Source organism: Styela clava, chromosome 2, assembly GCF_964204865.1.
Source record: "Styela clava chromosome 2, kaStyClav1.hap1.2, whole genome shotgun sequence".
Classification (NCBI taxonomy): Eukaryota; Metazoa; Chordata; class Ascidiacea; order Stolidobranchia; family Styelidae; genus Styela; species Styela clava.
The window spans coordinates 19,199,158-19,271,246 of NC_135251.1; the positions used below are offsets into that span (position 1 = coordinate 19,199,158).

General features: G+C 31.1%; 6 protein-coding genes across 8 annotated transcripts; 2 read left to right on the top strand and 4 right to left on the bottom strand.

The window, feature by feature from the left end:
• Positions 1-1,816: 1,816 nt before the first annotated feature.
• On the bottom strand, positions 1,817-10,532 carry LOC120335408 (anthrax toxin receptor 1-like). Of its 2 annotated transcripts, XM_078109788.1 has the most exons (13): positions 10,351-10,531; positions 9,247-9,405; positions 7,710-7,896; positions 6,404-6,514; positions 5,867-5,966; positions 4,860-4,955; positions 4,501-4,655; positions 4,029-4,124; positions 3,853-3,921; positions 3,404-3,484; positions 2,985-3,131; positions 2,741-2,821; positions 1,817-2,424 (listed from the first exon to the last, which is right to left on the bottom strand). In XM_078109788.1, exons 1-13 carry the CDS (start codon positions 10,482-10,484, stop codon positions 2,395-2,397), a joined length of 1,446 nt encoding a protein of 481 aa, XP_077965914.1. In that variant the 5' UTR covers positions 10,485-10,531; the 3' UTR covers positions 1,817-2,394. The 2 variants fall into 2 exon arrangements, with proteins under 2 accessions (XP_077965914.1, XP_077965915.1); XM_078109789.1 differs by lacking the exon at positions 9,247-9,405 and having other exon boundaries at positions 10,351-10,532.
• Positions 10,533-13,721: 3,189 nt separating this feature from the next.
• On the bottom strand, positions 13,722-14,859 carry LOC144419982 (uncharacterized). The gene is made up of 2 exons (XM_078110270.1): positions 14,578-14,859; positions 13,722-14,090 (listed from the first exon to the last, which is right to left on the bottom strand). Exons 1-2 carry the CDS (start codon positions 14,695-14,697, stop codon positions 13,887-13,889), a joined length of 324 nt encoding a protein of 107 aa, XP_077966396.1. The 5' UTR covers positions 14,698-14,859; the 3' UTR covers positions 13,722-13,886.
• A 1,932-nt stretch (positions 14,860-16,791) lies between these two features.
• Positions 16,792-18,962, bottom strand: LOC120335933 (uncharacterized). Its single transcript, XM_078109732.1, has 4 exons — positions 18,732-18,962; positions 18,588-18,659; positions 18,154-18,264; positions 16,792-17,675 (listed from the first exon to the last, which is right to left on the bottom strand). Exons 1-4 carry the CDS (start codon positions 18,742-18,744, stop codon positions 17,320-17,322), a joined length of 552 nt encoding a protein of 183 aa, XP_077965858.1. The 5' UTR covers positions 18,745-18,962; the 3' UTR covers positions 16,792-17,319.
• A 1,457-nt stretch (positions 18,963-20,419) lies between these two features.
• Positions 20,420-24,754, top strand: LOC120335935 (uncharacterized). The gene is made up of 5 exons (XM_039403563.2): positions 20,420-21,548; positions 21,976-22,071; positions 22,377-22,463; positions 22,806-22,919; positions 23,765-24,754. Exons 1-5 carry the CDS (start codon positions 21,440-21,442, stop codon positions 23,854-23,856), a joined length of 498 nt encoding a protein of 165 aa, XP_039259497.1. The 5' UTR covers positions 20,420-21,439; the 3' UTR covers positions 23,857-24,754.
• Positions 24,755-26,536: 1,782 nt separating this feature from the next.
• On the top strand, positions 26,537-30,472 carry LOC120335936 (uncharacterized). 2 transcript variants are annotated; one of them, XR_013470605.1, is made up of 3 exons: positions 26,537-27,218; positions 27,753-28,534; positions 29,762-30,472. XR_013470605.1 is itself a non-coding variant. In XM_039403564.2 (2 exons), the coding sequence occupies exons 1-2, from the start codon at positions 27,146-27,148 to the stop codon at positions 28,175-28,177; spliced, it is 498 nt and encodes a 165-aa protein (XP_039259498.2). In that variant the 5' UTR covers positions 26,537-27,145; the 3' UTR covers positions 28,178-29,753. The 2 variants fall into 2 exon arrangements, 1 of the variants encoding a protein (XP_039259498.2); XM_039403564.2 differs by lacking the exon at positions 29,762-30,472 and having other exon boundaries at positions 27,753-29,753.
• Positions 30,473-30,891: 419 nt separating this feature from the next.
• On the bottom strand, positions 30,892-37,320 carry LOC120335866 (uncharacterized). The gene is made up of 6 exons (XM_039403486.2): positions 36,790-37,320; positions 35,747-36,226; positions 34,844-35,326; positions 34,500-34,603; positions 33,847-33,954; positions 30,892-31,893 (listed from the first exon to the last, which is right to left on the bottom strand). Exons 1-6 carry the CDS (start codon positions 37,251-37,253, stop codon positions 31,844-31,846), a joined length of 1,689 nt encoding a protein of 562 aa, XP_039259420.2. The 5' UTR covers positions 37,254-37,320; the 3' UTR covers positions 30,892-31,843.
• Between the last annotated feature and the right edge of the window lie 34,769 nt (positions 37,321-72,089).

Below are 72,089 nucleotides of genomic sequence, written 5' to 3' on the forward strand. Positions count from 1 at the left end.
AAAAGTATCAACTTTCTTATAATAGAAATTTTGTTAAAAACACCATGTATGCTTTATCACATAGTAGTAAATTGATATGACATACTAAATCATATATACTATGTCATATTTTGGCCAGGTGATATTTTATCAAAACAGTATTAAAAGCAAAGAGCAGATGAATTAGACGAAATTTCTTCACTTATTATAAATAAATTCTTATGTCAGTAAAATATAAATGAACGAGAAATGAAATTTTGTAATCACAATATGCTAACTATGTTTCCAATGATGTATTTATTTCCACTTTTTTAACCAGAAGGTCAATATAGTTATAATTCCACAGCTTTTCAGATCCTCTATGAAATACCGCATATTATGTCGAATTGAAAATACTGTAACTAAAGCTTGTTATTCAACAACGAACCGCATTGTTTACATTGAAGCATTAAAACTAAAACTAGAAATTAGGAATAATTTTTATACAAATCCAAATGAAACCTTTTTTTTCATTTTCTTCTTGCTAATGCATTTGTTAATTAACTAGAGAAGACTTTGCTGGAATAGATAAGTTAGTAAGTGTTTCAACGAAAATGAAAGCAGCGATTCTTGCAAATCGATTTTTTTTTATTACATATATCACTCTGACCAAGGCTTATGAAAATTTTGCTTTAATACCATCTTAACGGCACTATTTGATTTTGATGCATTTTATTTTCAGGTTTCAATTATTTATGCCCGTATGAAAATTTAGATAATTACAAAGCTAATTGAGCATATCAGCATCACACCTAGTATAGAGGTTTTTGGCCAATAAAACTTAAACTAACACTCATAATGTGTAATAATCGATGATAAACTTTTGTTTGTAGAGTTTTGTGTCTGTAACTAAAAATCATAATTCTAAATTGACTTTAGACCAAAAGTTTCAGTTCACGCATAATTCTAATTTATATATATTTATAAATGGTACATAAAGGGGATCGACACATTTCTCAATATATCCAAAATATCTGTATTATTCGATTAAACAATTTGGTTTTCTAAGACACAAACAAAGCTCATCTTGTTAAGACATTATTTCAATCTTTGGATAGTTTTGCCAAACTGTTTTCGTTGATGTGGATGCTTTTTTGTTCAACTACTGGACCAAATTGGCTTGCTTCTATAATTGTGTGGGTATCTTTGGTTCCCTCGTGTTTTTGTTATTTAAATTAATTCGTTGATCTCTCTCTTTTCTCGGCTTCCTAAATTTTAATTGTATTCTAATTGTTCACCAACCTTAAGTGCAATCGTATGCATATAATTTTTCCATTGATGTATCAACAAATTAGTTTATTTCTCATTACTCTTTCTTCAAGTTTTAATATGATCGATTTGAGTGATAACAACACCTACCTTTTATTTAGACAATACTTCTTTTTGATACAGTTGATTTTAAACCTATTTTATTATGCTCATTTCTATTTCTAGTATATTTAGTAAACCTCTACGGAAATCCATTTTCTGTTTATAAACGAGATGGTAGCTTATTGGCGCCATACGTGGACAACGTTTATGGGTCGAGTCACCTGTTTCGTATCCAAACAAAAACCGTTACTTTGACGTAATTAAATATCATATATCATTCTCATGAGATAAAATTCAACGGCATTGTCATTTTAACCATTTATAATATATACTTATAGACGATTGAATTTTTCAACATTTGAATTCTGTTGGCGGCAGTGACTTCAATATTCTGAATCCTATCTTTTAACTACATAGAGTTGTAAATGAAAACCCTCCGCACAGTAAATAACGATAGCACTAAAATAAAATAAAAAGAGAATAATTATTAAAATTTATTAACATAAAGTTCCTGACAAAAACTGATGGAAAAGGATAATGAAAAAACGATTACAATAATGATAAATGATATTTAAGTGAACTTTCCAAAATGTAATACAATAAGAAAAAATTACACTTCAATTTTTCATTTGTTTAAAAAAATGATCAATGAAGCTTCCAATTGTAATTATTTAGATTTCGTGTAATTTGCCTGTTTTCAAGACCAGCTCGAATTTCATAAAAGTTAAGTTGTTGTAATTTTGCTTCCAATCCTCAATTAAAATTTTTCAATCTATTTATATTGCATTGGATGTCGAATTCTTTTTAACAAATTCCACAAGGGAAGTTTAGGTTCGATAGGAATGAGTCTTACGAACAAGCATAACATATGAGGTTGAATGCTTTTTTTTATTCGCCCCTTGGTGGATGTAATTTCATCAGCAATTGGGTAATAAAAATACAAATATGGTGAACAAAAACATTGTGATACACTATAAAATTGTTTCTTTACATGCAGAAAATTGCGCTTCAGGGTTGAGCAGTGCTTTCAAAAACAAAAAACTTCACAGTTGAACAGATTCCACGTTATGATTTTCTGACACACATGCAGTTTTCCTGAAAAATAATAATCTATTGAACTTCGGCATCAAAGCTGCAATTCTAGTATATCTTTAGTAACCTTTTAGTATTAATTGAGGCCATCATAAAAATATGACATCCTGAACCATTTAAATCACTTGCAGGAACTATTACGTCGTCTCGTATAGTACCTTATGAATAGAATCCAAATGGATCCCAAATCCATAAAATCCAAAGCTAACAAAAAAAAAACTGAATTTATGAATTACAAGTTTATTATTATGTTTAAGACAAGTTTTTTCTGCAATTACTATAAGTATAAAGATACGAAACTGAAATAGCAATAATTTACCACTTCATTGCTTGTGGGGCGCTTGCTTGCAATCCATTGATAGCACTTTATAAATGGCCCCAACACACCAGATACTTTGACCTAGAAAAGAATTAATAACTAACAATTAAAATATATGGAATATTTGTTCGAGAATTGTAACTGATTTCACATATTATCGAATTGCACTCACTCGGTGAAGGTTAAATAATAATACAATGAATTTTATTAAAAGTTAAAGATAAATTCCATTGACTCTACGTACACAGAGAGAATCACTCGATTGTGAATCTGAAACAGGATTTGCATTTTCATCCTCATCTGCTTCCGTATTCCTAATGATATCTTTGGCATCCTTAGTTCGCTCCAAATGTGCTGCAGCTTCGGTGCAACCCTTATCTCCCCATCTCACCTGTGCATAAAAATGAATGAAAATTGTAAATAAAAATCGCATACATAGAAGAAGTTAATGATTCGAATAAAATATATATAGAATAAAAGTAAGGTTTGAAAATTTGGGTATTGAAATAACAACCCACCGAAACACGCTTTCATCTTCAACAACGGAGAAGGCGATGGGCACAGTGGTTCGAGCAAAGAGCGATTTTTCAACAACACCAATGAACAGAAAACAAAATGAACAGACATTCATAAAAAAAGGAAAATAATTTATTTCTGACATACAGGCAATGGTTTAATTCCTCCTGCACCAGCAGCTCCATAATATGACGCATCAACTGCTGGCCACTGCTTCGGTTCGGTAGGCTAGAAAAGCAGATTATGGATAGAATGTTATCGTGAATATATATTTCTTTCAATGCTGTTAAGTGGGTTTCGTAAAATGACAACTGGTAATTCACAGTATACGCACAATTGTTCGACTGTAGAGCGACAATCTTGACTACAACAAAAGAAAAATACTAGTAACAAAGTGACTATTGTGATTTGATTTTTGTGCTTAGAAAGCACTTTTCACAATGACAATTTAGGTTTTTCTGTAAGCTTTTTGAATCGGTATTCTACCGAATTTAATAGATGCAAAAGATTCAATTTTTATATATTTGTAGTTGGGATAACAAGAACAACAAACTTTTGTCTTAGGTTCCACTACATAAAGTTTAACTGTTACGAACCTCTGTTACAACAGCAGTAGGAGGTGGCGGCGGCGGTGGTCGTGTTGGTTGGGGCGATGCCTTTGTCTTCTGTAATACAAGCGTAAAAATTTGAGAATTTGTATTGGTGTTGTTAGTTTTTCGATTTAAAATTGCAAAATAATAAAGTAAATTTTAAAAGGGGAGGTTGAACTAACCTTACACGTAATAAAATTCCACAGCCACCATATTCCAATCCAGAACAACAGTAAGAGAAAGAGAATTGCAAGCCATAAGTATGTAGTTCCAAATGCCTAGATAAAAACAAGAGAGTAATGGTAAAATATACTGACACGAAATCCTAAACGACGTCACAATAAACTAAATTACTCATTTCGCGGATATGAATTTGCAACAATTCACTTGGAATTTTTGTGAATTTTTTTGTTTAGGACCTAATCAATGCGGTGGCACGGTCAGGTTTATCAAATTTTCGGGACAGGGCGCGATAAAATAATGGGCTATAAGCTACAAAACACGGAATAAAATTATTATAGGAAAATTCGGTAAAATTCTGAGGTTACCTCATCTAATTTTTCTTCATCGATTCTGCGTCCAAGAAAAAACAAAACGTTTCGATGACGTTTCGAATTATTATAGTCAATGAAAAATGAATAATATTGCACATACACATTTATAAGCTGATATTGTGATATTGCTTGAAATGAAACTAATTCCTTCGTTCAAAGATACTTGTACTGTGATTGTTTTCTCAGTCTCAAAGAAGAAATTCTCTGGAGATTCGCACATTAAAAAATCGTCTCTGGCATTCGTCGGCTTGATCACTGAAATGCAGGTTTATAAAATAGACAACGGAAAATATCAAAAACACTGTTTGAAGATTTACTGTTCAACGTTTTAAGAATGTTGATACTTGTATCTTTACTGGTGTGATGTTTTTCAGAATTAATCCATGCTAAATACCAGTATTTTTTCTATTCTAGATGCAAGACAAGATTTGACCTGTTAAGAATAAGAAAAATACTTACAAACTCCATTTCCATCTGACCAAAAATTGCACCTAGTTCGTGAAATATCGCCATTTCTTTCAAATCCTTTACCATAAATATGAACATTAAAACTTTCTGCAAATTAAATTTTTATATGTAAGTTGTATTTTATTGATACATTCTCGTTTGAAAGAAAATAAAAACACTGAGTTTCCCCATTTACATATATACTCACACCTTTGAAAGTAAATAGCTGTAATAAATGTTATTGCATCTGGCTTCAAATGGATTTTAATAAATTGTGGAATTTCAATACTAACATAACATTTCACGCATGAAAAAGATTCTGATTCTTTTTAAGCGTGTTTTTAGGCCTTGAATTCATTTTTTAACTTAGGAAGCTGTGACAATTTTTGTTTGTACATATAGTTTGGAAATTACCAAAACTCTCATTCACCCAGCATGTGGTTGCACTTTTTGTTATTAAAAGGTCAAAGACTGGGGCAGTATTGGTAGAATTAAACTATACCATAAAACTATGTAATTACAAATATTTTATTTAACATAAATTTCTATTCTCTACAAGCTGGAATTCAAGTTCTCGACCCTTTTTTTTGAATGATTCGAACGACTTAAAAATAGGAAGTTATACAACCAGGCATGAATGACGTGCTGATGACCTCATTTGGAATGATTATCTTTCGAATACTTCCAAAATTTGACAAATGACTCGAGTTAAATGAGGCAAAGGTGCAGAGTTCAATGACAACTGTATTCTCAAATTCTCAAGGTTGCGATCAATATCGGGTGTACTCAAGTGTTGAGCGAATACATAACCAAAACTATGTGTTTTATTAAATTTTAAAATTGCCAAAAGTTAATACACAGTTTCGTCAAAAAATAGATTGATTTCCCTAAATTAGGATCGCAAAATGAATTTGAGGAATACTGAAGACTGTAATATGTGAACGCCACCCAGCCTTGCGCTTACGAGAATAAATCGCAATACTGTATAAGGGGGAATGATAAATAAATGGCTTTCTCACCATTGATGCAAACAACGCTGGGACTCGCCGACAGAATTTCAACGCAAGAGCTATCAAGAATTTCGTGTGCAATTTGATCCAAGTTTCCAAAATCTGTTGCCTAAAATTAAGTCAAATGAAATAAATTCAGCCATTAAAAAAACTGTAACAATAAATGGCGATGTTTTATAGGCAAAAAGCACATATTTTAAAACAAAAGTCCAAGTCGATCGTGAGCCCTTGGCGCCCAAATGTATAAAATCAACAGCAATTTGTATTTTAGAATGATTAATTACTGAGGTATTTTATCGTTCTGTACTTAAAAAATGTTCAACTACGCCAAGGCCAAATGTTCAAATTTCAGATTGCAATCCCCCTTTTTTGTGAAAAATACTTGGATGGTATATCAAGACTAGGTTTTCATACCTGAGACCACAGTTTTAATGTGATTAGGTCAACTGCTCGCCAGGAGGGTAATTCTCCTCAAAACTAATGAATTGCGAGAGCGCGAAAAAAATGATAACAAATTCATATTATAAATTAAAATTATATTTTAACCTCAAAGACAGAGTTTTTCATTCCACCAGCAATATCTAATAGTTGTTGTTCATCATAATTACTCACACCAACGACAAACACAGTTGATCCCAACGACCGAGCTCGGTTCGCCTAAAAATAAAATCATAATTATTCAAAATTTATTTTAAAGATAATAAATCAAACCTGATATTCACCGAAAATTGCTCATTCTTTGTTCCAGTGTTTTGAGTGGAACCTATTTTTATGCGCAAACTCGTCCCCAACCAGAAATGTAAAAGACACCAAACGCGACAATGGCTCGTTGGAATTTCTATAATAGGCTGGTAAAAAGTTGACACCAAATCAGTTAACTACTGTTAGCCATATGTGAAAATCAAAATAAAAGAATATATTTGAAAATTCTGAAATTGGTGCAATTGTTATAAAAAGTTTGTTATATCTTTTCTAATAAAAGTTGAAAAATGTGGCGATGGAACGATCATGTGATGATTGTATTTTCACAATCATTACAAAATTTGGGAGTCAGCCAACTGATGGTACCTTAATATGATTATTCGCGCCAATCTGTAACGAGACTTACCAAATTTGGGCGAATGACGAAATCGATTGCAGAAAACTGTCAACTAAACTATTTTAAATTGTTGCAATCTCTGCAAAATGGCATTACTCAAGTGTCGTATTGCCGTAGGTTGTGCGAGACGCAACATACGAGTAATGTCTCTTATCAATCCACGCCAATGCAATATAGATTTGAAAATTTGAGACAAAGCTATAGTTGAAAAGTTATCCTTTTCTAAACTTAGTCGTTGAATCATATCGTTTGTCTGAATTTACTAGATGTACACTCTTGTTTCCACTCATACATCCTTTTAATATGGTAATTTAATTTATGATAAACAAATTCGATTTCAACAAATGATCATGATCAGCACACATATCTCCATCAGTTGATGACTTTTTTAAAAACGAAATTCATGAAACACAATGCAATATATGTAATCCAGTGATTATTGTAACAACCACAGCGGTTTGTTTTGGCTCCGTATGCTTGTTTTTTGATAATCGTAACCACTATCTGAACTAGAATTATCGTTTACTTTAAGTTGAACAGCAAAAGTTGTGATTCTTTTTATTTAGATAATAGCAACTCCTTACAAATTAACGAGTATCTGTTTTGAATCATATATCATATTTTGAATCATAGTGCATCGAATAGAGTGTTTGAGGTATTGTAACAGATTCTGTACTACAGTTGGAAATGCACTTCCACACCTGTCTTGATATAAAAGATAGCTAACACCAAAAATAAGAAATTAATTCATACCTCTGCAACAGCTTTCACTTTTGTTTCTCGTTCCAGTCGTCCATCAGTTAGTGCAATAATAATACTTGCTCTTTTATCTTTTGCACTCATAATCTGATAGTTAACTTTTTGTATTCCAAGATTCATCAATGTTGGGCCATCAGGGATTGTTCGTTTCAATTCGTTCAATTTTTGTTCAATAAGTAGCCTGGATTAAAGAAGAAAAACTTTTAAAAAAACATCATTTTATATTTATTTAAATGTTTAATGAAATTTTATATAATGGCACCAGAACAACGAAAAAGAAATAAATGGGGGCACTTTTACACAATAGTTTTTATTGTAGTGACATGATGAATGGTTCTAATTGATACATATACGGTTTCAAATGTGCTGGAAATGAACTTCAACTACGCTGTTGAAGGAAGAATAAAAAAAGCCAACGTTACATTAGTTGAGTGCTTGACATTGAAAATCATCAATTTCTAACATTTTGGGTTTCAGGTTTTATTTGTTCATATGTTCTCTATCTGGTTTGCGTGTGATACTCATGACATCATATTCTAGTTTGCCTTTTATAGATAGAATTTAGTCTATTGAGAGAGAACTTGATTGACCACCTATTGACGAAAAGCCTGTCAACTCAGTCATAAACTGTGTTGATGCGATTGAGAGTTCACAAAACCGATTCCCAAAAAGCACCATCGCGTGATGAAATAGAAAAACTGGACATATTTTGGGCACAGCGGAAACCCTTATTGTCGAAGAACTGGTTTCTATTACAAATATCAAATGTGCAATCATTCTCTGGACAAGCTTTCAGGGCAATAAATACTTAAGTTAATAGCAAAGAGTAGTACATATCTAGTAAATATGAACATTTTGTGATAATTTCAACGCTATAAATGCAAACAAAATATGTCTCAGCTTCGAATTTAGAAAATCAATTCAAGGCTGAAAAACGCGTTTAAAAAAGAACCAGAAAACCGTGTCGTGGGTTCATGTCACAAAACTCCATGCTAATATTAAAAAATCCGCAATTTATCAAAAGTTTTTTTAAAGCCAAATTCAATAATGTTTATAGTTCAAATATTCAACTTGTACTCTGCAAGACTTCTTAAAATCATTATTTTACGAGCGGCAGCATCCATATCAAGTTATTTACAACGAAACATAATAACGTTCTGGTACCACTTCCGCGTATGCCGTCTGTCTCTATTATTCTGTATTTGACTCATATCAGTATAAAACTATGGTATGAAATGATTGTCATGTCAATATTTATCGTTTAAATTCGATACTTGGTTGTTTCGAATAGTCAACTTTTCAATTTTCACAACACCAGTCATATTGACCAAGTCTTAAACGGTTTTCAAGATGCTAAAGAGGTACAAACTGATTTGACATAATTCTTGTTCAAAAACTTTTCTCGTACAGAATTGAAAGTTTATTTTGCTGTAGTTTGGTTTGAAACATTGAGTTTGATATGAAGAGATATTGAATGGAAACGTGTTCGGTGTTGACTTGTTACAACTTTATCGAATTTGTTGCACATTACCTGTTACTTGTTAACGGCATCACAACCTTAGCAGTTCCAGAAAATGTAACGTATGACATCCTGAGTAAAGGACTGACAAACATACGAGATAATTTTTCAACAAATGGCACTGCATCGTTTCGGAAGTGATTTATCGGTCCTTTGATCAGGCTTGAAGATCTGGGAGTGAAGATAAAAAACTTGGCTCAGGATGGATTTTTATTTTTAACCCCATAAAAAGAAGACAAATATGGAAGTTTAGAATAAAATTGAGTGCACTAAATATGTACAAAAGTTGTCAGATAATCAAGTGGGCCACGGGTTAGGGCTAGCTATTTCTATTTAAAATAAAATAAAATTGAAAATATGATATGAAAAAAAACAGTCAAGCAAGAAAGAGATCCAGAAACCCAGAAACAATTTGGAATGACTTGGTTACACGAGAAAAGATTAAAACAACTTTCACAAGCGGTGTACTCTGGTGCGTTGGTATATTCTGTAACAAACGCATGTACGTAAAATTACAGCATTTAGGATAATGTATTTCATTTTTATTGTTTCATTTTAATAAATTTTGAGCATTCACAAAACCGCTTATAAATGAGTGTCAAATCATAATATTGTAATTTTGTCGTCTTTTATGAAAAAAACATTTGTCAATCATGCATTTTGTGTACAATAAAGTATCCATATTTTTTTTTATAAATTTAACATAGTAACATGTTGTAGGAATTGGAGTGCTTGGTTGACTAAGTGATTAAAAACAAAATTTGCACTTTGACGTATCAAAAACCTTTCAAATATTTTGCATTTGCAAACTATATGTATAGGATAAATACAATTAAATATAAGCCCGCTAATTCCTACTTGATCTTGAACGACGCTAACTCAAGCTTCAATTTAAAAACTGTAATATGCCAAATTTAACAGCTATTCGGATATATTTTCTTTAATTTACGCTGGTTTATCACTCTCAAGCCTTATTTTTTCTTATCTTTTTTTTGCTCGATTCTGCCAGCGCCAGTATAAATGACAGCGCTTGATTGATGTGGAGCGCTAACGACTAACAAAAGTAACTTACTACTCAATATAGCACCAATATATATTATATAGATATATTCTTACTTGTCCAACACGAAATAAACATCGAACGCTCCTTTGCAAATATCCTGATCAGCTGATATTCCGTTGATTGAGAATTGAAGGAACAGCAAGATAGCGGCTGGTCGAATGCTATCAAAGATTTTAGCGCACTTCATTTTTGTTCTGTCACAACAACTTTATATATGTTATGTTATATATGTTATGTTATCTATATGTAAACTCAACGATTCAAATAATATTAACACTATCGATAAAAACACATTGGACATTTGAAAATTTATTCGTTTATATATAAATAAATATTATCTATACTTGCCAAATTTCACAAGTATCGAGTTCCGGTTACCTAAGCAGGAATGGACATACCGTTAAGGGGTGCGGGAAGGCTGAATCCCTAAGTTAAGTTAACCATTAAGTTAAGTTAACCATTAAAACAACTAAAATCCATTAAAAACAACTAAAAAATCGCTAGGTTTATGTTTCAACTGAGAAACTCCATCTAATTCTTTGCATATGTATATAATTTGATTTTTTGTGTTGCGTTATTTTAGCGTCGGATACAAAGAAAAATGGGAAACAAAGCAATTGGTTTGCTGTTTACATGTGAGAACAGTGCTATTTTTCAACAATCCCAGAAGGGGGATGCGAGGATCGGTTGATAATATCAAAGAGTTCAAACGGGAAAAACCTTAGTTCAAGATTTAGAATATTAGATTTATATATATAAATAAAATATGAAATTTCTAAATTGTAATACATTTAATATTTACTTTTAACTCATTAAAATTTCATATTATTAAGTAGCTGCTGATCTATTCAACGAAGGAAAATGGGACCCAAGGTCGAGTATTAGGTCCCGCCTTAACTCAGTGCAGATTTGCAGCCATAATACAACAGTGATATATATATTATACTTAAAGTATAATTGTGAATCACAGATCAACTCATTTTGCAGTCGGCTTAGCGACTTTCTGTAAACGATTATACTCTTCTGCAAGTAACAGAAAACTGAATCTTATCTTACGCACAGTCACGATATAAAAATTCGTGTCTTCTGCTTTTCTAATTGCTAGATGAAGGCGTATTAAAAAAGATGGTGAGAAATTACGCGGTTTCTGAGACACACTTGACTAGAAAGCGTTAAATATTACAGAAATTTCAAGAACGAGTTTCACCACAAAATTTGTGAATAAAGATAGATAAATTACCATCGGATCGAAATAATCTTTTTTCGTTAATTAATTTATTTGGAAGTTGTGATTTAAACGAGTTTATTATAGTAGTTCTGGTGAAATTTTCTAATAACAGTTTTGAATAAATTGCGTGTTTATTTCTTCGGAATTAAAATGGAAATTATTTGTATTTACAATCAATTACATACTGAATACCCATAACAAACAAGTAGTTGAATTTTTTTGTAAGAAAAATTTCCTAGCTGTCTTATTGGAAAGCAAGCTACTTAATACTTTTAATAATGTCGCGCCGTTTTTAGGACTGAGTTACGTTGACTACTTGCTACACTTCTCCACTCTACAAATCTGAATACTGGGGCTGAATATTTTGCCTTTGTTCTTTATTCCCAAGCACATGCATCTCCGGGTAGTCAATCCAGGAAGTAATATAGTTTAAGCTGAAATCAGTTCGCTTGCGTGACTCACTGTTGGAATATACCACGTGGTTTTAAACAGATCAGGCTTGAGTAAAACATCAAATATTTGACTATGTTTACCCTTTTTAATGAACGAGCATAGATATTGTGGAACGATGACTCGAAAGTATATTTTGATTAGGTCAGGAGAAATTTCCGCTTAAAATGTTTTTTTGTTTTTCGAATTATTTCAGGTATTTGGAAAATAGAGTTACTTTGACAAATCCTTACTTTTGTCTAAAAGTGAACACTCAGAAAAAAATTCAAAATTGTGTGAAATATAAAGATGCATTTAAACATAAATGAACTGTTATCGCGTAAAAAAAGTTATGATTTGACACACTGGTACGGTAAAGATAAAATAAAAGCAATGAAGACGCTAAGTGTGAATATTATCAAATTGGCAAACGTGTATTTCTGGCGAGAGGTATTTGAGTCTAATTATTTCAGAGACTGGAGTATTCTCAACAATTTGAGTTTACCTCATATATGAAAGACTTCTAAACATTGAATTTGAATACGTTGTATCTGCCATATTAAAACTCTTAAAAATGCAGCTTCCCAGGAAGGTGTGTAGGGATTAGGTCCTAATTGCCATGCAAGAGGCCTCCACGTAACACGACAGATACCGCTGCCAGTTGACAACAAGTTAAATTTTAGGAAAAGCTCCACAAGGCGAGACATATCATTTGGACTACAGACTCTGTATGAGGAAAGACATCGGGCCAGCCACTAGTGAGGAGAGCAGTACCTATATGCATACCAAGATATCCGCTATTGGGAGATATTGTCTCAGTGAATGAACGCGAGCGAAGAGATTGGAAAGTGTTGGCTGCTCAGTCCGATTTCGATTTCAGAGCTTATTTAAATCAGTTAGTTAAAATATCGATATTCTTATTCTTTGTTTATTTAATATTCATTATAATTATGTTATGTTCTATATGTATAAATAACTTCTAATTAATTACATCTAATCTAGTAACATCTGTTTTGTTATGGTGATCATTTATGGTCACATATATAACGTGACATTCAATATGTTCACAAAAGACTGTCAAATTCAATAATTGCCGTTAAATTCTGAACATTGAGAATAAGCCATACAAGAAAAACAGATTAATAAGAAAAGTCTTGGACTCTGATTTACCACTTCGAATCAACTGAATCGTCTAACATCAAGTGGGAAATCAAATACAGGATAAGAACATATGAGATAACACTTCTTTTATTTCCAAGTGTAATATTTTATTATTAATATTCAGAAATTTCACACATAAAAACAACGCATACATGAAAGGATGGTTTGCAGGGAAGCATTCTAAAATCATATTCACATTCATCAGAAGATTTTTCGTCAACATAGTTGGGCCGAAGCACTAATACGGTAGCGCACTGATAAATCATCCAATTGAAATAAACAATTTATTTAAAAATATACCAAGTGGGTCGTGGGATCCCACCATGTAAATTCGTTCTAGGAACTAGAAATACTTCCCTTATTACTTTTCTAACAGAAATCGTTCCTTATTTTACTCAATATGGCGCAACATTATCACCCAGATAAACAACCTGTGAGACAACAACAATGGAATATCAAATATCTTCAGGCTACTATTGTTTGCAATAATTCATGGTAGCATAGACAATACCATAATACAATTCCATAGCCCTAAAACAATACATCGATTCATCGGGTGGGTACATTTGAAATATATTGAGTTACATTCAATCTACTTATTAAGTCATCTATGCCGAAAAATTATTTTTGTGCTACCCTGACTACTCGACGCACAACTTCCTCAGCACGCAGGGTGATGTCATCCGTAATATTGACATCCATCAGCGTTTGATCATCGGAATACAAAATATCATTTTCATTTAGAAAAGCCACAATTTTTCCCTCTTTCTCTTAAACATTTTTCGAAATTTGAGCGAAGGTATCTGACAATTTGCATCCGAGTCGACTTGTAAATCCCAGGTCTAAACAGTTAACGGTAACATTGAGTTCATCATCCACTTCAGATATTCTCTTCCCTTTTTTAGCAGATATTTTATCGGTTTTCTTCGGTGACTTACGTTTTCTCCCTCTTCTCTTAGCAAACTCTTTGGCCACATCTGATAAATACCAAGAAATGACAATGCATGTCAAATACGATTACAAAAACATTTTAAAAAAAAGAGATATAGACACGAAAGCCAAAACGAAGTAGTATCATTTCTTTTACAATACCGATAGTCTTCCTTACCAAAAATCTATCGACCTTGCTGATCACCGGATCGCTGAAATTGACATACGGTGCGCAATTTTCAATTTTGATGACGTAATCACACAAAACTTCAAAGTAAAAAAGGAATCCCATAAAACCCAGAATTTTTTTGAAATAAATGAATGTAAGCCCTCCAGCGACAACAACAATCTTTAACCACTGAAACTTTCAGAGCAATAGATTCAGTGTTAAAGAGAAACACCGTAATAATAATAGGAAGAATACCAACAACAACTACAATTTAACAAAACGATCCATAGGCACTCTGCGTGTTCAGTATTATAGGCTGTGTGGTTGAACGGCCATCAAACAAATATTATTATAATATTTCTGATCTTTTGGAGGACCTGCACCAATGTAAGTTGAGGTACTCTTTTCAACTAATGTAAAGTCAGAATTTTCTTCAAAAACTCTTCCAGCTACATCGCTGTGTGCATCGGGTGGAGCTGACATAAAATTGAGAGTATGGGATTGATTTCTACATACAAAAGTTGGATTGTATTTTTATTCGTGTAACGTTTATTCAATTTAGCTTCTTGACAAAATTTCATCAATCTTATGATCTAAAACTATATGCTTAATAGCAGAATACCTACTTGTATTTGGCATTTTCCGTTTTAGATTCGGTCCGTTTTCAAATTTGTTTTTGTTCAAAAATAAGGCCATGCTATGGGTAGACAGCAATTTATATAACCGAAAAAAATTATTACCGCAAAATTGAATTGGTATGAGACCCAAATGCTCCCAGGGTGAAGTCCCTAGAAAAATATATAAAAGTTTATACAAATAGGCGTACCCCAACTACATTTATCAAACTTGCCATCAAATTTGAATGTATTATATTTATGTTTTTATTTGTCAATTTTTATATATACATATATACATGTTTTTTCAAATTTGTAAGGCAATATTTATGTTGCCGATGTACTAAAAATTATAGTAGAAATTACTTCAGTACTCTAATCTTTAGCAAATATTGCCAACTCGATTCGGCCGAAAGCGGAACTTTGGTTACGTAAATAAGCTTTGACACACAACAAACATTCCAATCGGTCACAAAAGTAATGAGTTGAACCACTTGTTACATGATACGGGAAGCGAAACAAGTTTTACGGCTCCTCTAAACGAGTTCACAAATAAGCTTCAGCAGTAGAATTGCCCCTGACAAAAGTTGGAAACAGTCCAATTTGATACGATGAGTGTTGCATCTCTCTGTCAAAAATAATTTGCCTACTTTTGTAGATACCCCTGAGAAGTCAACTTCAGATAATATGTTGACACATAAAATGGCTTATTCATTCTCCACTTGGTAGAAATAGGCTATGAAAATACAATACTTATAGATACTCTGGAATTCATTCTGAGATTGAAAAGACCGGAGTGTTTAATTCGGGTCAACTCATACAATTCAGGGTCTATTAAAACTGCTTGCTGAACCCTAGACGTTAGGCTCGCCTTAATTTAGCTTTGAATTGAACTGAGTACCAATAGTCTGGAAATATTCGACTCATGCTGAAAAGCTGTTTGTTCTGACCGTCGGATATAAAAATGTAAACAAATTGCGGTTGTGCTCATTAGTAATAGTAAAATCGCACCACAAAAACAAATAAATCATATCAGAAAATGAACAAAGGTTACAATGAGGGGTGGTTGAAAAATTGGTGTTTGAATTGTCTGCTTTTTCATATTTTAGTATTTACTTATTCTTTGGAAACCAGTGCAGCTTCTCTCTCTCGAACTTTAGTCTGAGATCATAAGGCTCGATATATTTTCAACATATTCCGCTACCATTTGACGACAGGTTAAACTTCAAGAACAGCTGAAGAGAATGTGTACTACCATTCTACCAATCAAACGCAATAAACGTGTGAAGTATTGTTCTTTTAGCAATAGACTCAAATGTCTCCAGCCCACATAAAAAGGGTGATAAATGGGTTAAGAACTGTGTAAAATTTTGTCATAAACAACTGAATACTGTACCATGGTGATAGTGTAAAACGTGTTGGACTTTAAATACATAAGTCAATAATAGGAAGGAAAAAAAACTCATATGATTTGTACAACAGAATCCGCAGGAGGAAAGACAGCGGGCAAGCCACTAGTAAGGAGATTAGTAGGGTACCTGGGCATTCCAAGATATCCATTAATGGGAGAGATATTGTCCCAGTGAATCAAAGTATCGACTGCTCAGGCCGGCCGAATGTATATGCTAAATGCGACTTGAGAGATTATCGGAATCCGTTAGTGATATTATTGATATTCTTTTTCTTTGTTTATTTTATATTCTTTATTTTATGTCTTAAATGTGTAAATAACATTTCTGTTATGTTATGGTGATCAATTTTGGTCATATAACGTGACATTCATTATGCTCGGAATAAACTGACAAATTTAATATTTGCCACTGAAATTCTTAGAGAGGGAAGTCATACAAGAGAGTCGGTTGATAACTCTTGGACTCTGTTTATATACATCAAATCAACTGAATTGCGAAACAACTGGGGGGCAATCAAATCTAGAATAAGAAAATATGAAATAATTGAGATATCTATGATGAGATATTTTATTATTATCTTTGAGGAATTTCACATATAAAAACAACGCTCAAATGAAGAGATGGTTGGCAAGGGAACATACTAAAATATTATTTACATTCAACATAAGATTCGTCCCCAACATAGTTATGCCGAAGCCCTAATACGGCAGCACACTGGTAAATCATCCAATCGAAATATACAATTTATTTAATATAACAACTGGGACACCACCATGTAAATTTGTTTCAGGAGCTAGGAATATATCCCCTATCACTTTTCGAACAAACATAGTTCCCTATTTTGCTCAGTATGGCGCAACATATTAAGATAAACCACCTGAGAAAAAACAGCAATGGAATATCAAATATCTTCCTACATGTCGCTATAATTCATGACGTCATCTACAAAAATATATACAATTTCAAAAACATCAAACAATACACCGATTCATGGGGTGGGTACAATTTAATTATACTAGGTTACATACAATCTACTTATTAAGACAAAAGTTTGCAATAATAATATCTTTAATGATGAATTATTTTTGTGCCACCCTGACTACTTGACGCACAACTTCCACGGCACGCAGACTGATATCATTGGTAATATTGACATCCATCAGCGTTTGATCATCGGAATACAAATCACCATTTTTATCTGGGAAAGCCACAACTTTTCCCTCTTTTTCTTCAATATTTTTCGAAATTTGAGCAAATGTATCTGACAATTTGCATCTGAGTCGACGTTTAAATCCCAGGACAGAACCGTCAACAGTAACATTGATTTCACCATCCACGTCACAAATTTTCTTCCCTCTTTTAGCAGTTCTTTCTTCGTTCTTTCTCGATGATTTACGTTTCCTTTTTTCTCTCTTAGCAAATGCTATGGCCACCTCTGATAAATACCAAGAAAAACACGATAACAAAAATATTTCAAAAATAAAAATATATAGACACAAAGGCCAAGACGAAGCAGTATCACTTATTTTACAGTACCGATAGTCATCTTTATCAATAATCTACCGACTTTGCTAATCACCGTACCGCTGAAATTGACACACGGTGCGCAATTTTCAATTTTGATGACGTTATCACACAAAACGTGAAAGTGGAAAACGAATTCCATAAAACCCAGAAAATTTCCTAAAATAAATAAATGTAAGCCCTCCAGAGACAACAACAATCTTTAACTAATGAAAATTAGAGACAAATAGATCCAGTAGGTAAAGAGAATCAGCATAATAGTATTAAGATGAATCCCAACAACAACAACTACAATTTAACAAAGCGGTCAATAGACACATTGTGTGTCCAGTAATATTGGCTGTGTGGTTGAACAACCATCGAACAAATATTATTCTAATATTGCTGACCTTTTGAAGGACCTGCACCAATGTAAGTTGAGGTATTATCTTCAACTAATGTAACGTCAGAATTATCTTCAAAGACTCTTCCAGCTACATCGCTGTGTGCGTCGGGTGGAGCTGACATAAAATTGAGAGTATGTGATTTATTTCAACATACAAAAGTTTGATTGTATTTGTATTTTAGAAGTTTTAATAATACCACGTCCATTCAATTTAGCGTTTTGACAAAATAGCATCCATATTTTTGAATGCTCATAATAAGGCATTGAGGCCAATAAGAAAAAATTCGTGAAATCGATTGAATATGTTTACTAATAACGATACGAAACATATTACACCAACACCAGCAAATTTATTTTATTGTTCTAGCGAAACAAATATTTTTGACACATCCAGTTTATCCAATAAATTAAAACACAGGCAATATAGCATGTACTTACCAATAGACGTAAGTGTATGACTATTCTCTATTTTACCCTTTCCTCTGAACGTGTCGCCGCGTATTTCTCGCCCTAAACGTAAATTAAATAAAACATTCATTTTTATGAACAAAAGAATAATATGCTAAATAGCAGAATACCTACCTTTTTTTGGCATTTTCCGTTTTAGATTAGGTCCGTTTCAAATTCGTTTTTGCACCACAATAAAGCCATGCCGTCGGTGGACAGCAATTTTATAATCGCGGGAAAATTGTTATCGCAAAATTGTATTGGTGTGGGACCCAAATGTTCCCAGGGTGAAGTCCCGAGGGAAATATAACTTCACACAAACTGGCATACAGTATCCCAACTGCCTTTATCCAACTTGCAATCGAATTTGAATCTCATAAATTTTATATTTTTATTTATCAATTTATATATATATACATATGTTTTTTCAAATTTGTAAAGCAATATATATTTATGATTATAGAGGAAATGAAATTGCAGATGTACTCAAATTATAGTAGAAATTACTTCAGCACTCTAATCTTTAGCAAACAAAGCCAACTCGATTCGGCCGAAAGCGGAACTGTGGTTACGTGAATACGCTTTGTCCCACAAGAAACACGCCAATCGGTCACAAAATTAATGAGTTGAACCACTTGTTACATGATACGGGAAGCGAAACAAGTTTTACGGCCCCTCTAAACGAGTTCACAAATAAGCTTCAGCAGTAGAATTGTCCCTGACAAAAGTTGGAAACAATCCAATTTGATACGATGAGTGTTGCATCTCTCTGTCAAAAATAATTTGCCTACTTTTGTAGATACCCCTGAGAAGTCAACTTCAGATAATATGTTGACACATAAAATGGCTTATTCATTCTCCACTTGGTAGAAATAGGCTATGAAAATACAATACTTATAGATACTCTGGAATTCATTCTGAGATTGAAAAGACCGGAGTGTTTAATTCGGGCCAACTCATACAATTCATGGTCTATTAGAACTGCTTGCTGAACCTTAGACGTTAGGCTCGCCTTAAATTTAGCTTTGACTTGAACTGAGTACCAATAGTCTGAGAATATTCGACCCATGCTGAAACTCTGTTTATTACTAACCGTCGGATATAAAAATGAAAACAGATGGCGGTTGTGTATCTCACCACGAAACGAATAAATCCTATTACTGTATTACAAAAAATAGGACGATAGAAAATGAACAATGATTGCAATCAGGGGTGGTTGAAAAATTAGTAATGGAATTGTGTGCTTTTGCATATCATACTATTTCATTATTCGTTAAAAGTCAGTGCAGATTCTCTTTCTCAAGCTTTAGTCTGAGATCATAGGACTTGATATACTTTCAATACGTTCAACGAAATGCATATCCAAATCCATTCAAGTTCAACTTGTGCTCAAATCAGTGTCACCACTTCTTGAATATCTCTATGGATATCATATTTTCATAATCAAAAGTGAAAAATAAAAGCAAGAGAACAATGTTAAAATGTGTGGATACGGCTGGGAAAGCGCGACAGCGTCGGGTACTCGAAACAGGAAGCACAGTATACATATATTTATCTCTGTTACTCTGTAGTCGGGCGAGCTCGACAGAGTCAACAGAGTCGTCAAGCGTGATATAATTACGAGTGTTCCCTTTCAAATAGAATAAATCATCAAAGTGGTTTAAAATATTGAATACTGGTAGTTCCAAAAAAAATGCTTTCAAAAAGAAACTTTTTATCACTAATAACCATATTTAAGTACTGGAAGTACTCAGTTGAATAACTCAAAAATGCTTTATTCAACACCGGGATACTTTTATATTCGAAAGCAGTCAACCGCGTCTAGTTCAACAGAAACTGTGGATAGTATGGTATGGTACCCGTCACAAGCTGATATCAAATCGATATTTGGAACGTTCCATGTCATCGTATTTTTCGAATACCTATAGCAATGCCAGAATACCTGTTATTCAAGAGAAGGTAGAAATTGCAGTCAGTTTATCTTTTTTTTTTTATCTTATGCAGTCTTCAATAAGATAGAACGTGATGGCAAATTTAGTAATCTCCAGTTCTATCTGAAACGGTTCTGTACTAGTTCAATGCTGACGCAGTTAGGATTACAAAACATAGTAAAATAGCGAGACAATAAAATGCGTTCAACAAGCATAGCTATAGGGCAAAGTACAGACTTCATCAATTTTTTTTTATCCTATACAGCTAAACGTTCAGTATTCAGAAGTGAACCCAATTTGTGCGTATTGCACAGTCCCATCGTGGTTCCATAATGGAAAGTAGAAGTATTCAAATAGGTTCCATTATATTTGATCCCCTGACAATTGAACCTGAATACTATTGCACAAATGAATTTTTTTTGTTTTACGGATATAACACATGGGTTTTAGCACCCGCATATAGATTGAACCCGCGGATATACACATGGGTTCAAATGTACGTGGGTTCAAATGTACGGTCACCATTCGCATAGTAACCAGCGATTGTCTTATTGTCAATGATAAATAAGTTAATTTTTGAATGCTGGAAGTGAATATAAGTTGAAGATCGAGGCCCAAATCATCTATTTTAACAAAGTAACAAGTTCCGAAACTTAAGTAATCAGAAGTTTTTGCAATTGATAACACTTCGTGCTTTCACTTTGTTTTGTGTGAGAATTTTAGTGTGACATAATAATGATATGCCGTCGTCCAATAATAGCCTCGATCACAACCAACTGATTCGTTCCTAGCTAAGCATATTCTTTTTAAAACTCTCTATTCCAGAGCTCAGATGGTGTAGGTCACACACGTTTCCGGCATTGGTGATCAATAGATGGTTTTTATAATAATATTTGCATAAATAAATAAACTATGTCAGGCAAACGGTTTTTGTATTCAGATAGGCCGAAAGAGATTGGCGATTTATATATTGGATGTGAAAATATAGTAATCAACAACAGAGGCACCAAATCAAACTTCCGTAAGAAAAAAAATCTTGGGGTTGAAATTATTGTTAATATAACAAACTCTATGATATCTTATATATCCTTATAGGCTTATATATATATATACGATTTAGAATTAATGAGTTGTCACTGAAATTAGGTTTAATTAAATTAATCCTATTTGAAATTCAATCATATTTAGAAGCTTAAAACAATAAAGGTTCGTTTAACATTCTAAATAAAATTTGAAAATGGTTGATTTAGAAAACTATAAATCAAAGTCAATTTAAAAAACAATGAGATAGTAGCCTTCACGAAATTTACGTTAGTACTGAGCCCTGTTTCACTTGACAATTTTGCTGATTCCATTGTCGAAATCGACTTAAAATTTTTAATTAATCGAAACTCACGAAGTATTCCAATTGATAATACCTACCGAAAATTTTTCATAAAACTTTTCAGAAGCTAAAAGAGAAGGAACTGACTGTGCAAAGAACGTTTTCATCGGTTGTCACAATGTGAAGAAAGATGACAGAGAATCAACTTGCAAAGTTCAAGGTACTAAAGCCGATATTTCGTTTCCCAGGAATATTCCTCCTATGAAAAGTTTTTAAAATCGAAACATGATTTAGTCCGGTTATCAAAACATAACAACCCAATACGAAACAATATAAGGCAAAAACAGTCTTGAAGTTTTTTTTAACTTACTGAAAGCGGCTCCTAATTTTGAATATACTTCGTATAAGAAACAACGTCTTTTGTCGTTACTGTCATAACTTACTCTGACTGCCTTGCATGTTGACCAAAGCATTTTATATATTACCTTTTTTTAATTTATCTACATTTTCTGTATTTTATTTAAGGTTCCTTTTCCGGTTCTGCTTCCATGGACGTATTTGAAGCATGCAGTGATGTAACGATAAAACAACAAAATTCTGTTAAAGAAGTTGGTATGTACGGAATCATAAATAACACTTCTATATGACAATATACAGAACAAAAGGTAATGCATGTAAAAGTCAGAGTAACACTAATGTCGCAAAATTTCCCATTCTTTCAATGTTTTTACCCACCATTAAATGTCAACTAACGACAGGAGCCGTTCTATTCTTGACTTATTCAAAATCTCGTTCACCTAATGTTTTTATAAGTATTTCCAGTTAACTTCTAATACTTTTACCCCGCTTGAAAAACAGATTATTTTGTGTTGTTCAAATTTCATTTATTGCGCATGATTAATGTATTCTTATACTCTGAGCCATGCGTTTCTCTTATCCTTGAAACTTTTGCAGCTGGAGGAGGCGTAGCGGGCACTGAAACATCAATTGTAACTGCGCGAAACACAGATAATTTAGATTTATTAGCAAGTGGAAGTGATATGACGATAAAAAGCGCAGCTCTAGAAGGTAGGCCTACTATATTTTTACTAAATAAAGTGATGAAAAAGTAAAGTTGGGCTTGGCGGAAACAAAGAAGCAGACAATACAGTATTACTGCAATTTTCACATTGTGGATACGTAGTTGAATTGAATGTGTTACTGTCCGTCAGAACTGAGATTTTCTTATTTACAGATTTACAAGAAAAATGGATAAAAACATTTTTATTTATTCAATGTAATAATTCAACGACAACAACTGACATAATATAGTGTAGTTGTATGTCATCCCTTTATTATGTACATTTTGCTCTTGTCGCGAAAAAAATTAAGGAAATAATGAAGGCAGATTTAAACAGCTTTACATTTCATGATGCTAGCATCTGTATGCTCTAAAACAGGGGTTCCGAAACTAGAGGCCCCTTTACCCCCAGATGTACATTAGATTGAGTATGAAAATTAATCTTTCCATAACTTCTAATATGCCTTACATTTTTTATCACCTGATTTTAATACCTTAGTACAGTGACTATTTGGCAATTCTCACCTCAGTAGAAGCTTTCACTACGAATTCGGTAACTACCGAGTGTTCGTTCGCACATGATTTACATTTGATTTTACTATCACAGCACGCAAGGCAACACGGGCGATTTATGAATATCAATGATTAAATATTAATATTGAGTTTGGGAAACTCTGCTATAGAAAATGAATATTCACTATCCATCTTCTGTGGAACTTAATGTCATAGGAGTATGGTACTAATATGATGATATGTGTGATTGTAAGTGCTATGTGTGGTTGTAAGTGTGAATCTCGAACATGCGGATTTATTATTTTATTTAAAATAATTAATTTTAATGTTTACTTTCCAGGTTCAAGTGCAAGCATGGTAGTTCTTGAGGGTGTAAAAGGTGGAACACTAGATTTTACTAGTGAATCAGCTGAAGACACTGGCACCGGCTAAATAACATCCCTTTAACTTGTGCGCTTTTTTGTAAATCAAATATGCAGAGAATTGAACTTGAACTGCGAAATGTATTGACTATGAGTGCACTTACTCAATAAAATAAGTGGAAATTCGCCAAGTATTTCTGTTTACTGAAATCATCATTACATATGGGGAGAAGCTCGGATCAAATGATGTAGTATTTGGTTACAAAAATAGTCTATTGTTTGCAAGTTTTAGTTGTATATATGATTTACAAAATGAATTTTTGTAATAGTTTGGGAAATTTTCAAATGATCACCACCCATACGTTTTAATGTATAAGATTGTAAAAAAAAACAATAATAAACAGAGACATAATATGAAAATGATATCTTTGGAATTATATTTTGACGTTTAACCCAACTATACTTCCTGTTTCTCTGTCGTATTGACCATATGTCGCGTTATCCCTTATGTCAAGTTTCTCCAAAAATCACTGTACTTTTACAAAAAAGTTCAAATATTATTGTATTATATTTATACGATCATTTAAAACTGCACAAATATATTATATATCCCGACATGTACCAAAAACAGTTTTAATAATGCAGAAAAAATATTCAGCTTTTTTGATCGTTTATCGTTGGTTATTATTATTCTTAGATTAGTAAATTTTCTTATTAATCTTACCTTTTAGCCGCATAGCCGACAAGCTTCAATACAAGAGAAAATAAATTTGTTTATATTCAACCCCATTTTATTAATTTTCCGGACCTCAAGAAGTATGCGCATCAAGATGACGCACAACCTGAACATGGTATGTGTACCAGGTTAGGTTTCAGGCTGTGCGCCATCTTGGTGCACATACTTCAGGAGCGCCTTTTTCCTTTGTTCTGCAGTTTAATTTTCGCCATAAATTTTTTATTCGATAAACTCTACTTTTAATTTCGATATTTGGAATGTAGCTTGAATGATTTGGATTCATTCGCAAAGTAGATGTCTATCAACGATGTTATCCGCTGTAACTTAAAATAAAATATGTTTATAATGAAAAGGCAGAGGCATGTATTATGCAATATAGTATGCACTCGCGTCTTATAGCAAAATAATAACTTCAGACCCGATTCGTCATGCTCCGTGTAGTGTGAAGTTCTATTCAATTGAGGAAGTAATTTAGACATAGCGGGCGAAGGTGGCCGCACGGCTTTCAAAATTGTATCATAGCCAAGTTCGTCATGGTAATACGTCGTTTTTTTTCAAATTACAGTAATATTGAGTTGTTTAGTAAAGTGACATAGCGGACGAGAGTGGCCGCACGGCCCTCAAAATTTTATATCAGACAAGTTCGTCACGGTAATACGTCGTTTTTTTAAAATTACAGTAATATTGAGCTGTTAGATAATTGAGCTGTTTGGTAAAGTGACATAGCGTACACATAAGAGAAAATCATACTCATAATGACTATGCAGGCCAGGGGTGAGCACGGTTTACGGATCAGGGGCTAAAAATTTTGCCCACCTAGACTGGCGGGTCATGTAAGTATGACGTAGAGAGTTGTATTTTATTCACAATGTTTACAGTTATGCAAAAGTGGAAAGCAATAAACCTCGTGCCAAAACTAAATTTAACCTAAATCTCAACAAATTCCTTCAGCTATTTTTAACTGAAACATCAAATTTAAGTTTCAATTTGGTCGTGGCTAGGGATGTAAGTTTCAGAATTTCGAATCGAAGCGATTTGAATAAAAATCAATTCGAATCGATTCGAAGCAGTTTAGGAAAAAGAGACCTGATTCTATTAGAAAAAAGAATTTCATAGATAATACAGGGCAATTGCACACCGCAGACGCGCCGTCTCGGTAAATTACGTTTACAGTTTTCCAAAGTCATAACTCGTAACACTCCCAGAGTTGATATATTTCATATTGGTAGCAGCTTGAGAGAGACCAATTGTTTCGCTCAAATTTGTTCAACTACTTATATTACGAAGTTTCACAAATAATTTAATATATATATTAAAAGTTCATCTATATCAGCGTTTCCCAAACTGTGTTCCGCGGAACACTGGCGTGTCTATACTGACAAACGAATCTACAATATTTTCTGCAGTATGCGAAAGTTATTGTCCCACTCCAAGAGTAGTGTAATGGTAGCAGTGGCATCCAAATGCCCAATTTGTTCTAATTCTAAGCAAGCGAAGAATCGTATTTGGATAAAATTGTAAGTTAGATACTGAAGTTTGAGCAGTCATGTAACATTCATGGTTTGAGAATATTTATTTTTCGTTGTTTGGATAATAGCCTATACATGGATACTTGGCAAGGTTTCTTGACGAGGGCACGCTTATATCTGAATTGTAAGATTTTAATAAATCTTAAATAAATGATGAAACATTTACTGTGGGTACAATTAAATAATCAAATCAACAACTTAAATGGAACATAAAAAATACAAATTTTGTGTCGATTTTAATAGCAATGTGCCCACAAAGCCTTCTTATTGGCAATTTTTTGCATGCGTGTGTGCAGTTATCTGTGTATTCAGTACCCATTCCTTTTTGTGTATGACCGTGACGCAAACGGTACTATGTAGGGTTTATCATTTGGATGTATTCTGAAGGTCAATTTTAGAAGAAACAATCACTAGAGACGAGACAACCGGTATTGTATTTAAATAAATATGTAACCCCTATATAAATCCCAGTCGTATATATATATTTAGTAGTCGATAAATTCATGCAATATGTTTTTCTAGTAACTTTATCCATTTTCTAAGCTCAATATTGTTATTTTATCAAAATCTATACTATATTTCCTCCAAATTCGAAGAATGTAAACGATAATCTGATGATATACTAAATAGAATCAGATTCGGAAATATTAGAATTCGAAAATCGATTCATATTCGAAACTTACAATCCTAGTCGTAGCAGCATCAGGCGGGCCGGATTTGGACCGCGGGCCTTACTTTGCCCATGTCTGATGTAGGCTATTTAATGTGCAATACGTGATAAAAGATCCAAATATATTAGAATTATTCATGAGGAAATACACGCCAAGAACAAATACTGTAAAGATGGTTTTCTGCTCAGAAATACTATTACTAATAGCACATAATTAATACGATGGTGTTGAAAGATGCGCATGTAAAATTAGTATGGTTTAAAAAGGATAGCAAAAACAGATATATATATATATATATATGAAATTCATAAGTTTGAATAAAACAGTCGAGACCTCATAATAAATCTTTGTCACAAGCAGATAAATTACGCGTATATTTTAAAAATTCCCTGCTTACTATATTGGTGAAGCATATCCTAGAATATGCCTAGATTGAGATCACCTACCAACAAATCACAGCGCGTTCCAATCGATGCTCCATCCACATCAACGAACGGTAAGTGATTCAGGTATTTTATATACATATATTTTTTTTTTATTTAAATATATATATATTTATATATATATATACATATTCTCATATCCGGATTTTTAAAGCTTTCATTGCATAGCTGATATTGGATATATATATACCAATAGTACCGCATCAAACTATCATTTACATTTGCAAGATAGCTCACCTCATAAAAAAAACGTTGATTGCCTCCGTATTCTGCTATATTTATCAAGCTCTGTGGACCAACCATTTGATCGAGCGAGATCGAATGTTCAAGTGTTGCAACTCAGATTTGCCACGTTGTGTATCCTCCAGCATAAAAGTATATAACGGGACGCAAAAGAGCGAAACTCACTAGCAGCATCTATATAAAATTATGTTTAGCGATTGCATAAGCCCTTTCCTTTGCAATGGCTACATGTAGCGCATATACACAAACCTTTATATAATTTATATATATATATATGATAATTTTCTCCTATTTGGAGCGAGACAAATAAATATACATATATTCGTTTTGTCTTATTTTTTAAGATTATGAGACTACAAAGAAGAGAAAGAGAATCAATAATAACAAAAAACCGAAAGTGAACAGACATAATAATGCAAAGCACAAAAAAATATCAGTCGAGAATAATGTGATAAAAATAACCCTAAAGCTGGTTTTTCCGGAGGTCGAAAAGGAGAAATTGAGGAAAAGAGGATTCGAGTTCGTCCACAGTTGTGCTACCACCGAAACATTCGGAGGTCTCGGAAGATTCATACAACAAAAGGAGAAAAAAGACGTATATTGGCAAGATGAAAAGGGCAAAAAATTTGACAATGATAAATCACTGAAAGAAGCTGAAATTAACAATGGTGATACAGTTTATGCTGTGGAAATACCTGAGAAAGTCCCACCAACCCCCGAGAGATCAGGTTCTTCCGATTCCATCAAAAGCAATATTTCTGATATATAAACATTTTACATCAAAATGATTCTGCTACATTACAACATAACTATATACATATAACAAAATGTGAGTGTGCATGTGCTACGTCATGTGACAATTAAACGGAAATAACTCCATGTTTAACGCGTCTTATCTACATTTATTCGGATATTTTGTTTTGCTTCGTATAGCATAATTTCAGGAAATATAAACCAGATCGAGACTTTCCGTTGGTCACCCCTATTACGAGATTGCACGCCAGAGCTTATAAACGTTGAGATAATGAAGGAGTTCGAACTCGGCGGTTAGCGCATCTAGTTAGGCGTTAGAAAAACGATTGTCATGGCTTCTCTGATCACGCTGTGCAGGTTCGCATCGCTTAAGGCAGTGGTTCCCAACCGCCGGTCCGCGGACCGGTACCGGTCCGCGAAGCTTTTTTGCCGGTCCGCGAGAAATTTCGTTTTTATGCCGTCTCAATCCCTTTACCGTAGGTTGCGTTGGTTTATTACGCAATTTCTCTTCCGCCGTCATATTGCGACGTCATTCGCGACATCGTGGCGCCGAGTAATCACACTTTTCGCCTTTTCTTCTCCGATTCATCGCGAATGCGCTCCATCAAATCTCGCAAGGTTCAGAAACCTAAAAATCGGCACGCGTGCTTTTTCTGTTCTGCGTGCTTATCGTGATTAATATGATCATCCATATAAAACGTTATGCATATTTCTTTGTTCAAACCAGAAAACAGTCAGGGACAGTATAATATTCCAATATGATATGAACTTGTTGCGATCCTGCAGGTGATCGCGAGACGCGCAAAACAGCATGGGCGCAGAGATCTTTTTCAGTATTTTGAGCTTGGTAGCGACGACTTTGTCATTGTATTGTAAACTCATTCCGTTTGAGGCATCGATCAACTGCAGAGGGATTAATATGATAAACCCGATGAAAAAGAAACCTCTTGATTAAAATTGTGACTCTACCTTACAGTCCAGATTTAAAAAAGAATCACTGTCATAATTTTGGATATCTCTTGATAACGAATACCCATCGCTAAGTAATCGAGCAATCAAACTCTTGTTCGTATTATCAACCATTATGCGAAAAAACATTTTCATCACTAGCTTTAATTAAAACGAAGCAAAGAAATCGGCTGCACACCGCTGCAGAGCTACGTTTTGCAGAAACTTCTTTGATGCCTCGTTTGCAATCGTGCATCGGAAACGGAACAGCAGCAAAATTCTCACCAGAGTTTGTACATTATTTGGCATTTACATGTTTTTTATGTGAGATGTTTTACGCGTGGCCTTTTTTTACGCATGATGGGTGCCCAGCACTGCATTTCATTACGCAAATATATGATATTATTTTATGTTTCACCCATTTCAATTTTTGGCCGGCACATTATTTAATAGTTTTTCTTCGTGTGAAATGTTTTTAAGTGTACCTTTTTTGTCTAGAAGCATATTGAGTGCCCGGCATTGCATTATATTACGCAAATAAATGTTATTCTTTTCTGTTCCGGTCATTTCAATTTCTTTGCCGGTCCGCGAGTACTTTAATTTATTTTTACTGGTCCGCCAGGGTAGAAAGGTTGGGAACCACTGGCTTAAGGCAGGGGTCGGCAACCTACGGCCCGCGGAGTAATATAAGCCGGCCCGCGCGCTTCACTGAATTAAAGTAACAAAATAGCTGTTTTGACGATTATATTCTTTACGTAGCAGAATTTATTGTGAGACACGTGTAGACCAAATTACAATATAATCTACCATGTATAAAATACACAATTACTCGTTTAATGAGCCTATAATTTAATTATAATTAGACAAATGGCAACAAAACACAGAAAAGTTGATGATGACAGGTGCAAAGGGCTCAATGACGCGGAATTTTTTGAGATGCAATGAGGAAATAAATCTATATTCTATTTGAGAGATGTATCACTGCTGGATTTTTATTATAAAAAGAATAATCCGTTCGGTTACCACCGTTTTAAAAATATGTGCGTCCCGACAATGACTTGCATCCTTTAATTTTGGCCCGCGAGCGATAAAAGGTTGCCGACCCCTGCCTTAAGGGATAATTATGTGCGAAGGGATTGTTGTACTCCTCGTCGTCAAAAGGTGGTTCACCTAATCGCTGGTCGGGTATGGCTTTCTCCACCATCTGAAACAAATAACTATCTATTATTATCATACCCGACAATGAGTGGCAGTCGGCCGTAGTTTGTCAGATGTTCAAGCTGTTCTATCGGATTTCCTCCTCTGAAAATCCTATCCTAAATCATCTTATCTTATCACTTCAGCGTTCATATCACATCATTAAAACGAAATATGATAATACATTCTGGGTTAAATTTTTTTTTTAGTAAATAAGAATCTAATGAAGGTATATATACTATACACCGCAATATAGCAGAATAAAAAGGAAAATATACATACAGTGCCAGGATGTTGAGTCGTATTTCGCATGCGTATAAGTAATATTATATGTAGTTTCGAACCCTATGTTATATGATATTGTTTTGTAAAATAGGATAGGTTGGTAGGCTTTTCATCATCAGCGTCGTAGTCCGATTTTTCCAACCACTAATAAAAATATGAAAGAAAAAAAATTGACCACACAAATTACATGGAGGGTAACCACACCGAACTAAATCTGGTCATCGAGTATCGACCCCAAATTTTCAATATTTATTTAAAATTTGTATGGTCATACTGAAGTTTACTGACTCAATAAACAGATACAACTTACAGATATAATTGAAAAATCATATAAAATGCTAATTATAGTCATCCAAATTTCAAATGCTGGTGAGATAATAAACCATTCGGTTACAGATTTTTAAATTCTATTTAGCATTCATATACCAAAATGATGAAATTATACACACATCTTTAACCAACCTGGCATAGCATAAAAAGCAAAAAATAATGATTTAGAACTTTCGGGAACGATAAGTAAGTGCTGTGTTGGGAAATAAAGAACATTTCCAATGTATTTTAAAAAAATGCTGAATCTGTATACAGAATTTGTACAAGTACAAGGTTTACGTCGTCAACTTCAATATTAAAAAAACTTATTAGTAAATTGTTTTTAGTAAATTGTAAATTGTTTGTCACATACAATAAAAACAGAAAAACAAGATGAATCCTGTAATCTTACAATTTTTAAAATCCCGATATCGCTAATTAAATTATATCAAAATTTCTACCTTCGGTATATTACCGGTATATTTTAAATTCATCTAAAATAATGAAAGAAATTTATTATGAACGAAACTTCTATTTTTATGCTATCAACATATTTAGCACACAAAGTTGAATCAGAAAGTAAACTGTAAGTGCCGAAAAATTAGAGAACTTAAAAATACCCTTACTATTGCAACAATCTGCATAAGTGTCACCAGCTCCACATATGACGCAGATGATTAAAAACGATTATTTTCAATTAAAACTACAAAAATTGACATGAAATGTTAGTTGAAGAAGTGTGCCAGACGTTGAACTCCAGAATAAAAGTTAAGTCATCAAAACTAATAACTAAATTTTTAAAATCAAATTTAAAAAAAAGGCATAATATAAACATGATTTTAAAAACTAATATCTAAATAATATACAGAATATCAGTTCAAATAAAAAAAGTATTTTATACAATAGATGAAACATTCAAAATTGATGACTGATGATGGTTGGACTATTTTTTCAGATTTGCCAGTAACTTCCCGACGACTTCCAGGTCTCTGGCTGCAAAGAAAAAAGTATAAGGTACCACTCTCTGCATGTTAATTCGAGTAACATGGGCAAAAAAGATTCAAAATTTATTATGTAAATGGGCCATTCCAAGCAAAAGTTGAATTCCATCAATTTTTCAAAATGTGTAGTGAAAGTAATTTTTTTTTATTTTCGATATCAAAAGACATTGAAATTTTATTGGACTGCATTCATTTCATCGAACAATTTAAAATTTCACCCAGGTTTTTGATGGTTTATAAAAAATTGCCTGAAATGTAGAAATTTTGGTATAATTGACATATTTTGTGATGATTCCTGACACAAAGTGTTTGATTGTGTGGTACAGTTATTTCTTATGGAATTGACACACTGGATTTAAGTTAATAAAGTTTAAATGTTTGCAGTGCTGTAGGACATTTCTTCACCCATTTAACGATTTATTACCAGAATTTTGAGAGATGATAGAGGCCGCTATTCCGAAGTGGAAAAATGTCCTGTAGTGTCACGTCCTGTAGTGTCACATACAATATGCACATTATTGGCATGGATTTACAGTGTTACATTAAGTAACTTGAGCAACACATAGAGGGGTAGTTCAGCTACTGCACCAGAAAATACTATGGGCTCCTACTGTATCATCGCAAAAATTTACAGCACAACACAACGTACTGTTAGTGCATGGTGGATTTGCCGTCCTGTAGTGTCACGCTATATTTTACTATATTTTTTTATCTACTAAGTAAGTCTTGGGTGTAACTTTTGTGCAATTTTTTACATATTCAATAAAGCAACTGATTGGACAATGAAACAAAACATGTAGCTGAAAATGTGAAAATATATTGCATCCAACAAAATGCAAAATTTCTGGAATTGTCCTGTAGTGTCACTTGGAATAGCCCAAATGTGGATGACAAAAATTATATATCCCAGAAATTTTACCTAATTGAATAGAATGAAAATAAAAATAACAATTCACATTCAATCCATCACTGTTGCTCAGTTCCATAAAAGCAATAGAAATATAGCTGGAATGAAAGACATTATTAGGATTTTAAAGTATCATGTTGTTAAATACGATTGCATATCTTTTTTAGAATGACTACACACTCATGCCTGCATAACTATGTGTCAACGTATGACTATGGGAAATCATTTGCATTCAAAAAGAAGATTGCTGAATATGCAGTCTTGTCTGCAAGTCGTAGTTTAAAATAGGGCATACAAATGACTAAGCTCTAGCTTACATTGAAAACAGGTGCAAATATGACCCAAGAAAATTAGGAAATCCAGGATAAAAGACGTTATCAATAATTTGATCACAATTTGTGAATGTCAAAAATTAATGACACAATAGCAAATTAAACAGGTTTTATTTAAAATGATCTAAGCCCCACAAATAAAGAAAAACTGCATAAGAGCATGGGATGATAAACCTGGTGTGACACAATTTTATTTAAAATTACTAATATGCGAGGTAAAAAACTGAGAGCTTAAAAACATTTTGAAACTTCGCTTCCTGAGAAAAAAATTGGGACTAACAATTTAGTGAAACAAACCGGCTTCATGTCCAATAAAATGGAAAACAAAATAAGCTAAGCAGAAGAACACTTTATTTTAAACCTCACTAGTTATATAAGGCATCCAAAAAGTCCCTTTACGATTTCAATTTTGTCATGAAGTCAGTTCTCGATATATCTTAACCAGGTTTGTTGTTTTTAAATCAGTAATTGTAAGTAATTAGTAAGTATTTTAACTTCATTTATTAATACATCTGTGAGGGCCATAACAGTATATGGTATCGATGAATTCCCTTTGCATTTTTGAAGATTTCATGGGTATCCTATACAGAATAAGGTATGCTAAATACACTATAGCTAATATATTAGGATATATATTTGCCTAATGAAATGGAGCAGCTCATGATCAAAATGCTACAAGTATTATAAGTAAATCAATTCCTCATACCGTTAACATTTCCAGCTATATTGATCACATTATCCTCGTGTATGTTGGTCACCCCTGATCCTTTTGCAATAACATTTGCTGTTATGTCCCTTTGTGAATCCCCACTTTCTAAATTATGAAATTATTGTAGTAAATATACAAATTAATAAACACGATAAGATGAGAATTTATAAATTTAATATGGACAAAGATCGGTGGTGACCTACAGAATGCTGATTATCAGATAAGGTAATCTGTGGACGATCCCAATGTAAGTTATTCACAGTAAAACTGTGATCAGTGTCCACGAGCTTAGCATGATAAGAAAACCAATGTTATACGTCTGATATTCTCTATAAAATAGCCTCGGTAACATAAACAATGCGACCCCAAAACTTCAGATCATTTAAATTTCTTAAAACTGTGTTTGTGTATGATTGTACCAAAAAGTTTCAGTAATTTAGGACACTTTGTACAAAAGTTAGGTATTCTTTAGAAAATGACCTTTGGGTCATCATGTATCTTAGTTCTAAAGGTGTTGTTTGCTAAAAATGCAACTTGTGGGATAGAATTCAACTTTTCATGTGGGATCATTCTCCCATACAAGGAATTTAATTAAACAGAAAATTAAGGAAATGAATGAAACTTCGTTTCAAATACAATATAAGACTGACTTGCAAGATTAACTGTATTTTTCGAAATTATAGTGTGGATTCCACCAGCTTCACCACCATCTATGTATTTATTTGCTGTGCCACAAACATGTGGTATGTTTACCCTGAGACAGAAAAAAAACATAAGTAAATATAAGAGTAGCATGACAAAGAAAAATTGTTGCGAAACGAATTGAATTTAATACTAATAAATAGGAATTTGTAAAAAATTACTTCTTTCAATCTAAAATACCACTGCTGTAAATCAATTTTTTTTCCCATTAAAATTATTTGTCAGAATTCAAATATATCAAAATATTTGGGTATGGGAATAATCTTATAAATAAATTGAAAATGTTACTAACTTGTCTATTTTTGTCACATTAACATTTTTCATTCTTCTCACAATTTCTGACCTAAATTCACCAAGAATTCCTTCTTGTAAAATATGTGTTAATTCATCTTCTAGATGTTCAAAATCATGGTTAATTCTGTCACGTATTTGTCCTTCATTAATCAGCATATGAAGCTCCCTTCCCCTTTCTTCTGGTACACTTAAACACAATCGATTTCCTTCAATGACATCTGTTGTTTGTATCCAGGGCCATTCTCTTGTCAAAGACCTTGAAGCCAATGAAATTGCTAAAGCAGCTTGATTACCAGATCCCAAAACATTCTCCATTGCAATTGGTTCAGCTTCTATATCAGATGTTGCAATCTCAGCAACAAATTTTGTCTCAGTGGTGAGCACTAATTGTTCACCGGGTGACGCACTTTCCCCAGACTCTTCAATAGATAGGCGAATGCAAGCGGAGGAATGATTATCAATCGAGGGACGGAGCCTGATGCTAAAAAAGTGCATATGAAATAAAATGACTGAATAAAACATCTTTCACAGTAAACTAGTAATATTTAAAATAAATATTTTATTTAGGCGGAGTATGTGTAGCAGGTTAGGGTTAGCGTTAGGCCATAATTTTATTCCAATTTTTCCTATTCCAGTTCTATTACGAGTTCGGGGATTAGCCAAGTGACTCCTGTAGTATTTGTACCTGAAATTATTGCCTAACCCTAACCTGGTACACATACTACAGAAGTACCTTAATTTATAACCCCATGAAATCAAATAACAACTGTTATATTAGAATTTCAAACTATCCTTTATAATATAATAGATTATATTAGCTAAAAGTCAGGGCAAAGATGCTTTTGAAAATCTATTTTATTTGGAGAAAAAATGAAAAAACTTTAAGGCTATTATAGCCTACCTTTTAAGAGATTTCAAATGAACTCCTTCTAGAAGTTGACAAATAACTTCTCCTGTTTTTAAGTAAATTGGACTCCCAATTATCCCCATTAAATTAGCATTCATACATTCAAAATCTTCGCGAACATGGTTCTCAATTTTGTTTTTGTCCATAAGATGAGAAAACATGACGTCATATTTAGATTCAACCGATATCTCCAAAATATTTCTTTTCTTTATTCCCGAAATTTTCATCCAAGGCCATTTCTTCATCAAAGAGCTGGCAACTACAAAAAGGGCAATTCTGATTGTGTCAAAACTGTCATTTTTAAGACATTTATCAATATGAAAGGATTCCTTCCCTTCTGGACCTAGCAGGTTGATAGCATCCTTCACCAAATTTACATCAGCAGTAGATGTGATGACATCACTTTGCCCAGGTTTCAAAATTTTAAACTCAACTTTCATGTTTTTTTCCAGTTGATTAGAAACTTTGAAGCAACTGCAACAAATAAAAACCAATTACAATAATGAACTGGAAAATCGTGTGATTTTTGATTGACAAAGAATTGGTTAGGTTGTGGCAACAAACCCAAAGGATTTTAATTATTTCAACATAATGATCCCCATGTTTGATTATTTAAAAATAAGCTTTGCAATTGATTGTATTTTCACACAATATTCCTAAATTATGATATATGTTATTTGAGCAGAGAATATCATCATATTAAAGTCATACCATAACTACTATATATTAGATATGCAGCCCATAGAAAAGATGACTAAATTTAATTTTCATTTTTATAATTATTTCCTAATAATAAATCAATCATATAGACTTTTGCTAGTTTTGTTTTAAGTTGAAGCAAGAAATAAAATGCATTTACCCCAATATTAATGACAGCAAGATCAGAATTTTTTTCTAGTAACTCGCCAATTTTGTTTTATGTAGATTTGGGCATTCGTAGAAGCAATTATTTGAAGGATAAAATTTCCAGAAACGTTTTTGGAATTTATATTATTTACAGCTTTATGAAGTACAATCTAAAATATGCAAAATGCTACCTCTGTATGCTATCAAACGACTCCACAATCATACCACTTAGTAATTCCAATATTTTCGACTCATGAATAACAAATTGTTCTTCTCCAATGATGCCCAGCAAATCAGATTCTAGATCTTCAAAAATATCTTTTAAATAATTTCCGATTTTTTTCTCTGTCAAGAGTTTGTTAAAGTCATCCTGTTTCTCACTTGGAAATGTGATTTGTAAAAATACTGCTTCATTATTTGAGATAATAACTTCCAACCAAGGCCATTTATTCTTTACTGCTTTTTCTACGATAAACATTGCTGTGTTGTCTTGGCCCAATCGCATGCATTCTTCTAGAGACAAGTCTTTGATATTTGAGGTTTGACTTTCCACTTTTGTATCTGAAATTGGTTGCGAAGAATCATCAAAAGTTTTCTTCTCTTTACTTGAATTGGAAAATTTCACTTCAAAATATTTTGTTATTTTTTCAGCCATTCTAAGATTCTAGTTTATCTTTACTCTCACCCATATACCACTATACCGTATATCTGCAAATATGATAAACGTATGCCTGTATGGGGGAATGATCAAAACTAAATAATTTTCTATTTTGAATATAATCTGAAATATTGCTTCTGAATATATTCCATGTAGACTAGTATCATATTTATCAAAGAAATGAACAGTGACAGAAATTTTTCGGTTGGGCAGAAAAATTCAAGTTAATATCTTTTTGATCAATTTTTCCATGGGGATTTCCCTCAAAAAGTTTGGTGGACATGTAAATAAAAAACACCGCAATAAATCATGGGGGTTGGATGGATGTCTTTTCCATACCCATGATTGATTTATTTCTATTAAACACTAAACTTCCAACACTATTACTAAATCATGGGTTTCTGAAAAATCTGACATCACGAAATCTCGGAGCGGAAACCGGTAACCATTAAGGACAATCCCGCGTTACCTTTTTCCAGACTATGCTAAGCAAACTGCTGCTGTCGAAGTTATCAACATCATTACTTATCGATTTAATCGGTAAGTATGTTGATGCCACTGTCATATGAGCAAAATGCTAGCAAAATCCCGCAGCAAAATATACGATGTCATAAAAACGTGTTTCCACTTTGCGAAATATTTTTAATTATTAACCACAGAGATGTAGAATTGTAAATTGAACGTTATTATGTAGCATTCAATCACACAAAGCATTTAGGATCAAGGGAGAAGTACAACAAACTAAATTTATTAAAATAAAATAACGTAATATTTAGAAAAAAAATGGAAAGTTTGTTAAATTGACACTAAATTTGAACAAGATCTGCCTTTGGGGCTCAAAAAATATTTTGGGTATGGATTTACAACTCAGACATCTTTCCAATCAAATAAAGAATTTGACAAAAAAATTGATCAGTTTTCTAACAAAATAATTTCAATACAACGCAATAACGTAAATTTCCTAAAAATTCGAAAAATCGTTAAATTGACCCAAAATATGAACAAGATCTGCCTTTAGGGCTCAAAAAATATTTTGGGTATGGATTTATAGCTCAGACATCTTTCCAATCAAATAAAGAAATTCGAAAAAAAAAGATCAGTTCTCTAACAAAATACTTTTAATACAACGCAATAACGTAAATTTCTTCAAAATCCGAAATATCGTTAAATTGACCCAAAATTTGAACAAGATCTGCCTTTGGGGCTCAAAAAATATTATGAGTATGAATATCTGAATTCATCATCTTTCCAATGAAATAAAGAAATTGAAAAAAACTCGATCAGTTTTCTAACAAAATACTTTTAAAATACCGCAATAACGTAAATTTCTTAGAAATTCGAAAAATCGTTGAATTGACCCAAAATTTGAACAAGATCTGCCTTTGGGGCTCAAAAAATATTATGAGTATGGATATCTGAATTCATCATCTTTCCAATGAAATAAAGAAATTGAAAAAAACTCGATCAGTTTTCTAACAAAATACTTTTAATATAATGCAATAACGTCAATTTCTTAGAAATTCGAAAAATCGTTAAATTGACCCAAAATTTGAACAAGATCTGCCTTTGGGGCTTAAAAAATATTTTGAGTATGGATATTTGAATTCATCATCTTTCCAATGGAATAAAAAAAATTAAAAAAAAAATCTATCAGTTTTCTAACAAAATAATTTTAATATAGCGCAATAACGTAAATTTCTTAGTAGTTCGAAAAATCGTTAAATTGACCCAAAATTTGAACAAGATCTGCCTTTGGGGACTAAAAAATATTTTGAGTATGGATGTTTGAATTCATCATCTTTTCAATGAAATAAAGAAATTGGAAAAAAACTCGATCAGTTTTCTAACAAAATACTTTTAATATAACGCAATAACGTAAATTTCTTGGAAATTCGAAAAATCGTTAAATTGACCCAAAATTTGAACAAGATCTGCCTTTGGGGCTTAAAAAATATTTTGAGTATGGATATTTGAATTCATCATCTTTCCAATGGAATAAAAAAATTGAAAAAAAAATCTATCAGTTTTCTAACAAAATACTTTTAATATAGCGCAATAACGTAAATTTCTTAGAAATTCGAAAAATCGTTAAATTGACCCAAAATTTGAACAAGATCTGCCTTTGGGGCCTAAAAAATATTTTTTTGAGTATAGATATTTGAATTCATCATCTTTCCAATGGAATAAAGAAATTGGAAAAAAACTCGATCAGTTTTCTAACAAAATACTTTTAATATAGCGCAATAACGTAAATTTCTTAGAAATTCGAAAAATCGTTAAATTGACCCAAATTTGAACAAGATCTGCCTTTGGGGCTTAAAAAATATTTTGAGTATGGATATTTTAATTCATCATCTTTTCAATGAAATAAAGAAATTGGAAAAAAACTCGATCAGTTTTCTAACAAAATACTTTTAATATACCGCAATAACGTAAATTTCTTGGAAATTCGAAAAATCGTTAAATTGACCCAAAATTTGAACAAGATCTGCCTTTGGGGCTTAAAAAATATTTTGAGTATGGATATTTGAATTCATCATCTTTCCAATGGAATAAAAAAATTGGAAAAAAAATCTATCAGTTTTCTAACAAAATACTTTTAATATAGCGCAATAACGTAAATTTCTTAGAAATTCGAAAAATCGTTAAATTGACCCAAAATTTGAACAAGATCTGCCCTTGGGGCCTAAAAAATATTTTGAGTATGGATATTTGAATTCATCATCTTTCCAATGGAATAAAGAAATTGGAAAAAAACTCGATCAGTTTTCTAACAAAATACTTTTAATATAGCGCAATAACGTAAATTTCTTAGAAATTCGAAAAATCGTTAAATTGACCCAAATTTGAACAAGATCTGCCTTTGGGGCTTAAAAAATATTTTGAGTATGGATATTTTAATTCATCATCTTTTCAATGAAATAAAGAAATTGGAAAAAAACTCGATCAGTTTTCTAACAAAATACTTTTAATATAACGCAATAACGTAAATTTCTTAGAAATTCGAAAAATCGTTAAATTGACCCAAAATTTGAACAAGATCTGCCTTTGGGGCTTAAAAATTATTTTGAGTATGCATATTTGAATTCATTATCTTTCCAATGGAATAAAGAAATTGGAAAAAACTCGATCAGTTTTCTAACAAAATACTTTTAATATAGCGCAATAACGTAAATTTCTTAGAAATTCGAAATATCGTTAAATTGACCCAAAATTTGAACAAGATCTGCCTTTGGGGCCTAAAAAATGTTTTGAGTATGGATATTTGAATTCATCATCTTTTCAATGAAATAAAGAAATTGGAAAAAAACTCGATCAGTTTTCTAACAAAATACTTTTAATATAACGCAATAACGTAAATTTCTTAGAAATTCGAAAAATCGTTAAATTGACCCAAAATTTGAAAAAGATCTGCCTTTGGGGCTTAAAAATTATTTTGAGTATGCATATTTAAAATCATTATCTTTCCAATGGAATAAAGAAATTGGAAAAAACTCGATCAGTTTTCTAACAAAATACTTTTAATATAGCGCAATAACGTAAATTTCTTAAAAATTCGAAAAATCGTTAAATTGACCCAAAATTTGAACAAGATCTGCCTTTGGGGCTTAAAAAATACTTTCAGTATGGATATTTGAATTCATCATCTTTTCAATGAAATAAAGAAATTGCAAAAAAACTCGATCAGTTTTCTAACAAAATACTTTTAATGTAACGCAATAACGTGAATTTCCTAGAAATTCGAAAAATCGTTAAATTGACCCAAAATTTGAAAAAGATCTGCCTTTGGGGCTTAAAAAATATTTTGAGTATGGATATTTGAATTCATTATCTTTCCAATGGAATAAAGAAATTGGAAAAAAACTCTATCAGTTTTCTAACAAAATACTTTTAATATAGCGAAATAACGTAAATTTCTTAGAAATTCGAAAAATCGTTAAATTGACCCAAAATTTGAAAAAGATCTGCCTTTGGGGCTTTAAAAATATTTTGAGTATGCATATTTGAATTCATCATCTTTCCAATGGAATAAAGAAATTGGAAAAAAACTCGATCAGTTTTCTAACAAAATACTTTTAATATAGCGCAATAACGTAAATTTCTTAGAAATTCGAAAAATCATTAAATTGACCCAAAATTTGAACAAGATCTGCCTTTGGGGCTTAAAAATTATTTTGAGTATGCATATTTGAATTCATTATCTTTCCAATGGAATAAAGAAATTGGAAAAAACTCGATCAGTTTTCTAACAAAATACTTTTAATATAGCGCAATAACGTAAATTTCTTAGAAATTCGAAAAATCGTTAAATTGACCCAAAATTTGAACAAGATCTGCCTTTGGGGCTTAAAAAATATTTTGAGTATGGATATTTATATTCATCATCTTTCCAATGGAATAAGGAAATTGGAAAAAAACTGGATCAGTTTTCTAACAAAATACTTTTAATATAGCGCAATAACGTAAATTTCTTAGAAATTCGAAAAATCGTTAAATTGACCCAAAATTTGAACAAGATCTGCCTTTGGGGCCTAAAAAATATTTCGAGTATGGATATTTGAATTCATCATCTTTCCAATGGAATAAAGAAATTGGAAAAAAACTCGATCAGTTTTCTAACAAAATACTTTTAATATAGCGCAATAACGTAAATTTCTTAGAAATTCGAAAAATCGTTAAATTGACCCAAATTTGAACAAGATCTGCCTTTGGGGCTTAAAATATATTTTGAGTATGGATATTTTAATTCATCATCTTTTCAATGAAATAAAGAAATTGGAAAAAAACTCGATCAGTTTTCTAACAAAATACTTTTAATATAACGCAAAAACGTAAATTTCTTAGAAATTCGAAAAATCGTTAAATTGACCCAAAATTTGAAAAAGATCTGCCTTTGGAGCGCAAAAATTATTTTGAGTATGCATATTTAAATTCATTATCTTTCCAATGGGATAAAGAAATTGGAAAAAACTCGATCAGTTTTCTAACAAAATACTTTTAATATAGCGCAATAACGTAAATTTCTTAAAAATTCGAAAAATCGTTAAATTGACCCAAAATTTGAACAAGATCTGCCTTTGGGGCTTAAAAAATACTTTGAGTATGGATATTTGAATTCATCATCTTTTCAATGAAATAAAGAAATTGGAAAAAAAATCGATCAGTTTTCTAACAAAATACTTTTAATATAACGCAATAACGTAAATTTCTTAGAAATTCGAAAAATCGTTAAATTGCCCCAAAATTTGAAAAAGATCTGCCTTTGGGGCTTAAAAAATATTTTGAGTATGGATATTTGAATTCATCATCTTTCCAATGGAATAAAGAAATTGGAAAAAAACTCCATCAGTTTTCTAACAAAATACTTTTGATATAGCGCAATAACGTAAATTTCTTAGAAATTTGAAAAATCGTTAAATTGACCCAAAATTTGAACAAGATCTGCCTTTGGGGCTTAAAAATTATTTTGAGTATGCATATTTGAATCCATTATCTTTCCAATGGAATAAAGAAATTGGAAAAAACACAATCAGTTTTCTAACAAAATACTTTTAATATAGCGCAATAACGTAAATTTCTTAGAAATTCGAAAAATCGTTAAATTGACCCAAAATTTGAACAAGATCTGCCTTTGGGGCTTAAAAAATATTTTTTGAGTATGGATATTTAAATTCATCATCTTTCCAATGGAATAAGGAAATTGGAAAAAAACTCGATCAGTTTTCTAACAAAATAATTTTAATATAGCGCAATAACGTAAATTTTTTAAAAATTCTAAAAATCGTTAAATTGACCCAAAATTTGAACAAGATCTGCCTTTGGGGCTTAAAAAATATTTTGAGTATGGATATTTGAATTCATCATCTTTCCAATGGAATAAAGAAATTGGAAAAAAAATCGATCAGTTTTTTAACAAAATACTTTTAATATAGCGCAATAACGTAAATTTCTTAGAAATTCGAAAAATCGTTAAATTGACCCAAAATTTGAACAAGATCTGCCTTTGGGGCTTAAAAAATATTTTGAGTATGGATATTTGAATTCATCATCTTTCCAATGGAATAAAGAAATAGGAAAAAAACTCGATCAGTTTTCTAACAAAATACTTTTAATATAGCGCAAAAACTTAAATTTCCTAAAATCTCGAAAAATCGTTAAATTGACCCAAAATTTGAACAAGATCTGCCTTTGGGGCTTAAAAAATATTTTGAGTATGGATATTTGAATTCATCATCTTTCCAATGGAATAAAGAAATTGGAAAAAAACTCGATCAGTTTTCTAACAAAATACTTTTAATATAGCGCAATAACGTAAATTTCTTAAAAATTCGAAAAATCGTTAAATTGACCCAAAATTTGAACAAGTTCTGCCTTTGGGGCTTAAAACATACTTTGAGTATGGATATTTGAATTCATCATCTTTTCAATGAAATAAAGAAATTGGAAAAAAAACTCGATCAGTTTTCTAACAAAATACTTTTAATATAACGCAATAACGTAAATTTCTTAGAAATTCGAAAAATCGTTAAATTGACCCAAAATTTGAAAAAGATCTGCCTTTGGGGCTTAAAAAATATTTTGAGTATGGATATTTGAATTCATCATCTTTCCAATGGAATAAAGAAATTTGAAAAAACTCCATCAGTTTTCTAACAAAATACTTTTAATATAGCGAAATAACGTAAATTTTTTAGAAATTCGAAAAATCGTTAAATTGACCCAAAATTTGAAAAAGATCTGCCTTTGGGGCTTTAAAAATATTTTGAGTATGCATATTTGAATTCATCATCTTTCCAATGGAATAAAGAAATTGGAAAAAAACTCGATCAGTTTTGTAACAAAATACTTTTAATATAGCGCAATAACGTAAATTTCTTAGAAATTCGAAAAATCGTTAAATTGACCCAAAATTTGAACAAGATCTGCCTTTGGGGCTTAAAAATTATTTTGAGTATGCATATTTGAATTCATATTCTTTCCAATGGATTAAAGAAATTGGAAAAAACTCGATCAGTTTTCTAACAAAATACTTTTAATATAGCGCAATAACGTAAATTTCTTAGAAATTCGAAAAATGGTTAAATTGACCCAAAATTTGAACAAGATCTGCCTTTGGGGCTTAAAAAATATTTTGAGTATGGATATTTGAATTCATCATCTTTCCAATTGTATAAAGAAATTGGAAAAAAACTCCATCAGTTTTCTAACAAAATACTTTTGATATAGCGCAATAACGTAAATTTCTTAGAAATTTGAAAAATCGTTAAATTGACCCAGAATTTGAACAAGATCTGCCTTTGGGGCTTAAAAATTATTTTGAGTATGCATATTTGAATTCATTATCTTTCCAATGGAATAAAGAAATTGGAAAAAACTCGATCAGTTTTCTAACAAAATACTTTTAATATAGCGCAATAACGTAAATTTCTTAGAAATTCGAAAAATCGTTAAATTGACCCAAAATTTGAACAAGATCTGCCTTTGGAGCTTAAAAAATATTTTGAGTATGGATATTTAAATTCATCATCTTTCCAATGGAATAAGGAAATTGGAAAAAAACTCGATCAGTTTTCTAACAAAATAATTTTAATATAGCGCAATAACGTAAATTTTTTAAAAATTCTAAAAATCGTTAAATTGACCCAAAATTTGAACAAGATCTGCCTTTGGGGCTTAAAAAATATTTTGAGTATGGATATTTGAATTCATCATCTTTCCAATGGAATAAAGAAATTGGAAAAAAAATCGATCAGTTTTTTAACAAAATACTTCTAATATAGCGCAATAACGTAAATTTCTTAGAAATTCGAAAAATCGTTAAATTGACCCAAAATTTGAACAAGATCTGCCTTTGGGGCTTAAAAAATATTTTGAGTATGGATATTTGAATTCATCATCTTTCCAATGGAATAAAGAAATTGGAAAAAAACTCGATCAGTTCTCTAACAAAATACTTTTAATATAGCGCAAAAACTTAAATTTCCTAAAATCTCGAAAAATCGTTAAATTGACCCAAAATTTGAACAAGATCTGCCTTTGGGGCTTAAAAAATATTTTGATTATGGATATTTGAATTCATCATCTTTCCAATGGAATGAAGAAATTGGAAAAAAACTCGATCAGTTTTCTAACAAAATACTTTTAATATAGCGCAATAACGTAAATTTCTTAAAAATTCGAAAAATCGTTAAATTGACCCAAAATTTGAACAAGTTCTGCCTTTGGGGCTTAAAACCTACTTTGAGTATGGATATTTGAATTCATCATCTTTTCAATGAAATAAAGAAATTGGGAAAAAAACTCGATCAGTTTTCTAACAAAATACTTTTAATATAACGCAATAACGTAAATTTCTTAGAAATTCGAAAAATCGTTAAATTGACCCAAAATTTGAAAAAGATCTGCCTTTGGGGCTTAAAAAATATTTTGAGTATGGATATTTGAATTCATCATCTTTCCAATGGAATAAAGAAATTTGAAAAAAACTCCCTCAGTTTTCTAACAAAATACTTTTAATATAGCGAAATAACGTAAATTTCTTAGAAATTCGAAAAATCGTTAAATTGACCCAAAATTTGAAAAAGATCTGCCTTTGGGGCTTTAAAAATATTTTGAGTATGCATATTTGAATTCATCATCTTCCCAATGGAATAAAGAAATTGGAAAAAAACTCGATCAGTTTTGTAACAAAATACTTTTAATATAGCGCAATAACGTAAATTTCTTAGAAATTCGAAAAATCGTTAAATTGACCCAAAATTTGAACAAGATCTGCCTTTGGGGCTTAAAAATTATTTTGAGTATGCATATTTGAATTCATTTTCTTTCCAATGGATTAAAGAAATTGGAAAAAACTCGATCAGTTTTCTAACAAAATACTTTTAATATAGCGCAATAACGTAAATTTTTTAGAAATTCTAAAAATCGTTAAATTGACCCAAAATTTGAACAAGATCTGCCTTTGGGGCTTAAAAAATATTTTGAGTATGGATATTTGAATTCATCATCTTTCCAATGGAATAAAGAAATTGGAAAAAAACTCGATCAGTTTTTTAACAACATACTTTCAATATAGCGCAATAACGTAAATTTCTTAGAAATTCGAAAAATCGTTAAATTGACCCAAAATTTGAACAAGATCTGCCTTTGGGGCTTAAAAAATATTTTCAGTATGGATATTTGAATTCATCATCTTTCCAATTGTATAAAGAAATTGGAAAAAAAACTCGATCAGTTTTCTAACAAAATACTTTTAATATAGCGCAATAACGTAAATTTCTTAGAAATTCGAAAAATCGTTAAATTGACCCAAGATTCGAACAAGATCTGCCTTTGGGGCTCAAAAACAGAATAGGGTGGTTACTGAGAGACATGCATGCCATGGTATAAATCGACCCATCCCCGATACTCACCTACATAGTATATATTAGCTGAAAGTAGTCTATAAGAGAAATTCTACGCAAATCCATGAGCTTTTATGTTTGTCCGGGAGAAACTCTAATCACTGTTCTTTTTATTAGCTTGGTTACTTGCAACCCCACATGTTGAGGAACAATCTCTCCATTATGTTTGATTGCGTTGAAATAATATGTTTATATACTGGATAATGTCTTCGCTTTTTCATGGTTAAATTATATTTAAAATTTAAATAGTCACAGATAATTTACAATTCGATTTACTTTCATTTCAGGTGAGACAAAACAAGAATTTTGCAGCATTGCAATATAAGCTGAACTGGTGATTTTATTTTCGCAAAATGGCTGCGCACAAAAATTGTTACGTTGTTCCGGTATATATGCAACATGAACGAAAAAGAAGTACAAATAATTGATTAGTAGAGATGAACAGTATCCGAAGAAATAACCCATGTGCTTTCGTAACAGTGAAATAGTTGCCGCGTTCCACTCCACGGCAATTTACAATCGAATCCGAATTGAAAAAAAATTGACTCCGACTCTAGACTCGGGATTGCAAACAATTTTGACCTTGACTACAGCTCCGAACTCTAGGAAAATCAAATTTTGATAACAAAATTTTTAGCGCATGTTAGCCTTCATTAATTATTTGTTAGAAAACGCTTAGGAAGCTTGATGCTTTTTTGACTTCCATTATCACCATTGAATGTCTGAAATTATGACTTTAACGATCGAATTCAAAATCTTACAGTTTAATATTAAGCTTCCAGATCCAGTGAGAACATGCCGAATTCCTACTATACAGTCCGTAAGTATTGAAACACGCGAATCAATTGTATGCTACAAATTGGCACATTTATTTAACAAAATACCTATGAATATTGGCAAAAAAATGTAACCTAATAAAAAAAATCCACAAAAATTACGTCAACTTCTTTAGTTTTCAAAGATAAGTATAAATTGAACCAAAACGTTTATTTGTTTTCACTACTTAGTCAATTATCTCTCTATTTCTACGAAATACAGTATTGAATATGGCATGTACTTTCGGATGTAGTTTTTTAGATCATTTTAGACCAAGACAAATTGCATACATCATCCAACTTCGAAATATGTCTGGGGAGACAAGGCCAAGGTCATTTTTGAAGTCCGAACAAATCATGTCCACTGCCATACAGACACATACGCCACAGCTTGTCACAACCGTTTGCCTAATAAAGCATTTTTGAAGAATGGAAATGTTTCCTTCATACTTTCCGAGATTCAATAAAAACGGGAGAAGATATGAGGCAATATTCTCTTTCGTGGTGTCTATTTTACTTTCAGCCGAGTCTATAATGAACGCGGTAAGCATAGGAATAGAAATCCAAATCAAAATAAAATGATGGTTGTAGAGCAGAGGAAAGAAAAGATTCTCTCTCAAAATCCCAGGTTGGTTCGGATTTTCAAGAGCTGCCCTGATAAGTTCTTTATTTCTAATCGGTTTACCTGCTAAAATATGCTGTGTTAGAAGACAATCAACATATCCAAAACGAATGACGTCGCCTGTAATACTATTACATGCTTCAATTGTTGAACACATATATGCCTCTACTATACTTTCGTTCAGCCATCCTGCTTGATGCGATCTATCCAACAGACATTTCCCAGCCAAATCCAAAACTTTAGATGGCGCAGGACACAGAGTATAAATATCTAGCCATCGAACAATTTTATCATTTTCCGTCACAGCAGCAACACTCAGCATCGAATCAGTTGGAATACTACCCCACACATCTCTAGAAAACTGTATATGAAGTTCAATATTCAACTGATGTTCTGAGAAGAATATCGGATGTCGCACATTCTGAGTCAATTCAAGCGTTTCTAAAGATGCAGTCGAATTGGTTTCAATATGCGCGATGCATTGTTTCTGGTGATTTTTCCTGTAATCGAAATGAATTTTATGTGAGGCGGTACCTGTAGTATAAAATCATTTACCTCGTGTTTTTCTTTTTTTTTAACTTTTCTTTGACAAGCAGAGATTCTGTCTGAATTTTATTTGTATTTATTTTGTATCCTCGATGTAGGACAAAATCCGCGTACATTTTTTGTGTTACTTTGACTTCTTTTCGATACATCCAAACGAATTCGTCGAGATGACTCAGGCGTTTTCCGTGTAAATGGTTTCGTTTCAATTGCCCAAAATGTTCTTCAATTATGCCTTTCGTTTTATTATTCTGGTGAGCCGATTATACCTTAAAATTTATTATTGTTTGATACTTTTTGGCAAATTTTTCGTAAAATTCTCTGTCTACGGCCGTTTTTTTCACATGGTGATAAATCCCCCAACATCAAGCTAGATGTTGCCGCTAACTTGCTCATAATTACTTTCAAAAAAATGTCGCAAAATTTATCCGAGTAGTATGGATTTTGACAGGGGGCTGAAATTTCATCTGTGTGACTTTTATAGATCTCCGAGTGTCGAAAGTTGTCCAAAAGAATACGATATCTGTTGTAAAAGGGTGAGAGAGGGTCTATACTGTCATTAACTGTGTCAAAAATTCCTTGTTCACGGTATTCGTGTTCATCAGTGTAGAATCTACTGACATAATTTCTTATCCTCAATTTTTCAAAATGTATCTCGACGAGAGGGGACAATTGTTTTAATGCTGTGACGATAAAAAAAACTATTAGCTATTCCGTCAAGTTCTTCGATGCTTTCTGATGCAAAAAACCTTTCGACCCAATTCATGACGACGACTCTATGACTTTTTCTATAATATTTAACACACAGCAATTTGGCCGCATGCATTGCATGGCTGAGGCAATTGTGCAATATAGGCATGTCGTCGAATATAGCAAGCAGCGAATATAGTGCTCGTTATTACTTTTAAATATAGTTTGCATAATACCAATATTCTGCAACCATGATTCAGTGAATCTGTATTCTTTATTTTCTGACTTAATGTTTCGCAATGCGCTCGCGCTTGGAGAATAAGTGTATGCACCCAGAATTCTTTCTTCGTCTTCCATTTTTGAGTGCAGTTCTCGCTTCTGAATTTCAGCTGATTTCAAAATCATCTCATTTTTCAATTTTGTTCTTTCATTTTTTCGAACATAACGACTTTTAACACAATGAATTTGATGTTTTCTTTCTCCGCTCGCGGTCACGTGACACGTAATTTGTTCACTCGATGTCGAAAATATTTCGATCCTTCCACGCACATTACAGCCACAACAACATTTGTGACCGCAATGTATATTTATCGACCCTTCTTTGACAAATTTTGATGTTTCCCATTGACTGCAAATAGGACTTCTCAAATAATGGTTCGTGATGCATGGAACACAGCCTTTGTAAATAGACCAATACTTTTTTATAACGATTTCCATATCGGTAGATTTTTGAAATTTATGCTCTTGACGCCCTTGTATCAATTTTTGCCATTCCGATTGTGAAATAGTAAATTTTCCATGTATGTTAATATTTTTGAACTCTATCGAAGAGTTTACGTCTTTTTCGTGGTAAAGACCTAGTTTTAAGAAATTGGCCGAATTTTGTCGATAATCCGGATACACGTGAGTATGTGAATTCTTTTGATAGTTGGTTTCCGTACATTTTAATGTTGATGAATCGGTTGTGATGAATTCCCTCTGATCACCGAAAAAACATTTTCCGTCAGTCTGCACGCATTTGGATTCTTTTGTAGAGGGCACTTGAAAATCTGAAAACGCGTCTACTACCGGAATATGTTTAGCAATGTCTTCTGAGTGATAAAATATTTTATTAACTGCCTTGTCAATAACAACGGCGGAGCCTTCACAAACAAAAGGACAATTTTACCAGTAGGCTGCAGCAAGTGTCCCACTCTTACGAATGCAAGCTGGGTGAAACCATTTATCGCAATTATCACAACCAATCATAAATCCGCCAATATATTCCTTCCTGCAAATGCAGTATAATGTAGTGGGGGAAGATGATGATGTCGAGCTGGATGGCAAATTCATCATGTTTATTGGTTCGGTAGTTTTTTGAGCATGCACTTTTTGCGATGGTTTGTCTTCACGTATGCCTTGAAACTTACCAAGAGGGAATTTATTTTGATTCGCTCGTTTTGGTTGAATTGCCTTGCATGTTCGTTCCAAATTGCTGGTAGTTTTTCAGATTTTTTTTCGCTAATAATTTCAAAAATTGCTTTCTCATGTTGATTGAGAAACGCGTCGAGTTTCTTACGCCTCTCCGAATATGATCTCCGTGACCATACTTTGATTTTGAACAAAAACCATTGTTTATGGATTTTTGATTCGAATGTATCTAGGTCATTTTCAATCATCTAGCAAGCGATTGACCTGCATATTTTCTTTATTTCCGGTCTAGCTTTCCAATCTGCAGCCATTTTATCATAAAGGGAGGGATGCGTCCTAAAATAAATCGTATCTGTTATTTTTTCGTTATTATTGTTATAACATTATGACCCAAAGTGGCAACGGTAACATATGCAAATAGGAAGACGTTTGCTCCTGGTGGAACACTTCCTAGACCCCAACAAGTCACTGTATTAATGGTTATATTACAAAAAAATGTAAATCTGAATACTCACCCAGAACGATGGATGGGATGTATAAAATTCAAACTCAAGACTTTGACTGCTATATCACGAGAAATGAAGGTGGTGGATGCCAATAGTTGCAATCATTGAATGGCATTTAACGAATATCTCGAAACGCGGTAACGCACGCTGAGACATCGCTGATCGACTTCTCAAGAGGCTTTTATATTATTATGATGTCACAAAGCAAAGGTAATCACCAGTTTAGGATTTTCGTTAAATTTACGTTTTTGCGTTGTATTAAAAGTATTTTGTTAGAACACTGGTAGTCTTATTTTCCACTTTCTTTACTTGATTGGAAAGATGATAAATCCAGATATCCATACCCAAAATATTTTTCGAGCCCCAAAGGTTGTTCTTGTTCAAATTTCGAGCCAATTTAACGATTCTTCGAATTTTTAAGAAATTCACGTTATTGCGTTATATTAAAAGTATTTTGTTGAAAAACTGATCGAGTTTTTTTCCAATTTCTTTATTTCATTGAAAAGATGATGAATTCAGAAATCCATACTCACAATATTTTTTGAGCACCAAAGGCAGATCTCGTTCAATTTTTGGGTCAATTTAACGATTTTTCTAATTTCTAAGAAATTTACGCTATTGCGTTATATTAAAAGTATTTTGTTAGAAAACTAATCGAATTTTTTTCCAATTTCTTTATTTCATTGGAAAGATGATGAATTCAGATATCTATACTCATAATATTTTTTGAGCCCCAAAGGCAGATCTTGTTCAAATTTTGGGTCAATTTAACGAGTTTTCGAATTTCTAAGAAATTTACGTTATTGCGTTATATTAAAAGTATTTTGTTAGAAAACTGATCGAGTTTTTTTCCAATTTCTTTATTTCATTGAAAAGATGATGAATTCAGATATCTATACTTATAATATTTTTTGAGCCTCAAAGGCAGATCTTTTTCAAATTTTGGGTCAATTTAACGAGTTTTCGAATTTCTAAGAAATTTACGTTATTGCGTTATATTAAAAGTATTTTGTTAGAAAACTGATCGAGTTTTTTTCCAATTTCATTATTTCATTGAAATGATGATGAATTCAGATATCCATACTCATAATATTTTTTGAGCCCCAAAGGCAGATCTTGTTTAAATTTTGGGTCAATTTAACGATTTTTCGAATTTCTAAGAAATTGACGTTATTGCGTTGTATTAAAAGTATTTTGATAGAAAACTGATAGAGTTTTTTTCCAATTTCTTTATTTCATTGGAAAGATGATGAATTCAGATATTTATACTCATAATATTTTTTGAGCCCCAAACGCAGATCTTGTTCAAATTTTGGGTCAATTTAACGATTCTTCTAATTTTTAAGAAATTCACGTTATTGCGTTATATTAAAAGTATTTTGTTGAAAAACTGATCGAGTTTTTTTCCAATTTCTTTATTTCATTGAAAAGATGATGAATTCAGATATTCATACTCTTAATATTTTTTGAGCCCCAAAGGCAGATCTTGTTCAAATTTTGGGTCAATTTAATGATTTTTCGAATTTTTAAGAAATTTACGTTATTGCGTTATATTAAAAGTATTTTGTTAGAAAACTGATCGAGTTTTTTTCCAATTTCTTTATTACATTAGAAAGATGATGAATTCAGATATCTATACTCATAATATTTTTTGAGCCCCAAAGGCAGATCTTATTCAAATTTTAAGTCAATTTAACGATTTTTCGAATTTCTAAGAAATTTTCGTTATTGCGTTAGATTAAAAGTATTTTGTTAGAAAACTGATCGAGTTTTTTTCCAATTTCTTTATTTCATTGGAAAGAAGATGAATTCAGATATCCATACTCATAATATTTTTTGAGCCCCAAAGGCAGATCTTGTTTAAATTTTGGGTCAATTTAACGATTTATCGAATTTCTAAGAAATTGACGTTATTGCGTTGTATTAAAAGTATTTTGATAGAAAACTGATAGAGTTTTTTTCCAATTTCTTTATTTCATTGGAAAGATGATGAATTCAGATATTTATACTCATAATATTTTTTGAGCCCCAAACGCAGATCTTGTTCAAATTTTGGGTCAATTTAACGATTCTTCTAATTTTTAAGAAATTCACGTTATTGCGTTATATTAAAAGTATTTTGTTGAAAAACTGATCGAGTTTTTTTCCAATTTCTTTATTTCATTGAAAAGATGATGAATTCAGATATTCATACTCTTAATATTTTTTGAGCCCCAAAGGCAGATCTTGTTCAAATTTTGGGTCAATTTAACGATTTTTCGAATTTTTAAGAAATTTACGTTATTGCGTTATATTAAAAGTATTTTGTTAGAAAACTGATCGAGTTTTTTTTCCAATTTCTTTATTTCATTAGAAAGATGATGAATTCAGATATCTATACTCATAATATTTTTTGAGCCCCAAAGGCAGATCTTATTCAAATTTTAAGTCAATTTAACGATTTTTCGAATTTCTAAGAAATTTTCGTTATTGCGTTAGATTAAAAGTATTTTGTTAGAAAACTGATCGAGTTTTTTTCCAATTTCTTTATTTCATTAGAAAGATGATGAATTCAGATATCTATACTCATAATATTTTTTGAGCCCCAAAGGCAGATCTTATTCAAATTTTAAGTCAATTTAACGATTTTTCGAATTTCTAAGAAATTTTCGTTATTGCGTTAGAATAAAAGTATTTTGTTAGAAAACTGATCGAGTTTTTTTCCAATTTCTTTATTTCATTGGAAAGATGATGAATTCATATATCCATACTCATAATATTTTTTAAGGCCCAAAGGCAGATCTTGTTCAAATTTTGGGTCAATTTAACGATTTTTCGAATTTCTAAGAAATTGACGTTATTGCGTTAGATTAAAAGTATTTTGTTAGAAAACTGATCGAGTTTTTTTCCAATTTCTTTATTTCATTGAAATGATGATGAATTCAGATATCCATACTCATAATATTTTTTGAGCCCCAAAGGCAGATCTTGTTTAAATTTTGGGTCAATTTAACGATTTTTCGAATTTCTAAGAAATTTACGTTATTGCGTTATATTAAAAGCATTTTGTTAGAGAACAGATCGAGTTTTTTTACAATTTCTTTATTTCATTGGAAAGATGATGAATTCAGATATATATACTCATAATATTTTTTGAGCCCCAAAGGCAGATCTTGTTAAAATTTTGGGTCAATTTAACGATTTTTTGAATTTCCAAGAAATTTACGTTATTGCGTTATATTAAAAGTATTTTGTTAGAAAACTGATCGAGTTTTTTTTCCAATTTCTTTATTTCATTGGAAAGAAGATGAATTCAGATATCCATACTCACAATATTTTTTGAGCGCCAAAAGCCGATCTTGTTCAAATTTTGGGTCAATTTAACGATTTATCGAATTTCTAAGAAATTTACGTTATTGCGTTATATTAAAAGTATTTTGTTAGAAAACTGATCGAGTTTTTTCCAATTTCTTTATTTCATTGAAAAGATGATGAATTCATATATCCATACTCATAATATTTTTTGAGCCCCAAAGGCAGATCTTGTTCAAATTTCGGGTCAATTTAACGAGTTTTCGAATTTCTAAGAAATTGACGTTATTGCGTTATATTACAAGTATTTTGTTAGAAAACTGATCGAGTTTTTTTCCAATTTCTTTATTTCATTGGAAAGATTATGAATTCAGATATCCATACTCATAATATTTTTTGAGCCCCAAAGGCAGATCTTGTTCAAATTTTGGGTCAGTTTAACGATTTTTCGAATTTCTAAGAAATTTTCGTTATTGCGTTAGATTAAAAGTATTTTGTTAGAAAACTGATCGAGTTTTTTTCCAATTTCTTTGTTTCATTGAAAAGATGATGAATTCAGATATCTATACTCATAATATTTTTTGAGCCTCAAAGGCAGATCTTGTTCAAATTTTGGGTCAATTTAACGAGTTTTCGAATTTCTAAGAAATTTACGTTATTGCGTTATATTAAAAGTATTTTGTTAGAAAACTGATCGAGTTTTTTTCCAATTTCTTTATTTCATTGAAATGATGATGAATTCAGATATCTATACTCATAATATTTTTTGAGCCTCAAAGGCAGATCTTGTTCAATATTTGGGTCAATTTAACGAGTTTTCGAATTTCTAAGAAATTTACGTTATTGCGTTATATTAAAAGTATTTTGTTAGAAAACTGATCGAGTTTTTTTCCAATTTCTTTATTTCATTGAAATGATGATGAATTCAGATATCTATACTCATAATATTTTTTGAGCCCCAAAGGCAGATCTTGTTCAAATTTTGGGTCAATTTAACGATTTTTCGAATTTCTAAGAAATTTACGTTATTGCGTTATATTAAAAGCATTTTGTTAGAAAACTGATCGAGTTTTTTTCCAATTTCTTTGTTTCATTGACAAGATGATGAATTCAGATATCTATACTCATAATATTTTTTGAGCCTCAAAGGCAGATCTTGTTCAAATTTTGGGTCAATTTAACGAGTTTTCGAATTTCTAAGAAATTTACGTTATTGCGTTATATTAAAAGTATTTTGTTAGAAAACTGATCGAGTTTTTTTCCAATTTCTTTATTTCATTGAAATGATGATGAATTCAGATATCCATACTCATAATATTTTTTGAGCCCCAAAGGCAGATCTTGTTTAAATTTCGGGTCAATTTAACGATTTTTCGAATTTCTAAAAAATTGACGTTATTGCGTTGTATTAAAAGTATTTTGATAGAAAACTGATAGAGTTTTTTTCCAATTTCTTTATTTCATTGGAAAGATGATGAATTCAGATATCTATACTCATAATATTTTTTGAGCCCCAAACGCAGATCTTGTTCAAATTTTGGGTCAATTTAACGATTCTTCTAATTTTTAGGAAATTCACGTTATTGCGTTATAATAAAAGTATTTTGTTGAAAAACTGATCGAGTTTTTTTCCAATTTCTTTATTTCATTGAAAAGATGATGAATTCAGATATTCATACTCTTAATATTTTTTGAGCCCCAAAGACAGATCTTGTTCAAATTTTGGGTCAATTTAACGATTTTTCGAATTTTTAAGAAATTTACGTTATTGCGTTATATTAAAAGTATTTTGTAAGAAAACTGATCGAGTTTTTTTTCCAATTTCTTTATTTCATTAGAAAGATGATGAATTCAGATATCTATACTCATAATATTTTTTGAGCCCCAAAGGCAGATCTTATTCAAATTTTAAGTCAATTTAACGATTTTTCGAATTTCTAAGAAATTTACGTTATTGCGTTAGATTAAAAGTATTTTGTTAGAAAACTGATCGAGTTTTTTTCCAATTTCTTTATTTCATTGGAAAGATTATGAATTCAGATATCCATACTCATAATATTTTTTGAGCCCCAAAGGCAGATCTTGTTCAAATTTTGGGTCAGTTTAACGATTTTTCGAATTTCTAAGAAATTTTCGTTATTGCGTTAGATTAAAAGTATTTTGTTAGAAAACTGATCGAGTTTTTTTCCAATTTCTTTGTTTCATTGAAAAGATGATGAATTCAGATATCTATACTCATAATATTTTTTGAGCCTCAAAGGCAGATCTTGTTCAAATTTTGGGTCAATTTAACGAGTTTTCGAATTTCTAAGAAATTTACGTTATTGCGTTATATTAAAAGTATTTTGTTAGAAAACTGATCGAGTTTTTTTCCAATTTCTTTATTTCATTGAAATGATGATGAATTCAGATATCTATACTCATAATATTTTTTGAGCCTCAAAGGCAGATCTTGTTCAATATTTGGGTCAATTTAACGAGTTTTCGAATTTCTAAGAAATTTACGTTATTGCGTTATATTAAAAGTATTTTGTTAGAAAACTGATCGAGTTTTTTTCCAATTTCTTTATTTCATTGAAATGATGATGAATTCAGATATCTATACTCATAATATTTTTTGAGCCCCAAAGGCAGATCTTGTTCAAATTTTGGGTCAATTTAACGATTTTTCGAATTTCTAAGAAATTTACGTTATTGCGTTACATTAAAAGCATTTTGTTAGAAAACTGATCGAGTTTTTTTCCAATTTCTTTGTTTCATTGACAAGATGATGAATTCAGATATCTATACTCATAATATTTTTTGAGCCTCAAAGGCAGATCTTGTTCAAATTTTGGGTCAATTTAACGAGTTTTCGAGTTTCTAAGAAATTTACGTTATTGCGTTATATTAAAAGTATTTTGTTAGAAAACTGATCGAGTTTTTTTCCAATTTCTTTATTTCATTGAAATGATGATGAATTCAGATATCCATACTCATAATATTTTTTGAGCCCCAAAGGCAGATCTTGTTTAAATTTCGGGTCAATTTAACGATTTTTCGAATTTCTAAGAAATTGACGTTATTGCGTTGTATTAAAAGTATTTTGATAGAAAACTGATAGAGTTTTTTTCCAATTTCTTTATTTCATTGGAAAGATGATGAATTCAGATATCTATATTCATAATATTTTTTGAGCCCCAAACGCAGATCTTGTTCAAATTTTGGGTCAATTTAACGATTCTTCTAATTTTTAGGAAATTCACGTTATTGCGTTATAATAAAAGTATTTTGTTGAAAAACTGATCGAGTTTTTTTCCAATTTCTTTATTTCATTGAAAAGATGATGAATTCAGATATTCATACTCTTAATATTTTTTGAGCCCCAAAGACAGATCTTGTTCAAATTTTGGGTCAATTTAACGATTTTTCGAATTTTTAAGAAATTTACGTTATTGCGTTATATTAAAAGTATTTTGTAAGAAAACTGATCGAGTTTTTTTTCCAATTTCTTTATTTCATTAGAAAGATGATGAATTCAGATATCTATACTCATAATATTTTTTGAGCCCCAAAGGCAGATCTTATTCAAATTTTAAGTCAATTTAACGATTTTTCGAATTTCTAAGAAATTTTCGTTATTGCGTTAGATTAAAAGTATTTTGTTAGAAAACTGATCGAGTTTTTTTCCAATTTCTTTATTTCATTGGAAAGACGATGAATTCAGATATCCATACTCATAATATTTTTTGAGCCCCAAAGGCAGATCTTATTCAAATTTTGGGTCAATTTAACGATTTATCGAATTTCTAAGAAATTTACGTTATTGCGTTATATTAAAAGTATTTTGTTAGAAAAATGATCGAGTTTTTTTCCAATTTTTTTATTTCATTGAAATTGATGATGAATTCATATATCCATACTCATAATATTTTTTAAGGCCCAAAGGCAGATCTTGTTCAAATTTTGGGTCAATTTAACGATTTTTCGAATTTCTAAGAAATTTACGTTATTGCGTTAGATTAAAAGTATTTTGTTAGAAAACTGATCGAGTTTTTTTCCAATTTCTTTATTTCATTGAAATGATGATGAATTCAGATATCCATACTCATAATATTTTTTGAGCCCCAAAGGCAGATCTTGTTTAAATTTTGGGTCAATTTAACGATTTTTCGAATTTCTAAGAAATTTACGTTATTGCGTTATATTAAAAGCATTTTGTTAGAAAACAGATCGAGTTTTTTTACAATTTCTTTATTTCATTGGAAAGATGATGAATTCAGATATATATACTCATAATATTTTTTGAGCCCCAAAGGCAGATCTTGTTAAAATTTTGGGTCAATTTAACGATTTTTCGAATTTCTAAGAAATTTACGTTATTGCGTTATATTAAAAGTATTTTGTTAGAAAACTGATCGAGTTTTTTTTCCAATTTTTTTATTTCATTGAAAAGATGATGAATTCATATATCCATACTCATAATATTTTTTGAATCCCAAAGGCAGATCTTGTTCAAATTTTGGGTCAATTTAACGATTTATCGAATTTCTAAGAAATTTACGTTATTGCGTTATATTAAAAGTATTTTGTTAGAAAACTGATGCAGTTTTTTACCAATTTCTTTATTTCATTGGAAAGATGATGAATTCATATATCCATACCCATAATATTTTTTAAGGCCCAAAGGCAGATCTTGTTCAAATTTTGGGTCAATTTAACGATTTTTCGAATTTCTAAGAAATTTACGTTATTGCGTTAGATTAAAAGTATTTTGTTAGAAAACTGATCGAGTTTTTTTCCAATTTCTTTATTTCATTGAAATGATGATGAATTCAGATATCCATACTCATAATATTTTTTGAGCCCCAAAGGCAGATCTTGTTTAAATTTTGGGTCAATTTAACGATTTTTCGAATTTCTAAGAAATTTACGTTATTGCGTTAGATTAAAAGTATTTTGTTAGGAAACTGATCGAGTTTTTTTCCAATTTCTTTATTTCATTGAAATGATGATGAATTCAGATATATATACTCATAATATTTTTTGAGCCCCAAAGGCAGATCTTGTTAAAATTTTGGGTCAATTTAACGATTTTTCGAATTTCTAAGAAATTTACGTTATTGCGTTATATTAAAAGTATTTTGTTAGAAAACTGGTCGAGTTTTTTTACAATTTTTTTATTTCATTGAAAAGATGATGAATTCAGATATCTATACTCATAATATTTTTTGAGCCCCAAAGGCAGATCTTGTTTAAATTTTGGGTCAATTTAACGATTTTTCGAATTTCTAAGAAATTTACGTTATTGCGTTATATTAAAAGCATTTTGTTAGAAAACTGATCGAGTTTTTTTACAATTTTTTTATTTCATTGGAAAGATGATGAATTCATATATCTATACTCATAATATTTTTTGAGCCCCAAAGGCAGATCTTGTTCAAATTTTGGGTCAATTTAACGAGTTTTCGAATTTCTAAGAAATTTACGTTATTGCGTTAAATTAAAAGTATTTTGTTAGAAATCTGATCGAGTTTTTTTCCAATTTCTTTATTTCATTGGAAAGAAGATGAATTCAGATATCCATACTCATAATATTTTTTGAGCCCCAAAGGCAGATCTTGTTCAAATTTTGGGTCAATTTAACGATTTATCGAATTTCTAAGAAATTTACGTTATTGCGTTATATTAAAAGTATTTTGTTAGAAAACTGATCGAGTTTTTTTCCAATTTCTTTATTTCATTGGAAAGATGATGAAATCATATATGCATACTCATAATATTTTTTGAGACCCAAAGGCAGATCTTGTTCAAATTTTGGGTCAATTTAACGATTTTTCGAATTTTTAAGAAATTTACGTTATTGCGTTAGATTAAAATTATTTTGTTAGAAAACTGATCGAGTTTTTTCCAATTTCTTTATTTCATTGAAATGATGATGAATTCAGATATCCATACTCATAATATTTTTTGAGCCCCAAAGGCAGATCTTGTTTAAATTTTGGGTCAATTTAACGATTTTTCGAATTTCTAAGAAATTGACGTTATTGCGTTATATTAAAAGTATTTTGTTAGAAAACTGATCGAGTTTTTTTACAATTTCTTTATTTCATTGGAAAGATGATGAATTCAGATATCTATACTTATAATATTTTTTGAGCCCCAAAGGCAGATCTTGTTCAAATTTTGGGTCAATTTAACGAGTTTTCGAATTTCTAAGAAATTTACGTTATTGCGTTATATTAAAAGTATTTTGTTAGAAAACTGATCGAGTTTTTTTCCAATTTCTTTATTTCATTGGAAAGAAGATGAATTCAGATATCCATACTCATAATATTTTTTGAGCCCCAAAGGCAGATCTTGTTCAAATTTTGGGTCAATTTAACGATTTTTCGAATTTCTAAGAAATTTACGTTATTGCGTTATATTAAAAGCATTTTGTTAGAAAACTGATCGATTTTTTTTCCAATTTCTTTATTTCATTGGAAAGATGATGAATTCAGATATCTATACTCATAATATTTTTCGAGCCCCAAAGGCAGATCTTGTTCAAATTTTGGGTCAATTTAACGAGTTTTCGAATTTCTAAGAAATTGATGTTATTGCGTTATATTACAAGTATTTTGTTAGAAAACTGATCGAGTTTTTTTCCAATTTCTTTATTTCATCGGAAAGATGATGAATTCAGATATCCATACTCATAATATTTTTTGAGCCCCAAAGGCAGATCTTGTTCAAATTTTGGGTCAATTTAACGATTTTCGAATTTCTAAGAAATTTTCGTTATTGCGTTAGATTAAAAGTATTTTGTTAGAAAACTGATCGAGTTTTTTTCCAATTTCTTTATTTCATTGAAATGATGATGAATTCAGATATCTATGCTCATAATATTTTTTGAGCCCCAAAGGCAGATCTTGTTCAAATTTTGGGTCAATTTAACGATTTTTCGAATTTCTAAGAAATTTACGTTATTGCGTTATATTAAAAGCATTTTGTTAGAAAACTGATCGAGTTTTTTTACAATTTCTTTATTTCATTGGAAAGATGATGAATTCATATATCTATACTCATAATATTTTTTGAGCCCCAAAGGCAGATCTTGTTCAAATTTTGGGTCAATTTAACGAGTTTTCGAATTTCTAAGAAATTTACGTTATTGCGTTAAATTAAAAGTATTTTGTTAGAAAACTGATCGAGTTTTTTTCCAATTTCTTTATTTCATTGGAAAGGGGATGAATTCAGATATCCATACTCATAATATTTTTTGAGCCCCAAAGGCAGATCTTGTTCGAATTTTGGGTCAATTTAACGATTTATCGAATTTCTAAGAAATTGACGTTATTGCGTTATATTAAAAGTATTTTGTTAGAAAACTGATCGAGTTTTTTTCCAATTTCTTTATTTCATTGGAAAGATGATGAATTCATATATTCATACTCATAATATTTTTTGAGCCCCAAAGGCAGATCTTGTTCAAATTTTGGGTCAATTTAACGATTTTTCGAATTTCTAAGAAATTTACGTTATTGCGTTAGATTAAAAGTATTTTGTTAGAAAACTGATCGAGTTTTTTTCCAATTTCTTTATTTCATTGAAATGATGATGAATTCAGATATCCATACTCATAATATTTTTTGAGCCCCAAAGGCAGATCTTGTTCAAATTTTGGGTCAATTTAACGATTTTTCGAATTTCTAAGAAATTTACGTTATTGCGTTATATTAAAAGCATTTTGTTAGAAAACTGATCGATTTTTTTTCCAATTTCTTTATTTCATTGGAAAGATGATGAATTCAGATATCTATACTCATAATATTTTTCGAGCCCCAAAGGCAGATCTTGTTCAAATTTTGGGTCAATTTAACGAGTTTTCGAATTTCTAAGAAATTGACGTTATTGCGTTATATTACAAGTATTTTGTTAGAAAACTGATCGAGTTTTTTTCCAATTTCTTTATTTCATTGGAAAGATGATGAATTCAGATATCCATACTCATAATATTTTTTGAGACCCAAAGGCAGATCTTGTTCAAATTTTGGGTCAATTTAACGATTTTTCGAATTTCTAAGAAATTTACGTTATTGCGTTAGATTAAAATTATTTTGTTAGAAAACTGATCGAGTTTTTTCCAATTTCTTTATTTCATTGAAATGATGATGAATTCAGATATCCATACTCATAATATTTTTTGAGCCCCAAAGGCAGATCTTGTTTAAATTTTGGGTCAATTTAACGATTTTTCGAATTTCTAAGAAATTGACGTTATTGCGTTATATTAAAAGTATTTTGTTAGAAAACTGATCGAGTTTTTTTACAATTTCTTTATTTCATTGGAAAGATGATGAATTCAGATATCTATTCTCATAATATTTTTTGAGCCCCAAAGGCAGATCTTGTTCAAATTTTGGGTCAATTTAACGAGTTTTCGAATTTCTAAGAAATTTACGTTATTGCGTTATATTAAAAGTATTTTGTTAGAAAACTGATCGAGTTTTTTTCCAATTTCTTTATTTCATTGGAAAGAAGATGAATTCAGATATCCATACTCATAATATTTTTTGAGCCCCAAAGGCAGATCTTGTTCAAATTTTGGGTCAATTTAACGATTTTTCGAATTTCTAAGAAACTTACGTTATTGCGTTATATTAAAAGCATTTTGTTAGAAAACTGATCGATTTTTTTTCCAATTTCTTTATTTCATTGGAAAGATGATGAATTCAGATATCTATACTCATAATATTTTTCGAGCCCCAAAGGCAGATCTTGTTCAAATTTTGGGTCAATTTAACGAGTTTTCGAATTTCTAAGAAATTGATGTTATTGCGTTATATTACAAGTATTTTGTTAGAAAACTGATCGAGTTTTTTTCCAATTTCTTTATTTCATTGGAAAGATGATGAATTCAGATATCCATACTCATAATATTTTTTGAGCCCCAAAGGCAGATCTTGTTCAAATTTTGGGTCAATTTAACGATTTTCGAATTTCTAAGAAATTTTCGTTATTGCGTTAGATTAAAAGTATTTTGTTAGAAAACTGATCGAGTTTTTTTCCAATTTCTTTATTTCATTGAAATGATGATGAATTCAGATATCTATACTCATAATATTTTTTGAGCCCCAAAGGCAGATCTTGTTCAAATTTTGGGTCAATTTAACGATTTTTCGAATTTCTAAGAAATTTACGTTATTGCGTTATATTAAAAGCATTTTGTTAGAAAACTGATCGAGTTTTTTTACAATTTCTTTATTTCATTGGAAAGATGATGAATTCATATATCTATACTCATAATATTTTTTGAGCCCCAAAGGCAGATCTTGTTCAAATTTTGGGTCAATTTAACGAGTTTTCGAATTTCTAAGAAATTGACGTTATTGCGTTATATTACAAGTATTTTGTTAGAAAACTGATCGAGTTTTTTTCCAATTTCTTTATTTCATTGGAAAGATGATGAATTCAGATATCCATACTCATAATATTTTTTGAGACCCAAAGACAGATCTTGTTCAAATTTTGGGTCAATTTAACGATTTTTCGAATTTCTAAGAAATTTACGTTATTGCGTTAGATTAAAATTATTTTGTTAGAAAACTGATCGAGTTTTTTCCAATTTCTTTATTTCATTGAAATGATGATGAATTCAGATATCCATACTCATAATATTTTTTGAGCCCCAAAGGCAGATCTTGTTTAAATTTTGGGTCAATTTAACGATTTTTCGAATTTCTAAGAAATTGACGTTATTGCGTTATATTAAAAGTATTTTGTTAGAAAACTGATCGAGTTTTTTTACAATTTCTTTATTTCATTGGAAAGATGATGAATTCAGATATCTATTCTCATAATATTTTTTGAGCCCCAAAGGCAGATCTTGTTCAAATTTTGGGTCAATTTAACGAGTTTTCGAATTTCTAAGAAATTTACGTTATTGCGTTATATTAAAAGTATTTTGTTAGAAAACTGATCGAGTTTTTTTCCAATTTCTTTATTTCATTGGAAAGAAGATGAATTCAGATATCCATACTCATAATATTTTTTGAGCCCCAAAGGCAGATCTTGTTCAAATTTTGGGTCAATTTAACGATTTTTCGAATTTCTAAGAAACTTACGTTATTGCGTTATATTAAAAGCATTTTGTTAGAAAACTGATCGATTTTTTTTCCAATTTCTTTATTTCATTGGAAAGATGATGAATTCAGATATCTATACTCATAATATTTTTCGAGCCCCAAAGGCAGATCTTGTTCAAATTTTGGGTCAATTTAACGAGTTTTCGAATTTCTAAGAAATTGATGTTATTGCGTTATATTACAAGTATTTTGTTAGAAAACTGATCGAGTTTTTTTCCAATTTCTTTATTTCATTGGAAAGATGATGAATTCAGATATCCATACTCATAATATTTTTTGAGCCCCAAAGGCAGATCTTGTTCAAATTTTGGGTCAATTTAACGATTTTCGAATTTCTAAGAAATTTTCGTTATTGCGTTAGATTAAAAGTATTTTGTTAGAAAACTGATCGAGTTTTTTTCCAATTTCTTTATTTCATTGAAATGATGATGAATTCAGATATCTATACTCATAATATTTTTTGAGCCCCAAAGGCAGATCTTGTTCAAATTTTGGGTCAATTTAACGATTTTTCGAATTTCTAAGAAATTTACGTTATTGCGTTATATTAAAAGCATTTTGTTAGAAAACTGATCGAGTTTTTTTACAATTTCTTTATTTCATTGGAAAGATGATGAATTCATATATCTATACTCATAATATTTTTTGAGCCCCAAAGGCAGATCTTGTTCAAATTTTGGGTCAATTTAACGAGTTTTCGAATTTCTAAGAAATATACGTTATTGCGTTATATTAAAAGTATTTTGTTAGAAAACTGATCGAGTTTTTTTCTAATTTCTTTATTTCATTGGAAAGGGGATGAATTCAGATATCCATACTCATAATATTTTTTGAGCCCCAAAGGCAGATCTTGTTCAAATTTTGGGTCAATTTAACGATTTATCGAATTTCTAAGAAATTGACGTTATTGCGTTATATTAAAAGTATTTTGTTAGAAAACTGATCGAGTTTTTTTCCAATTTCTTTATTTCATTGGAAAGATGATGAATTCATATATCCATACTCATAATATTTTTTGAGCCCCAAAGGCAGATCTTGTTCAAATTTTGTGTCAATTTAACGATTTTTCGAATTTCTAAGAAATTTACGTTATTGCGTTAGATTAAAAGTATTTTGTTAGAAAACTGATCGAGTTTTTTTCCAATTTCTTTATTTCATTGAAATGATGATGAATTCAGATATCTATACTCATAATATTTTTTGAGCCCCAAAGGCAGATCTTGTTCAAATTTTGGGTCAATTTAACGAGTTTTCGAATTTCTAAGAAATTGACGTTATTGCGTTATATTACAAGTATTTTGTTAGAAAACTGATCGAGTTTTTTTCCAATTTCTTTATTTCATTGGAAAGATGATGAATTCAGATATCCATACTCATAATATTTTTTGAGCCCCAAAGGCAGATCTTGTTCAAATTTTGGGTCAATTTAACGATTTTCGAATTTCTAAGAAATTTTCGTTATTGCGTTAGATTAAAAGTATTTTGTTAGAAAACTGATCGAGTTTTTTTCCAATTTCTTTATTTCATTGAAATGATGATGAATTCAGATATCTATACTCATAATATTTTTTGAGCCCCAAAGGCAGATCTTGTTCAAATTTTGGGTCAATTTAACGATTTTTCGAATTTCTAAGAAATTTACGTTATTGCGTTATATTAAAAGCATTTTGTTAGAAAACTGATCGAGTTTTTTTACAATTTCTTTATTTCATTGGAAAGATGATGAATTCATATATCTATACTCATAATATTTTTTGAGCCCCAAAGGCAGATCTTGTTCAAATTTTGGGTCAATTTAACGAGTTTTCGAATTTCTAAGAAATATACGTTATTGCGTTATATTAAAAGTATTTTGTTAGAAAACTGATCGAGTTTTTTTCCAATTTCTTTATTTCATTGGAAAGGGGATGAATTCAGATATCCATACTCATAATATTTTTTGAGCCCCAAAGGCAGATCTTGTTCAAATTTTGGGTCAATTTAACGATTTATCGAATTTCTAAGAAATTGACGTTATTGCGTTATATTAAAAGTATTTTGTTAGAAAACTGATCGAGTTTTTTTCCAATTTCTTCATTTCATTGGAAAGATGATGAATTCATATATCCATACTCATAATATTTTTTGAGCCCCAAAGGCAGATCTTGTTCAAATTTTGTGTCAATTTAACGATTTTTCGAATTTCTAAGAAATTTACGTTATTGCGTTAGATTAAAAGTATTTTGTTAGAAAACTGATCGAGTTTTTTTCCAATTTCTTTATTTCATTGAAATGATGATGAATTCAGATATCCATACTCATAATATTTTTTGAGCCCCAAAGGCAGATCTTGTTCAAATTTTGGGTCAATTTAACGATTTTTCGAATTTCTAAGAAATTTACGTTATTGCGTTATATTAAAAGCATTTTGTTAGAAAACTGATCGATTTTTTTTCCAATTTCTTTATTTCATTGGAAAGATGATGAATTCAGATATCTATACTCATAATATTTTTCGAGCCCCAAAGGCAGATCTTGTTCAAATTTTGGGTCAATTTAACGAATTTTCGAATTTCTAAGAAATTGACGTTATTGCGTTATATTACAAGTATTTTGTTAGAAAACTGATCGAGTTTTTTTCCAATTTCTTTATTTCATTGGAAAGATGATGAATTCAGATATCCATACTCATAATATTTTTTGAGCCCCAAAGGCAGATCTTGTTCAAATTTTGGGTCAATTTAACGATTTTCGAATTTCTAAGAAATTTTCGTTATTGCGTTAGATTAAAAGTATTTTGTTAGAAAACTGATCGAGTTTTTTTCCAATTTCTTTATTTCATTGAAATGATAATGAATTCAGATATCTATACTCATAATATTTTTTGAGCCCCAAAGGCAGATCTTGTTCAAATTTTGGGTCAATTTAACGATTTTTCGAATTTCTAAGAAATTTACGTTATTGCGTTATATTAAAAGCATTTTGTTAGAAAACTGATCGAGTTTTTTTACAAATTCTTTATTTCATTGGAAAGATGATGAATTCATATATCTATACTCATAATATTTTTTGAGCCCCAAAGGCAGATCTTGTTCAAATTTTGGGTCAATTTAACGAGTTTTCGAATTTCTATGAAATTTACGTTATTGCGTTATATTAAAAGTATTTTGTTAGAAAACTGATCGAGTTTTTTTCCAATTTCTTTATTCCATTGGAAAGAAGATGAATTCAGATATCCATTCTCATAATATTTTTTGAGCCCCAAAGGCAGATCTTGTTCAAATTTTGGGTCAATTTAACGATTTATCGAATTTCTAAGAAATTTACGTTATTGCGTTATATTAAAAGTATTTTGTTAGAAAACTGATCGAGTTTTTTTCCAATTTCTTCATTTCATTGGAAAGATGATGAATTCATATATCCATACTCATAATATTTTTTGAGCCCCAAAGGCAGATCTTGTTCAAATTTTGGGTCAATTTAACGATTTTTCGAATTTCTAAGAAATTTACGTTATTGCGTTAGATTAAAAGTATTTTGTTAGAAAACTGATCAAGTTTTTTTCCAATTTCTTTATTTCATTGAAATGATGATGAATTCAGATATCCATACTCATAATATTTTTTGAGCCCCAAAGGCAGATCTTGTTTAAATTTTGGGTCAATTTAACGATTTTTCGAATTTCTAAGAAATTGACGTTATTGCGTTATATTAAAAGCATTTTGTTAGAAAACAGATCGAGTTTTTTTACAATTTCTTTATTTCATTGGAAAGATGATGAATTCAGATATCTATACTCATAATATTTTTTGAGCCCCAAAGGCAGATCTTGTTTAAATTTTGGGTCAATTTAACGATTTTTCGAATTTCTAAGAAATTTACGTTATTGCGTTATATTAAAAGTATTTTGTTAGAAAACTGATCGAGTTTTTTTCCAATTTCTTTATTTCATTGGAAAGAAAATGAATTCAGATATCCATACTCACAATATTTCTTGAGCGCCAAAAGCAGATCTTGTTCAAATTTTGGGTCAATTTAACGATTTATCGAATTTCTAAGAAATTTACGTTATTGCGTTATATTAAAAGTATTTTGTTAGAAAACTGATCGAGTTTTTTCCAATTTCTTTATTTCATTGAAAAGATGATGAATTCATATACCCATACTCATAATATTTTTTGAGCCCAAAAGGCAGATCTTGTTCAAATTTTGGGTCAATTTAACGATTTTTCGAATTTCTAAGAAATTTACGTTATTGCGTTATATTAAAAGCATTTTGTTAGAAAACTGATCGAGTTTTATTTCCAATTTCTTTATTTCATTGGAAAGATGATGAATTCAGATATCCATACTCATAATATTTTTTGAGCCCCAAAGGCAGATCTTGTTCAAATTTTGGGTCAATTTAACAAGTTTTCGAATTTCTAAGAAATTGACGTTATTGCGTTATATTACAAGTATTTTGTTAGAAAACTGATCGAGTTTTTTTCCAATTTCTTTATTTCATTGGAAAGATGATGAATTCAGATATCCATACTCATAATATTTTTTGAGCCCCAAAGGCAGATCTTGTTCAAATTTTGGGTCAATTTAACGATTTATCGAATTTCTAAGAAATTTACGTTATTGCGTTAGATTAAAAGTATTTTGTTAGAAAACTGATCGAGTTTTTTTCCAATTTCTTTATTTGATTAGAAAGATGTCTAAAGTATAAATCCATACTCCAAATATTGTTTGAGTCCCAAAGGCGGATCTTGTTCAAATTTTGGGTCAATTTAACGATTTTTCTGATTTTTAGGAAATTTACGTTATTGCGTTGAATTTTGTTAGAAAACTGATTGTGTTCTTCCCCAATTTGTTTATTTGATTGGAAAGATGATTACTTCATATATCCATACTCAAAATATTTTTTGAATCCCGAAGGCAGATCTTGTTCAAATTTTGGGTCAATTTAACGATTTTTGGCATTTTTGTGAAATTTATATTATTGCGTTGTATTAAATGTGTTTTGTTAGAAAACTGATCGAGTTTTGTCTCGGTCTCTTGTTTAAATTTTTCGACAAAAATTAATTTTTTTGAGAACTTTATTGTTATTCACGTATATGTTTTTGGCATGTATACATTATTTTATTGCAATACTTACATAATATCATCATACCAAAGTATACAATTTTAATTTATTCACATGAGACTGGATACTGGTATTTGCTGAGTACGATTAAATTAATTTTTAATCATAAATTTTATAATGAAACACTTTTTATGACTTCGTGTTTTCGTGCAGCAAGAATTTGCTAGCATTTTGCTAGCTTGACAGAGGTATGTTGCCAGGTATTTGTCCGTCTGTCTGTCTGTCTGTCTGTTAGATGCGCGCGATAACTCACGAAAGCGAGATTGAATCCGCTCCAGATTTTGCAAGTGCATTCATCATATCTCGGATCAGAAGCCTATTAATTTTCGATGAATTATTCCGTATAATTAGTGAGTTAAAAATTAATTAGTAATGGGACACAAGGTGTCACTATGGAGTAAGAGTGCTGTTTCGAGGATCCCTAACTTTCGATCTATAAGTCTTCGGTCTCTGACCGATATTCTCGCTGTGTTGTTGTTAGAATTAGTCTTCCTATCGTTATTAAAAAAATCGTTTTTTTCTTCAATTGCTGGACCAATTGCCAACCAATTTTCAGTGGTTGAAGATTGTAGGCTATTACTTTTATTTATGCGCTCCGTGTCCATACATTTGAGCATATACCTCTTTTGTTTTCTAATAATATGTCAATAAATATGGACTCAAAATCACGCATTATAGTGAGATCGCTGTAAACAATGTATTTCATGTCATTTCGAATGTGAATACCAATACCACCACCTCGGTGATGAGATCTACCTTATTTACCGATCTACTATTTGAGATGAAAGCATAACAATTTAAAGGTTGAAATGATCATTTGTACCAAAAACAAGACATGTTTCATTTATAGCAGTTACATGTGACTCGCAATTCAGCGAATTTATTAGCACTTCAAATTTTTTGTAGTTTTTAAAGGAGGTTGAATGATATTGAGGTCTGATATTGATTGAAAGCGAGATAACACCACTGAGTTGATGGCCATCAATTAATAATGTATGGCCATTAAAATCACTGGAGCAGATATATATATTTATTTGAGCAACTGTACATGAACATAGTATCAATGTTGTTGAATTCATCGGTATTGGCTGAATCGAGGAATATTGTGTTGAGGTATTCAGAAAGCTTCACAAGACCTGTCAAAAAAATGCAATTTGTTTTTCTGTATTTTTGTATTATCTATTTGCAGACTCATTTTTATTTTTTCTTATTTTTAATTTGATTTATCATTGTTACTGTAACCTGATTAATGTTTGAATAGAGTATATATAAATGATTCAAGAGTCTCGATTACTTTTATCAGCGCAACCAACTGACACAGAACACACAATGTTTTCGGCAACGGCTATTATTAAATTTTCACAAGGTTTTATTCAAGTAGAAATTGAAACAAAATTCCTGTCAGACGTAATTAGAGTTCGATGATTAATTAAAGTTATTAAAATCAACGAGGAAGCGTCTTATTTTTGATTGATTACATTTATATTACACGGAAATAAAATTCCACTGTCTATGGCCAGCGGGCAAAGCACATCCTTCTGGCTAAATTCTGTAGAAATAGTTACGTCATAATGATTTACTACTTTTAATTCAAGTTTATATCGAAAACGAGGAGATTGTGCAGTATAACAGATTTGATGGTATAATATTGATGTACATTTGAGTTGTATCAGAGAGAGATCTTGAGTTGACTTGTTGTTAGTATTGAAATAATCTGAGTAGTCAGGATAAATTTTACACATTATCACCTCAAAATTGGATATATCGTGGATATGAATTAATCGTATTAAGTATTGATTTCGTAGTTTGGTGTGCTTTATGTTTGACAATTCCGCCGAAGTGGTAACTTCGAATTCTCCCAAGCATAGTTTAAATTTTGGGAATGATAATTTTAATAGTTAGGGGAAAGTGGGGAAGGTTGGGACACTTTTTTTCTTTTGCATATTTTGAGCCGTTAATTCTGCATATTCTCTTAAGTTTGCGGGACTAATGCATAGAGGGGTAAATGTAGTTTTTATTCAGCAACAAAGAAATTCCCTTGCGACACACATCTTACTACCAAAATGCTTTGAAAAACGTCTGTCAAGTGTCCCACTGTACCCCACTTGTGGGGCACAATCGGACAGACCCTGGGGCACAATGGGTCAGTCTGTCAAAATTCAACGAAGTATGCCCTTAAAAATAGGCAATTAATCAGCATAATCGTCTAAAGTACGGGGAGACTTCGAATTTGAAGATTTAATATTTTTAAAATCAATGTTCAACTGAAATAGTTCAGATATTTTGAACAAAACATTTTGCAAAAAAATTTGATTATTTCCTTCCTCGAATCT

Excerpts from the sequence above, each read along its gene's own strand:
- LOC120335408 (XM_078109788.1), bottom strand. The coding sequence starts at position 10,484 with ATGAAGTGCGCTAAAATCTTTGATAGCATTCGACCAGCCGCTATCTTG. Across the intron at positions 5,967-6,403 it reads TGAAAAACTCTGTCTTTGAG|GCAACAGATTTTGGAAACTT; the intron begins GTTAAAATATAA and ends ACTTAATTTTAG. Across the intron at positions 3,485-3,852 it reads CTACTGCTGTTGTAACAGAG|CCTACCGAACCGAAGCAGTG; the intron begins GTTCGTAACAGT and ends CTGCTTTTCTAG.
- LOC144419982 (XM_078110270.1), bottom strand. The coding sequence starts at position 14,697 with ATGTCAGCTCCACCCGATGCACACAGCGATGTAGCTGGAAGAGTTTTT. Across the intron at positions 14,091-14,577 it reads GTGCAGGTCCTCCAAAAGAT|GTGGCCAAAGAGTTTGCTAA; the intron begins CAGAAATATTAT and ends TATTTATCAGAT.
- LOC120335933 (XM_078109732.1), bottom strand. Across the intron at positions 18,265-18,587 it reads TCATACACTTACGTCTATTG|CTCCACCCGACGCACACAGC; the intron begins GTAAGTACATGC and ends ATTTTATGTCAG. Across the intron at positions 17,676-18,153 it reads TGGTGCAGGTCCTTCAAAAG|AGGTGGCCATAGCATTTGCT; the intron begins GTCAGCAATATT and ends GGTATTTATCAG.
- LOC120335935 (XM_039403563.2), top strand. The coding sequence starts at position 21,440 with ATGTCAGGCAAACGGTTTTTGTATTCAGATAGGCCGAAAGAGATTGGC. Across the intron at positions 21,549-21,975 it reads AGGCACCAAATCAAACTTCC|AAGCTAAAAGAGAAGGAACT; the intron begins GTAAGAAAAAAA and ends AAAACTTTTCAG. Across the intron at positions 22,464-22,805 it reads AAATTCTGTTAAAGAAGTTG|CTGGAGGAGGCGTAGCGGGC; the intron begins GTATGTACGGAA and ends AAACTTTTGCAG.
- LOC120335936 (XM_039403564.2), top strand. The coding sequence starts at position 27,146 with ATGCCTAGATTGAGATCACCTACCAACAAATCACAGCGCGTTCCAATC. Across the intron at positions 27,219-27,752 it reads TCCATCCACATCAACGAACG|ATTATGAGACTACAAAGAAG; the intron begins GTAAGTGATTCA and ends TTATTTTTTAAG.
- LOC120335866 (XM_039403486.2), bottom strand. The coding sequence starts at position 37,253 with ATGGCTGAAAAAATAACAAAATATTTTGAAGTGAAATTTTCCAATTCA. Across the intron at positions 36,227-36,789 it reads TCGTTTGATAGCATACAGAG|TTGCTTCAAAGTTTCTAATC; the intron begins GTAGCATTTTGC and ends TATTTGTTGCAG. Across the intron at positions 31,894-33,846 it reads TATAGCTGGAAATGTTAACG|CCAGAGACCTGGAAGTCGTC; the intron begins GTATGAGGAATT and ends TTTTCTTTGCAG.